Source organism: Eumetopias jubatus, unplaced genomic scaffold (assembly GCF_037043125.1).
Source record: "Eumetopias jubatus isolate StellerSeaLion01/CBP00866 unplaced genomic scaffold, mEumJub1_p1.0 scaffold_11, whole genome shotgun sequence".
Lineage (NCBI taxonomy): Eukaryota > Metazoa > Chordata > Mammalia > Carnivora > Otariidae > Eumetopias > Eumetopias jubatus.
Window position 1 is genome coordinate 80,380,714 of NW_028274817.1, and position 72,089 is coordinate 80,452,802.

General features: G+C 39.4%; 1 pseudogene; it reads left to right on the top strand.

Moving 5' to 3' along the window:
- The first annotated feature begins 53,239 nt into the window (after positions 1–53,239).
- LOC114226489 (microtubule-associated protein RP/EB family member 1 pseudogene) lies at positions 53,240–54,046 on the top strand (annotated as a pseudogene).
- The last annotated feature ends 18,043 nt before the right edge of the window (positions 54,047–72,089 follow it).

Below are 72,089 nucleotides of genomic sequence, written 5' to 3' on the forward strand. Positions count from 1 at the left end.
ATATCCCTTCTAGTTCTCTCTCTTCCTCCACCCCCTCAGGGATCCCAATAATTCTGACATTGGAAGGTTTCATGGTGTTATTAATCTCTCTAAGTCTGTTCTCATGGGCTTCAAGTTGTTTATCACAGGCCTCCTTGGCTTCCTTCCTTTCTATCATCTTATCTTCTAGTTCACTAAATAGTTTTTCCGCCTCATTTTCCTACCTGTTACAGTATTCAGTTTAGACTGCATCTCATTCATAGCATTTTTAAGGTCGGCCTGATTAGCTCTCATTTCTGCCCTTAGAGACTCTATATTGCCACTAATTGTTTTCTCAAGCCTAGCTATTGACTTCATAATTGCTACACTGAAGTCTATCTCTGACATCTTGCTTATATCCATATCCATTAGGTCTGAGGTTAAGACAATTGTCTTTTGTTCTTTTCTTTGTTAGGAGTTCCTCCTCTTATTCATTCTGTTGAGAGGTGTTTGAGGGAATGTACAGAGTCCAAAATATCAACCACATTCCAGGCAAGATGCACCCATTTTATGGGGACCTTAGGGTTGTCGTCCTCTTGTTCTTCCAGCCTGTCTTCTGGGGGAGGGGACTGTTGCACTGTTTTCCAGGCATCCTTTTTGGGCAGAGTTGCCCTGCCCCCTGTCAGGGGGCTGGGCTCCATGGAAACCGGTTTTTGAGCTTTTGTTCTTTGGTGGCTTCCTGCACTTTTTCTGAGGGTCAGAGCTAGAAATGGGCACACCCAAACCTCTGTCCCAGAGCAGTTAAATCATAGTCTGCTCTTCTCTGAACCTTCCAGAACACACAGTCTCCTTGTCTGTAAGCACTGCTAGAAACTGCAGCCTCCCTTGAGTGGCGCATGCCCAAAGCAAACTTCTCAGTCGTCGACCCAGGGGCCCAGGCTTGTCTCTGTCCTTTGTGCTTCTGAAACTGTGATCAGTCCTGGGTTCACACACGTGTCCCCCCAACGCCCGTAGCTCCTGGATCCTGTTTGAGTGCTGCTCTAAAGCCTTTTCCCAGCTGCTAATGTTCTGCGACTTTTCCCCGGGTCCCCCAGTGCAGGATGCTTTTATGCTCCCATGTTATATCACTTTCCAGGGCCCAGCTTATGGTGGCTCCCTCCACGTTCTGCTTATTCTCCAATTTTTGCCTGCAGATTCACGACTTCACCCTTCATACCTCATGAAAGGTGGCATTTTTCTGCTTGTAGAGATCCAGATATATATTCTTATATCTCAGGCTGATTTCGTGGGTGTTCAGAATGGTTTGGTAGATATCCAGCTAAATTAAGGGGACCAGTTGAAATAGAGTCCCCTACTCCTCTGCCAACTTGCCCCCACTAATGGATCTTGTTTTTTAATCCATTATGACACCCTGTCTTTTTGTTTTGTTTTGTTTTGATTTAAATTCAATTAGCAAACATACAGTCATTAGTTTTTGGTATAATGTTCAGTGATTCATTAGTTGCAAATAACACCCTGTCTTTTGATTGGAGTGTTTGGTCCATTTACACTCAGAGTAATTGTTAATAGATATGTACTTAGTGGCACTCTATTACCTGTTTTGTCATTGTTTTGGAAGATTTTCTCCATTCCATTTTAGTCTTTGTCATTTTTGGTCCTTCCTTCCCACTCAAAGAGTCTCTAATATTTCTTACAGGGCTGGTTTAGTGGTCACAAACTCCTTTCCATTTTGTTTTTCTGGGAAACTCTTTATCTCTCCTTCTGTTCTGAATGATAGCCCTGCTAGATAGAATACTCTTGGCTGCAGATTTTTCTCATTCTGCAAGTTGAAAATACTATGTCACTGTCTTCTGGCTTATGAAGTTTCTGTGGAGAGAACTGCTGCTAACCTTATTTGTCTTCCCTTGTAAGTTAGGTACTTCTGTTTCCTTCCTGCTTTTGGGATTTTTTCTATAGCTCTGTATTTTGTAAATTTAACTACAATATGTCTTGGTGTTGGCCTGTTTTTTTGTTTTTGTTGTTGTTGTTCGTTTTTGATGGGAGTTCTCTGTACCTCCTGAATTTGGATGTCTGTTCCCTTCCCCAGATTAAGGAAGATTTCAACTATAATTTCCTCAAATAAACTTTCTGCTCCTTTTTCCCTCTCTACTTCTGGGACTCTTTTTTTTTTTTTTAAGATTTTATTTATTTATTTGAGAGAGAGAATGAGAGATAGAAAGCACGAGAAGGAAGAGGGTCAGAGGGAGAAGCAGACTCCCTGCTGAGCAGGGAGCCCGATGCGGGACTCGATCCCGGGACTCCAGGATCATGACCTGAGCCGAAGGCAGTCGCTCAACCAACTGAGCCACCCAGGCGCCCTACTTCTGGGATTCTTATGATAGGAATATTATTACAGTTTTTGGAGTCACTGGATTCCCTAAGTCCACGTTCATTATGCAATATTTTCTTTCTCTTTTCTTTTCAGCTTCATTATTTTCCATAATTTTATCTTCTATATCACTTATTTGTTCCTCTGCTTCTTCCATCCTTGTTGTCATTACATCCAGTTGGTTTCACATCTCAGTTATAGCATTTTTTTATATCAGCCAGAGTAGTTTTTAGGTCTTTTATCTCTGCTGTAAGGGACTCCCTGGTGTCTTCTATGCTTTTCTCAGTCCCAGCTAATATCCCTATGATTGCTGCTTTAAATTCTTGCTCAGGAATATTACTTATATCTGTTTTGATTAGATTCCTGGCATGACCTTTCCTTATTCTTTCTTTTGGAGTGAATTCCTGTGTTGGCATTTTTTTCTGTCTCTGACTTCTTCTTTGTGTTAGGGTAAACCTGTTATGTTTCCTCCTCCTGAGAGTAATGGCTATATTAAAAAGAGATCATATACTGTTGAGGGCCTGATACTTCAGAAAGTGTTTCTGGTGAATGCTGTGTGGACCCTGCGGTTATATTTTGGCTGCTCCTGCCCTCAAGTCAGTCCTCTGAAGAGTTTCTCCTTGTTTGCATTTTGGAGTGTTTGCACTTTGTCAAGTATGTGGCTAATTTTAAATAGGTGTGCTCTGCTCTGCTTGTTAAAATAGACCTGATTTTATTTCCACTAGAGATGAAGCTTTGCAGCACTCTATGGTCAGTAGACTTGCTGTGTGCGGGGCACGGGGGGGCAGCTACCCTGGATGCCAGCTTTTTGCTGCACTTTAAACTCCAAGCTTCTGCACGTTTGTGAGACTACCCTTGTGGGACAAACCTGCATTGGTTTTCTCGGGGAGGGGTCACTTCTCCAGCTCTCAGGCACAATTGCCCTAGTATAGAAGCACCTGCAGAGTGCAGCAGGGCAGGGCTTGTTGTAAGCGGCTCAAGCTTCCACTGTGGGTGCTGTGCTACTCACTGAAGTCCCTCATACTGATGGACTGGTGAGAAAATCGGTGTGCCAGCCCACTTCTTCATCCCAGAGAGGGGAATTCGTGCTGTCACTGTCCAGGAAGCCCTCACTGAAGAGCAAAGAGTCTCCCCTCATGTGTCCCAGTCATTCCTCAGATCCCTGCCTTCACCCTGTGTGTCCAGGCTGTCTGCCTGCCTGGCAGAGCTGTGCAACTGTGTTTTCTCTCAGGCATGCTGGTTGAGTTTTAAAACTCCAAATTTTAGGAACCTGGAATGGCACAGAATTGCACTGATCCTCTGGGGAGGGTATTGACACACTGGAGCTGGAGCAGGTTTGTCCCACAAGGGTAGTCTCACGAACGTGCAGGAGCTTGGGGTTTAAAGTGCAGCAAAAAGCTGGCATCCAGGTTAGCTGCCTTCAGCAGGTGTCTCTGCCCCTATGCTAATGAATGGGCCAGTGAAATGGTCCCCAGTGGCTCTTTTGTCCCTAGAGAGGCACTGCCACCTCTCCCAAATGCACTCCAAGAAGGGGAACTCTCTCACCCAGTGCAACCCAAGGGATCCTCAGACCATGTTCCCAGGCCTCTGCACTCTTTCTCCACAGGAGCAGCGCTAGGCCCACCAGGCTCCACACCAGCCATGGTGCATACTTCCAAAACTTTGTTCTTTGAGCTCAGCTGGTTATAAAATCTCTTGATAATCAGGCCCTCTCATTTTCTCAGTCAATGGCCTTGGGAAAGTTTTTTTTCATGTGCTATCCCCTGTGTACTTTTCTCTCTCTCTCCTCTGCCAATGACCAGGGCTCCCTCCCCTCCATAGCACCTATGATTCTTTTCCTCCCCCAAATCACATCTCCATACTTCCTATCTTCCACAATGTGGTATATTTTGTTCCTCTGGTTGTGCACTTTGTTGCCCCAGTCTTCAGATTGATTTCATGGATATTCGGAATGATTTGATACTTATCTAGCTGTGTTCAAATGATGAGTCAAATATAGGGTTCCCCTACTACTCCACTATCTTAACTCCCTGTCGATTCATAATATAAATTGAAATCAGGAAGTGTGGGGCTATTTTACATTCTCAGAATCAATTTGGCTATTTATGGTCTTTTGGGGTTCCCCATGAATTACAGATTTTTTTCTGTTTCTGTAAAAAAAATGTTCTTTTGGGATTTTGATAAAGATCATAGTGAATCTGAAGATTTCTTTGAATTGTGGGGACATTTTAACATTATTAATACTATCAATTCATGAGCATAGGATATCTTCCTATTTTTTGTGTCCTGTTTGATTTCTTTCATCATTATTTTAAAGTTTTCAGTATATAAAGCTCTCTCCTTTTTAGGTAAGCTCATTCCCAAGTGGTTTATTCTTTTTAATCCTATTGTAAATGGGATTGTTTCTCTAATTTCTTTTGCAGATACTTTGTTTTTAGTGTGTAAAAACACAACTGATTTTTGTGGGCTTATTTTGTATTCTGCAACTTTACTTAATTTATTAGTTCTTTTTTAATTTAATTTTATTTTATTATGTTATGTCACCATACAGTACATCATTAGTTTTTGATGTAGTGTTCCATGATTCGTTGTTTTTGTATAACACCCAATGCTCCATGCAATATGTGCCCTCTTTAATTCTAACAGTTTTTTTTTAATGACTTCCATAGGGTTTTCTATATATGTTTTTATAGTCTGCAGACAGGGAGAACTGTACTTCTTCGTTTCCAATTTGAATGGTTTTATTTTTTTTTTTCTTGTCTAATTGTTCTGACTAGTACTTCCAGTACCAAGTTAAATAGAAGCGATGGAGAAAAAAATGTTCATCATTAGTCTTCTGGGAAATGCAATTTAAAACAACAATGAGATATCACTACACACCTAATAAAATGGCTAATACAAAAAAAGTCTAAATATGAAATGTTTGTAAGGATATAAAGAACCTGGATCACTTCTACAGTGCTGGTGGGAATGTTAAGTAGTACAACCACCCTGGAAAACCATCTGATAATTTCTTATAAAACTAAACATGTGGGCACCTAGGTGGCTCAGTCATTAAGCATCTGCCTTCGGCTCAGGTCATGATCCCAGGGTCCTGGGATCGAGTCCCACATCAGGCTCCCTGTGTGGCGGGAAAACTGCTTCTCCCTCTCCCACTCCCCCTGCTTGTGTTCCTGCTCTCGCTATCTCTCTCTCTCTGTCAAATAAATAAATAAAATCTTAAAAAAAAACTAAACATGCAATTATCATATGACTCAGCAATTGTACTTTTGGACATTTAGCACAGAGAAATAAACACATTCACCCAGAAACCTTAAATGAATATTCATAGAATTCTTACTTGTAATAGATAAGACTGTAATCAGTCGAGATGTCCTTCAACAGGTGAATGGTCAAACTGTGAAACATTCGTACATTATGGAGGACTACTCAGAAGTACAAAGGAATAAGCTACTTATATGCATGAAAATTGGATTAATTACCAGGGAATTATACTGACTGGAAAAAGTGAATCCCCAAAAGATGTATATTATACAATATGATTCCATTTACGTAACAGTTTTAAAATGCCAAAATTTTAGAAGTGGAACACAGATGAATGCCAGGCTAAGGGACTTTGGACCAGGGGCAAAGCAAAAGGGAAGTGGGAATGTGGTTATAAAAAGACAACCTGATGGAGGTGCTTGTGGTGTTGACACTATTCCAAATATTGACTCTGTTAGAAGATACACACACCCACACAGATGATAATAGTGTAAAGATCTGAAAATACACACACGCACACACACGCATTTACACAAATGAGTATTGGTACATTGGAGAAATCTGAATAAGATCAGTGGATTGTAGCAATATCAATAACCTGAATGTAATATTATACTATAGATATGGAAAATGCTACCATTAGGGGAAACTAGGAAAAGGATAAAGGATCTCTGTATTATTTCTTAAAACCCCATGTAAATTTATAATTATCTCAATAAAACTCAACTTAAACAAATAGAAGGGGTTAGTTGACCATAGAGCTGAGGGTCCATATCTGGGCTCTCTATTCTGTTCCCTTGGTTTATGTGTTTGTTTTTGTGCCAATACCACGCTATCTTGGTGATCACAGCTTTGTAATATAGCTTGAAGTCAGGCAACATGATACCCCCAGTTTTGTTTTTCTTTATCATCATTCTCTTGGTGATTCAGGGTCTTTTCTGATTCCATACAAATCTTAGGGTTGTTTGTTCCAGCTCTTTGAAAAATGTCAATGCTATTTTAAAGGGATAGCATTGAAAGTGTAAATTGCTCTGTGGAGGATAGACATTTTAACAATGTTTTTTTCTTCCAATCCATGAGCGTGGAATGTTTTTCCATCTTTTTGTGTCTTCCTCAATTTCTTTCATAAGTGTTGTATAGTTTCTGTAGTATAGTCCCTTTACCTCTTTAGTTAGGTTTATTCTGAGGTGTCTTACAGATTTCGTTGCTATTGTTGAATGGAATCAATTCCTTAATTTATCTTTCTACAGTCACATTGTTAGCATATAGAAAAGCAACTGATTTCTGTGCATTGATTTTGTATCCTGCCACATTACTGAATTGCTGTATGTGTTCTAGTAACTTGGGGGTGGAGTCTTTTGGGTTTTCCACATAAAGTATCCTGAAATCTACAAAGATGGAGAGTTTGACTTATTCTTTGTCAGTTTGGATGTCTTTTATTTATTTTTGTTGTCTGATTGCTGAGGCTAAGACTTCTAGCATTATGTTAAACAATAGTGGCAAGAGTGGGCATCCCTATCACGTTCTTGATCTTAAGGGAAAAGTTCTCAGTTTTTCCCCATTGAGAGTGATATTCTCTGTGGGTTTTTCATAGATTTTTTTTTTATTATATTGAGGAACGTTCCCTCTATCCCTATACTCTGAAGAGTTTTAATCATGAAAGAATGCTGCATTTTGTCAAATGCTTTTCCTGCATCAGTTGAGAGAACCATGTGGTTCTTTTATCATTTATGTGTTCTATCACAGTGATTGATTTGTGAATGTTGAACCACCCTTGCATCCCAGGCATAAAATCCACTTGGTCGTGCTGAATAATCCTTTTAATGTACTGTTGGATCCTATTGCCTAGGATCTTGTTGAGCACTTTGGCATTCATGTTCATCAGAGATATTGGTCTGTAATTCTCCTTTTGATAGTTTTTTTGCCTGGTTTTGGGATCAGGGTAATACTGGCCTCATAGAAGGAGATTGGAAGTTTTCCTTCTCTTTCTATTTTTTGGAACAGCATGAGGAGAATAGGTATTATTTCTTCTTTAAATGTTTGGTAGAATTTCCCTGAGAAGACATCTGCCCCTTGACTTTGGTTTTTTGGGAGGTTTTTGATTACTGCTTCAGTTTCGTTACAGGCTATTGGTGTATTCAGACTATTTCTTCCTGTTTCAGTCTTGGTAGCTTGTTAAGTTTCCAGGAGGGCATCCATTTCTTCCAGGTTGCTTAGTTTGTTGGCATATAGTTGCTGGTAATAATTTCTAATAATTGTTTATTTCCTTGGGGTTAGTCATGATCTCTCCCCTTTCATTCATAATTTTATTAATTTTGGTCCTTTCTCTTTTCTTTTGCATACGTTTGCCCAGTGGTTTTTTGATCTTTTCAATTCTTTCAAAGAACCAGCTTTTAGTTTTGTTGATCTGTTCTACTGTTTTTCTGCTTTCTATTTCATTTATCTCTGCTCTAATCTTAATTATTTCTCTTTTCATGCTTGGTTTAGGTTTTACTTACAGTCCTTTCTCCAGCTCCTTTGGGTGTACGGTTAGGTTGTGCATTTGGCACTTTTCTAACTTTTTGAGAGAGGCTTGGATGGCTATGTATTTCCCCTTGAAGGCCGCCTTTGCAATATCCAATAGGTGTTGGACCAATGTGTTTTCATTTTCATTGGCTTCCATAAACTGTTTAAGTTCTTCTTTAATTTCCTGGTTGACCCATTCATTCTTTAGCAAGATGCTCTTTAACTTCCAGGTGTTTGAATTCCTTCCATTTTTTTTCTTGAGATTGAGTTCCAGTTTTAAGGCATTGTGGTCTGATAACATGCAAGGAATAATCTCAATCTTTTGGTGTCATTTGAGACCTGATTTGTGACCCAGTGTGTGCTCTATTCTGGAGAAAGTTCTGTATGCACTCGAGAAGAATGATTATACTGTTGTTTTAGGATGAAGTCTTCTGTCTGTATCTACAAAATCCATCTGGTCCAATGTGTCATTCAAAGCTCTTGTTTCTTTGTTGATCTGTGTAGATTGTCTGAGGCTGATAGTGGAGTGTTGAAATCTCCTACTATTAATGTATTATTGTCACTCTGATTCTTTATTTTGGTTAACAGCTGGCTTATGTAGTTGGCTGCTCCCTTGTTGGAGGCATAGATATTTACAATTTCCAATTTTCTTGTTGGAGACACCCTTTAAGAATTATATAGTGTCCCTCTGGATCTCTCATTACAGTCTTTAGCTTAAATTCTAATTATCTGATATCAGAATTGCTACCCCAGCTTTCTTTTGAGGTCCATTGGCATGATAAATGTTTCTCTGTCCCCTCACTTTCATTCTGGTGGTGTCTTTAGGTTCAAAATGAGTCTCTTGTATTCAACATATGGATGGGTCCTGTCTTTGTATCCAATCTGCAACCCTGTGCCGTTTTGTGAGAGCATTTAGGCCATTCACGTTAAAAGTAACTACTGAAAGATATGCATTTATTGCCATCCTACTGTCTGTACAGTCCCTGTTTCTATGGATTGTCTCTGTAAATTTCTGGTATCTCTTACTCTCGGGGTCTTTTATCTTTTATAGAATCCCCCTTAGTATTTCTTGCAGAGCTGTCTTTGTGGTCACATATTCTTTAAGTTTCTGCCAGTCCTGGAAGCTCTTTATCTCTCCATTTGTTCTTATCTCTTTAAATACAAGATAAAGTATTCTTGGCTGCATATTCTTCTCATTAATCCCCTGAATATGTCTTGCCAGCCCTTTCTGGCTTGCCAGGTCTCTGTGGACTGGCCTGACAGTTTTGTGATGTTCCTTCCTCTGTACATAATGAATCTCTTCCCCCTAGCTACTCTCAAGATGGCTTCCTTGGTTCTAAGATTTGCAAATTTTACTATTACATGCCAGGGCATTGGTCTGTTCTCCTTGATCTTGGTAGGGGTCCTCTCTGCCTCTAGGACAGGAATGCTTGTTTCATTCCCCAGATTAGGGAAGTTCTCAGGTATGATTTGCTCAAATATATGTTCTAGTCTTCTCTCTCTCTCTCTCTACGCCCTCAGGGATCCCAATAATTCTGATATTGGAACTTTTCATGGCATCACTGATTTCTCTAAGTCTGTTCTCATGGATTTTATGTTGTTTGTCCCATTCCTCCTACTGTTCTTTCCTTTCTATCAGTTTATCTTGTAGCTCACTAATTTGTTCTTTTGCCTCATTTACCCTGGGTGTCAGCATATCCAGTTTAGATTGCATCTCATTCATAACGTTTTTAAGTTCACCTGATTAGCTCTCATTTCTGTCCTTAGAGATTCTATATTACCACTAATGGTTTTCTCAAGCCTAGCTATTGTCTTCATAATTGCTACCCTGAAGTCTTATTCCTGACATCTTACTTATATCCATATCCATTAGATCTGCAGGAAAGGCCATTGTCTCTGATTCCTTTCTTTGTTGGAAATTCCTCCTTCTAGTCATTCTGTTGAGGGAGGTTGAGTGGATGTACCAAGTCCAAAATATCAACCACAATCCAGGCAAGATGCTCCCTGGAATACTCAGAGTGGTCGGAAGCCATCACCAAAAAAACACAGCTAAAATGAAACCCAAGAATAAGATTTATAAAGTTAAAAAAAGGGGGGTGGTGAGTGAGGGAAGGGGCTGCACTATAATCTCTCAATGTAGGCAAGGTAGGGTGCTTCATTTCTTCTTGGGTGTAATTTTTCTCTTTGTTGGAGAACACTACTTCCCAGAGTTACAGGGTAATTAAAACTGGTGTATATATATATATATATATATATATATATATATATATATATACAAAGGTAGTTTTGAATAGGGAAAAAAGAACTACTTTGAAGCTTATATCTATATCCATATATAATATACAATATATAAGATATAAGATATATGAAAAAGTACAAGTTAAAAGCTACTATGGAATATGTTGTATTAAACATCTAGTTGAAATGAGAAATAGGTAAAAAGAAAACAGGGTAATTAAAACTGGTGTATATATATATGTATATACATATATATATATACACAAAGGTAGTTTTGAATAGGGAAAAAAGAACTACTTTGAAGCTTATATCTATATCCATATATAATATACAATATATAAGATATAAGATATATGAAAAAGTACAAGTTAAAAGCTACTATGGAATATGTTGTATTAAACATCTAGTTGAAATGAGAAATAGGTAAAAAGAAAGAATAGAGAAGAAACATGAGATAGAATTTAAAAAATAGTTGTATCTGAGAAATATACAGGCCATGAGGCAACACCTGGAGCTCAATATACTATTTTCCCCTGGTGTTGGGGTTTTACAGTTTTATCAGTACCCTAGTGTTGTCGTTCTCTTGTTCTTCCAGCTTGTCTTCTGGAGGAGGGCCCTGCCATGTTGTTTTTCAGGCAACCCTGCTTGGTCGGAATTGGCCTACCCCCATCAGAGGGCTGGGCTCCGTGGAAAGTGTTTTTTGGGCTTTTGTTCTCTGGCGGCTTTTTGCACCTTTTTGGAGGGTTAGACCAAAGGAAAATGTCCGCACCCAGACCTCTGCTCCAAGGGCAGAGAATTCAGTCTCCGTCTCTTCAGAGAATGAAACCTCCAGAACACACAGTGTCCCTTTCTGTAAGGCCACTGAAAACCGCAGCCTCCCATAGGCGGTGGACGCCCCTAGCAACCCTCTCGGCAGTTGACTCAGGCCCCCGCTTGTCTCTGCCCTTTGTGCTTCTAAAACCTTGAGCAGTCCTGAGTCCATGTAGGCAGTGGTGGTGGCCAGCCCTGGGTCGTTGTGGGTGGAGACTGCTGGCCCTGGGTCTTCTGTCACAGTTCCACTCCAGCAGCCACCTCGGTCCTGGCTCTTGCCCTTCAGCTCCTGGATCCTGTCTGAGTAGTCTTATCAGGCCCTTCTGATACTGCTGTCACTGCTCTGCAAGCTATCCCTGGTCCCCCAGCATATGATGCTTTTCCGCTCAGGTATTATATTACTTTCCAGTGGCCACCCTCTGGTGGCTCCTTCCCCCTTCTATTTATCCTCTGATATCTGTCCACAGAATCTCAACTCGTCCTTCATACCTCATGACCACTGATCCTCTGCACCCATAGAGATCCAGACATATATTCTTATACCTCAGGCTGATTTCATGGGTATTCAGAATGGCTTGGTAGATATCCAGCTAAATTCAGGGGATTGGTTGAAACGGAGTCCCCCACTCTTCTGCCATCTTGCCCCTCCCTCTGGTAAGATTTTAATTATTGATTTAATCTTATTATTAATCTGTCCAAATTTTCTATAACTTCATGATTCAATCTTGACATATTGTATGTTTCTAGGAATATAATATTTTCTTTTGGTTACCTAAATTGGTGCTGTGTAATTTTTCATAGTAGTCCCTCATGACACGTTTTATTTATATGTCATCAGTTGTAATGTCTACTCATTTATTTCTCTTTTTATTTGAATATTTTCACTTTTTTTCTTACTCTATCTAAAGTATGGTGAGTTTTGTATATCTTTTTAAAAAAAATGAACTCTTGGGAGGGAGCAGGAAGATGGCGGCAGAGTAGGAAAACCCTAGGCTTGTGTTGTCCCACAAACATAACTAGATAATCATCAAATCATCCTAGATACCCCAGAAATTGACCTGAAGACTGACAGAACAAAGTCCATAACTAAAGGGAGAGGAGATGTCACATCAAAGAAGGTAGGAAGAGTGGAGATGTAGTCTAGGAGGGAAATGGATCACAGCTTCTGTGGAAGGGAGGGAGATGTGGTCATGGAGGAGGCTGGGGGAGAGAGGAACACACAGGGGAACACACAAGAAGAATGGTTACCCAAAGCCACTGCCTTGGAAAATGAAAGCTGCTGAATTTTGTGACTTCTTGAAACAGGCAGAGCTTAGCCTACAGTTTTAAAGATCAGTGGGCTTGGTGATATAGAGCATGGAGGGCAGTATGCTGCTCCTGGAGAGAAGCCAGGCAAACAATCCAGGGTCATACGGTGTGGAAATCTGGAGAACACTTGGGGCACACAGTAGAGAGATTGTTCACTCTTCTCAGAGGGCATCCCTGAGAAGCAGTGTTCACGGAGACACCTCTCCAGGTACAAAGGAGCTGGCTGCTGCTATTCTCTCCTTGGCCCCTCAGCACAAACACAAAGTCACCTGTGGGAAACAATGCAATATAGACAGACACTGCTTGCTTAACTTGCTTAAACCAAGCATTGCTCTGCTGTGTTTTGGTGGAACTGCCCATCTCAGTCACATTTGCCTCAGTCCAAGCACAGTGGGCCTCTAACCGAGATGAGCAGCACAAATCCCTGCCCAAACCACGTCTTCCAGTAAAAGAGTTTTGCAGGGCCACCATTTCAGTGGAAGTGGTGACTGATAGATATATTTTCACAAGCAGACAAGACCACACCTAGTTTAAACTTGCCACATTCAGGCCAGGCAGCAAACACTGTACATAACAGGCAAGGAGAGCTTCTGAAGATGACTGATGTGAAGGATAGAGCACACACAACAGAACAGCAGAGCACACGCAGCACACACACACCAGACACTCCCTGAAGCACTAGGTCCTAGGCACTGCTTCATAAGGCCATTACTTTCAGGAGCAGGAGACATAACTGGCTTTTCTAATGCACAGAAGGCAGAGACTTAGACAAAATGCAAAGACAAAGGATGTTATCTCAAATAAAAGAACAAGATAAGGTCACAGCCAGAAATCTAGGTGAAATAGATATAATTAACCTGCTGATGGAGAATTTTTATTGTTATGTTAATCACCATACAGTACATCATTAGTTTTTGATGTAGTGTTCCATGATTCATTGTTTGTGCATAACACCCAGTGCTCCATGCAGAACGTGCCCTCTTTAATACCCATCACCAGGCTAACCCATCCTCCCAACCCCCTCCACTCTAGAAGCCTCAGTTTGTTTCTCAGAGTCCATCATCTCTCATGGTTTATCTCTCCCTCCGATTTACCCCCCTTCATTCTTCCCCTCCTGCTCTCTTCTTCTCCATTTTTTTTCTTAACATCTATTGCATCATTTGTTTCAGAGGTACAGATCTGTGATTCAACAGTCTTGCACAATTCACAGCGCTCACCAAGGCACATACCCTCCCCAGTGTCTATCACCCAGCTATCCCATCCCTCCCCCCCACACCCCCACTCCAGCAAACCTCAATTTGTTTCCTGAGATTAAGAATTCCTCATATCAGTGAGGTCATATGATACATGTCTTTCTCTGATTGACATATTTCACTCAGCATAACACCCTCCAGTTCCATCAACGTTGTTTCAAATGGCAAGATCTCATTCCTTTTGATGGCTGCAAAATATTCCTATATATATATATACCTCACATATTCTTTATCCATTCATCTGTCAATGGACATCTTGGCTCCTTCCACAGTTTGGCTATTGTGGACATTGCTGCTATAAACATCGGGATGCACATACCCCTTCGGATCCCTACACTTGTACCTTTGGGGTAAATACACAGCAGTGAAATTGCTGGATCGTATGGTAGATCTATTTTCAACTTTTTGAGGAACATCCATACTGTTTTCTAGAGTAGTTGCACCAGCTCGTCTTCCCACCAAAAGTGTAGGAGGGTTCCCCTTTCTCTGCATCCCCGCCAACATCTGTCGTTTCCTGACTTGTTAATTTTAGCCATTCTGACTGGTGTGAGGTGGTATCTCATTGGGGTTTTGATTTGGATTTCCCTGATGCCAAGTGATGTTGAGCACTTTTTCATGTGTCTTTTGGCCATTTGGATGTCTTCTTTGGAAAAATGTCTGTTCATGTCTTCTGCCCATTTCTTGATTGGATTATTTGTTCTTTGGGTGTTGAGTTTGGTAAGTTCTTTATAGATTTTGGATACTAGCCCTTTCTCTGATATGTCATTTGCAAATATCTTTGCCCATTCTGTCAGTTGTCTTTTGGTTTTGTTGACTGTTTCTTTGGCTGTACAAAAACTTTTTATCTTGATGAAGTCCCAATAGTTCATTTTTGCCCCTGCTTCCCTTGCCTTTGGCGATGTTTCTAGGAAGAAGTGGCTGCGGCTGAGGTCGAAGAGGTTGCTGCCTATGTTCTCCTTTAGGATTTTGATGGACTCCTGTCTCAAATTTAGGTCTTTCAACCACTCTGAGTCTATTTTTGTGTGTGGTGTAAGGAAATGGTCCAGTTTCATTCTTCTGCATGTGGCTGTCAAATTTTCCCCACACCATTTGTTGAAGAGAATGTCTTTTTTCCATTAGACATTCTTTCCTGCTTTGTCAAAGATTAGTTGACCATAGAGTTGAGGGTCCATTTCTGGACTCTCTATTCTGTTCCACTGATCTATGTGTCTGTTTTTGTGCCATTATCATATTGTCTTGATGATGACAGCTTTGTAATAGAGCTTGAAGTCCAGAATTGTGATGCCGCCAGCTTTGATTTTCTTTTTCATCATTCCTCTGGCTATTTGGGGTCTTTTCTCGTTCCATACAAATTTTAAGATTATTTGTTCCATTTCTTTGAAAAAAGTGGATGGTATTTTGATGGGGATTGTACTGAATGTGTAGATTGCTCTAGGTAGCTTTGACATCTTCACAATATTTGTTCTTCCAATCCATGAGCATGGAACATTTTTCCATTTTTTGTGTCTTCCTCAATTTCTTTCATGGTATTTTAGAGTTTTCTGAGTACAGATCCTTTGCCTCTTTGGTTAGATTTATTCCTAGCTATCTTATGGTTTGGGGTGCAATTGTAAATGGGATCGACTCCTTAATTTCTCTTTCTTCTGTCTTGTTGGTGTATAGGAATGCCACTGATTTCTGTGCATTGATTTTATATCCTGCTACTTTACTGAATTCCTGTATGAGTTCTAGCAGTTTTGGGGTGGAGTCTTTTGGGTTTTCCACATATAGTATCATATAATCTGCAAAGAGTGAGAGTTTGACTTCTTCTTTGCTGATTTGGATGCCTTTTATTTCTTTTTGTTGTTTGACTGCTGTAGCTAGGACTTCTAATACTATGTTGACTAGCAGTGGTGATAGTAGACATCCTTGCTGCATTCCTGAACTTAGGGGGAAAGCTCTCAGTTTTTCCCCGTTGAGAATGATATTTGCTGTGGGTTTTTCATAGATGGCTTTTATGATATTGTGGTGTGTACCCTCTATCCCTATACTCTGCAGACTTTTGATCAAGAAAGGATGCTGTACTTTGTCAAATGCTTTTTCTGCATCTATTGAGAGGATCATTGATTCTTGTTCTTTTTTGTTAATGTATTGTATCACGTTGATTGATCTGTGGATGTTGAACCAAACTTGCAGCCCAGGGATAAATCCCACCTGGTCGTGATGAATAATCATTTTAATGTACTGTTGGATCCTATTGGCTAGTATTGTGATGAGAATTTTTGCATCCATGTTCATCAAAGATATTCGTCTGTAGTTATCCTTTTTGATGGGATCTTTGTCTGGTTTTGGGATCAAGGTAATGGTGGCCTCATAAAACGAGTTTGGAAGTTTTCCTTCGATTTCTATTCTTTGGAAGAGTTTCAGAAGAATAAGTATTAATTCTTCTTTAAATATATGGTAGAATTCCCTTGGGAAGCCATCTGGCCCTGGGATTTGTTTGTTGGGAGATTTTTGATGACTGCTTCAACTTCCTTATTGGTAATAGGTCTGTTCAGCTTTTCTATTTCTTCCTGGTTCAGTTTCGGTAGTTGATGCATCTCTAGGAATGCATCCATTTCTTCCAGATTATCTAATTTGCTGGCATTTAGTTGCTCATAATATTTTCTTATAATTGTATTTCTTTGGTGTTGGTTGTGATCTCTCCTCTTTCATTCATGATTTTATTTATTTGGGTCATTTCTCTTTTATTTTTGATAAGTCTGGCCAAGGGTTTATCAATCTTGTTAATTCTTTCAAAGAACTAGCTCCTCGTTTCATTGATCCATTCTACTGTTCTTTTGGTTTCTATTTCATTGATTTCTGCTCTGATCTTTATTATTTCTCTTCTCCTGCTGGGTTTAGGCTTTATTTGCTGTTCTTTCTCCAGCTCCTTTAGGTGTAGGGTTAAATTTTGTATTTGAGACCTTTCTTGTTTCTTGAGAAAGGCTTGTATTGCTATATACTTTCCTCTTAGGACTGCCTTTGCTGCATCCCAAAGATTTTGAACAGTTGTGTTTTCATTTTCATTGGTTTCCATGAATTTTCTAAATTCTTCTTTAATTTCCTGGTTGACCCATTCATTCTTTAGTAGGATACTCTTTAGCCTCCATGTATTTGAGTTCTTTCCAACTTTCCTCTTGTGACTGAGTTCTAGTTTCAAAGCATTGTGTTTTGAAAATATGCAGGGAATGATCCCAATCTTTTGGCAGTGGTTGAGACCTGATTTGTGACCTAGGATGTGATCAATTCTGGAGAATGTTCCATGGGCACTAGAGAAGAATGTGTATTCCGTTGCTTTGGGATGGAATGTTCTGAATATATCTGTGAAGTCCATTTGGTCCAGTGTGTCATTGAAAGTCTTTATTTCCTTGTTGATCTTTTGCTTAGATGATGTGTTTATTTCAGTGGGGGGGGTGTTAAAGTCCCCCACTATTATTGTATTGTTGTCAATGTGTTTCTTCGCTTTTGTTATTAATTGCCTTATATAATTGGCTGCTCCCATGTTAAGGGCATAGATATTTACAATTGTTAGATCGTCTTGTTGGATAGACCCTTTAAGTAGGATATAGTGTCCTTCCTCATCTCTTATTACAGTCTTTGGTTTAAAATCTAATTTGTCTGATATAAGGATTGCCACCCCAGCTTTCCTTTGGTGTCCATTAGCATGGTAAATGATTTTCCACCCCCTCACTTTCAATGTGGGGCTGTCTTTGGTTCTAAAATGAGTCTCTTGCAGACAGCAAATCAATGGGTTTTGTTTTTTAATCCAATCTGATAGCCTGTGTATTTGATTGGGGCATTTAGCCCATTCACATTCAGGGTAACTATTGAAAGATATGAATTTAGTGCCATTATATTGCCTGTAAGGTGACTGTTACTATATGTTGTCTGTGTTCCTTTCTGGTCTATGTTGCTTTTAGGCTCTCTCTTTGCTTACAGGACCCCTTTCAATATTTCTTGGATGGCTGGTTTTGTGTTTGCAAATTCCTTTAGTTTTTGTTTGTCCTGGAAGCTTTTTATCTCTCCTTCTATTTCCAATGACAGCCTACCTGGATATAGTATTCTTGGCTGCCTATTTTCCTCATTTTGTGTTCTGAAGATATCACGCCAGTCCTTTCTGGCTTGCCAGGTCTCTGTGGATAGGTCTGTTGCCAATCTAATGTTTCTACCATTGTAGGTTACATATCTCTTCTCCTGAGCTGCTTTCAGGATTTTCTCTTTGTCTCTGAGACTCATAAGTTTTACTATTAGATGTCGGGGTGTTGACCTATTTTTATTGATTTTGAGAGGGGTTTTCTGTGCCTCCTGGATTTTGATGCCTGTTTCCTTCCCCAAAGTAGGGAAGTTCTCTGCTATAATTTGCTCCAGTATACCTGCTGGCCCTCTCTCTCTTCCTTCTTCTTCTGGGATCCCAATTATTCTAATGTTGTTTCATTTTATGGTATCACTTATCTCTCGAATTCTGCCCTCGTGATCCAGTAGTTGTTTATCTCTCTTTTTCTCAGCTTCATTATTTTCCATTATTTGGTCTTCTGTATCACTGTTTCTCTCTTCTACCTCATTTATTCTAGCAGTTAGTGCTCCCATTTTTTATTGCACCTCATTAATAGCCTTTTTGATTTCAACTTGGTTAAATTTTTGTTCTTTTATTTCTCCAGAAAGTGTTTCTCTACTAACTTCCATCCTTTTTTCACACCCAGCTAGTATCTTTAAATTCATGATTCTGAACTCTAGGTTCAACCTCATACTAATGTCCATATTGATTAAGTCCCTGGCAATCAGTACTACTTCTTGTTCTTTTTGTTGAGGTGATTTTTTCCGACTTGTCATTTTGTGCAGAGGAGAATAGATGAATGAGAGAACAAAATGCTAACAGGGTAAAAATGTCCCCAGAAAATATACTCTAAACAAATCAGAAAATACCTGAATCCAAGGGAAAAGAAAGGGAAATAAAGAAAAAAGAAAAAGAAAAATATAAAAACAAACAAAAACAGAACAAAACTAAAAAAACAGAATATGATCAAATATGACCAGGTTGTGGCATAGATCAGTGCCTCACACTAGATTTGGGGTGTATTTTGGTCTGTTAGAAGAAAGTGCCTCCTAGAATTTTAAAGAAAGAAAAACTTATATATGTACAAAAATAAGGGTTGATATGATGAAGGGATGGAATATGTTTGTAAAGATGAAAATTATAAAGTTTTATAAAAGGAATTGATAAGACAAGAAGTTGTTTGAAAAAAGAAAGAAGAGCATTTTTTAAAAAAGAAAAGAAAAGAAAAGAAGAGAGGGGCACCTGGGTGGCTCAGTTGGTTAAGTGACTGCCTTCGGCTCAGGTCATGATCCCCGAGTCCTGGGATCGAGTCCCACATCAGGCTCCCGGCTCCGCGGGGAGCCTGCTTCTCCCTCTGACCCTTTCCCCTCTCATGCTGTTTCTCTCTCTCTCAAATAAATAAATAAAATCTTAAAAAAAAATAAAAGAAAAAGGGAGAGAATGTGATCACTCAGGAGACTAGAACAAATGCATACCTTAGAGATTTAGGGTATATTTTGATCTGTTAGAAGAAACTGTATCTCAAAATTTTAAAGAGAGAACAACTTATATATAATATATATATATAATGCCAAAAATAAGGGTAACTACTATGAAGGGATAGAATATGACTCTAAAAATGAAAAATAAAAATGTTTTTTAAAAAGGGATTGATAAGATGTTGGTTGAAAAGGGGGGGGAAAGACAGTTAAAAAATTAACCTTGAAAGACTAAAGAATCATGGTAAAAAAAGCCATGGTTTCTATGTGCGGTATTCCCCTAGCGCTGGAGTTCTGCCATTCTCTCATTGATTGGTAAACTTGGTGTTGGCTGGCTGTTCTTGCTGATCTTCTGGGGGAGGGGCCTGTTGCTGTGGTTCCCAAATTTCTTTGCTGGAGGCAGAATTGCCCCGCCCTTGCCGGTCCGGGCTAAGTAATTTGCTTGGGTTTGCTCTCAGGAGATTTTGTTCCCTGCAAGCTTTCCGTTGGGCTTTGGAGGATGAGAGTGAAAATGGCGGCCTTCTAATCTCCACCCCGGAGGAGCTGAGAACTCAGGGCCCCGCTCCTCAGTGAGCCCCCAAAGGAAAGCAGTCAATCCCTCCCATCTCCCTGGTCTCTGGCCGCACTCCGTGCTCACCGGCCTGTGACCAAACATTTCTATCTCTGGCACCCAACTTCATGTGGCGTCTCCAAACCCAGCAAATCCCTGTGGTGCTCTCCTGCCCACTTCTCCCAGGGGAGGAAGGGGAGTCTCCCTGGATCTGCTGCTTGTTGGGTCCCTGCTGGAGGAGCAGTGGCCCAACTGTGCCGTGGATCACAGTTTATGGCAACCCCGAGGTGAGAGCCCACTCCTCAGCTCCGTCTCTGCAGCCAGCTTCCCCGCTCTGATACCTGGGAGCTAAGCTGCACTCAGGCACCTCCAGTCTTTCTGTGACCCTGAGGTTCCTGAGACCACACTGTCCCACGAGGGTTCCACCCCCCGCTTAGCCACTGGAGCGACATCCCTCAGTGGAGCCGACCTCTAAAAATTCCGATTTTGTGCTCCACTGCTCTATCACTTGCCAGTAGCGGCCAACGTAGGCCCCCTCTTCCACTGTCTGTCCTCCCGAATATCACCTCGGATTCACTTCTCTGCACGTCCTACCTTCCAGAAAGTGGTCGCTTCACTTTCCTGTTCAGAGAGTTGTTGCTATTCTTTTCTTTGATCTCCTGTTGAGTTTGTAGGTGTTCAGAATGGTTTGATCCCTATCCAGCTGAATTCCGGAGACTGGATGAAATCCAGGTCTCCTACTCCTCCGCCATCTTGCTCTGTCACCCCATCATTAGTTTGTGAGGTACTGTTCCATGATTCATTGTTTGTGTGCACCCAGTGCTCCATGCAATACATGCCCTCCTTAATACACATCACTGGGCTAACCCATCCCCCACTCCTCTCCGTCTAAAACCCTCAGTTTGTTTCTCGAAGTCCATAGTCTCTCATGGTTCATCTCTCCCTCTGATTTCCCCCCTTCATTTTTCCCTTTCTTCTCTTTTTCTCATTTTCCCTTTCTTCTCCATGCTATTCCTTATGTTCCACAAATAAGTGAAACCGTATGATAATTGACTTTCTCTGCTTAACTTATTTCACTTAGCATAATCTCTTACAGTCCCATCCATGTTGATGTAAAATTTGGGTATTCATCCTGTCTGATGGCTGAGGAATATTCCATTGTATATATGGACCACATCTTCTTTATCCATTCATCTGTTGAAGGGCATCTCGGCTCTTTCCACAGTTTGGCTATTGTGGACATTGCTTCTATGCACATTGGGGTGCATATGGCCCTTATTTCACTACATCTATGTCTTTGGGGTAAATACCCAAGAGTGCAATTGCTGGGTCATAGGGTAGCTCTATTTTTAGTTTTTTAAGGCACCTCCACAAGGTTCTCCAAAGTGGCTGTACCAACTTGCATTCCTACCAACAGCGTAAGAGGGTTCCCCTTTCTCCACAACCTCTCCACCATTTGTTGTTTCTTGCCCTGTCCATTTTTGCCATTCTAACTGGTGTAAGGTGGTATCTCAATGGGGTTTTGATTTGAATTTCCCTGATGGCTAATGATGATGAACAATTTTTCATGTGTCTGCTAGCCATTTGTATGTCTTTGGAGAAGTGTCTACTCATATCTTCTGCCCATTTTTTGACTGGGATATTTGTTTTTTTAAGTGTTGAGCTTGAGAAATTCTTCATAGGTCTTGGAAATCAGTGCTTTGTCTGTAATGTCATTTGCAAATATCTTCTTCCATTCCGTGGGCTGCCGCCTTCACCCTGTCTGTGTCCCAGCTGTCTGCCTGCCTGGTGGCACCAGTGCTCCTGTGTTTTATCTCAGTTACATGGCTTTGTTTGAAAACTCCAAACTTTAGGGAGCTGGTGTGGCACAGAACTGTGCTGATCCTCTGGGGGTGGGTCTTACCAAGCTTTGGCTGGTGTCAGTTTGTTTCCAACATTTTATTTATTTATTTGAGAAAAAAAGAGAGCATAAGTTGGGGGGTGAAGGGTAGAGGGAGAGAGAGAAGCAGACTCTCCACTGAGCATGGAGTCCAACGTTGGGCTGGATCCCAGGACCCTGAGATCATGATGCTTAAGTGACTGAATCATCCAGGTGCCCCAAGCTGGTGCCAGTTTGTCCCAGAAAAGCAGTTGCACGCCCACACAGGGGCTCAGATTTTATGGTAAAGAAGAAGCAAAAGTGGCTTCCAGGTTAGCTGCCTTAAGGAGGTACTTCTGCTGCTATGCTACTTAAAAGGGCCACTCAATGGCACCTGCCATCTCTTTCGTCCCCTTAAAGGCAGTGTCCCATCACCTAAATGCACTCCAAATAGTGAAACTGTCTGTCCCAGTCGACCTAGGGGATTCTCAGACCACACTAGCTGCTCCCTGTTCTCTGCCCTACTTCCCCACGGAAGCACTGCTAAGCCCCCTGGGCATGACCCTGGCAATGGCTTGGACTTCTAAAACTTCAGACTTTGAGCTCTGCTGCTTGTAAAAATGTATAATCAGCACCTCTCCTTTTCCCAGTCAATGGTTTGGGGGAACAGTTTTTCTTGTGCAATCCCCTGCACACTGCTCTCTCTCTCTCTCTCTCTCTCGCTCACACACACACATACACACACACACACACATACACACAAATACACACACAGTTCTTTCTCTCCTCTCTCCATGATCAGGGCTTCCTCTCATCCACAGCACCTGCAATTCTTTTCTCCCACAAATCAACTCTCCACAGCTCCTACCCTCCACATTTTTCTTCCTCTCAATGTGCAGTTTGTTCTCTCAGTACTCGGATCAATTTCTTAGGGGTTCGTGATGATTTGATATTTATCTAGCTGTTTTCAAGGGATGGGGCCAGCATAGGGTCCACTACTACTCTACTATCTTAACTCCTATCTCCATACCAGCTTTTCTTTATCCATTCATCAGTTGATGGTCATTAAGGCTGTTTCCATAATTTGGTTATTGTACATAATGCCACTGTCAACATTGGGGGGCATGTATTCCTTCGAATTAGTATTTTTGCATTCATTGGGTAAATATCTAGTAGTGTAATTACTTTTATACTTTTAAATTTTGGGGAACCTCCATACTGTTTTCCAGAGTGGCTGTGCCAGTTTGCATTCCCACCAACATTGCAAGTGGGTTCCCCCTTCTCCACATCCTTACCAACACCTGTTGTTTCTTGTATTGTTGATTTTAGCCATTCTGACAGGTGTGAGGTGATATTTCATTTCAGTTTTTATTTACATTTCCCTGATAATGAGTGATGTTGAGTGTCTTTTCATATGTCTGATGACCATCTGTATGTCCGCTTTGGAAAAATATCTACTCAAGTCTCCTACCCCATTTCTTAATGGTATTATATGTTTTTTGGGTGTTGAGTTTTAGAAGTTCTTCATATATTTTGGAAACTAACCCTTTATTGGATATGTCATTTGTGAATATCTTCTCCCATTCCATAGGTTGCCTTCTAGTTGTGTTGATTGTTTCATTTGCTGTGCAAAAGATTTTATTTTAATGACATTCTAATAGTAAATTTTTGCTTTTGTTTTCCTTGCTTCAGAAGACATATCTAGTAAGAAGTTGCAATGACTGATGTCAAAGAAGTAACTGCCTATATTCTCTTCTAGGATTTTTGTGGTTTGGGGTCTCACATTTAGGTCTTTAATCCATTTTGAATTTATTTTGTTTATATGCTGTAAAAGAATGGTGTAGTTTCATTTTTCTGCATGTTGCTGTCCAGTTTTCCCAAAACCATATGTTGAAGAGACTGTCTTTTTTCCATTCAATAGTCTTTCCTTCTTGTTTGAAGATTAATTGGCCATATAGTTGTGGGTCCATTTCTGGGTTTTCCATTGCTCCATGTGTTTGTTTTTGTGCCAGAATCATACTATTTTGAATACTACAGCTTTATAGTACAGCTTGATGACTGGAATTATGATTCCTCCAGTAATTTTTTTTTATTTTCTACATTGTTTTGGCTATTTGTGGTCTTTTGTGATTCCATACAAATTTTAGGATTGTTTGTTCCAATTCTGTGAAAAAGGTTTTTGGCATTTTGATGGGGATTGCCTTAAATATTTAGATTGCTTTAGGTAGTATGTACATTTTTTGTTTTGTTTTTAATATTTTATTTATTTATTTGTCAGATAGAGAGAGAGAAGGAGGAGGAGGTAGAGGAGGAGGAGAGAGCCAAGCAGGGGGAGCGGCAGGCAGAAGGAGAAGCAGGCTCCTCGCTGATCAAGGAGCCCAATGTGGGACTCAATCCCAGGGTTCTGGGATCATGACCTGAGCTGACAGCAGACTCCTAACTGAATGAGCCACCCAGGAGTCCCTGGGTAGTATGGATGTTTTAACAATATTTGTTATTTCAATCGATGATCATGGAATGTCTTTCCAATATTGTGTTGTCTTCAATTTTTCATCAATGTTTTATAGTTTTTAGAGTACATGTCTTTCACCTCTTCAGTTTTGTTTATTCCTAAGCACTATATTATTTTTGGTACAATTTAAGTGGGATTGTTTTAATTTTTCATTATCTTCCTTCATAATTAGTATATATAAATAAAACAGATTTCTTTATGTTGATTTTGTATCCTGAGACTTTACTGAATTCCTTTATCAGTTCTAGTAGTTTTTTGGTGAAGTCTTTAGGGTTTTATACATATAGTATCTTGATATCTGGAAATAGGTAAAGCTTTACTTCTTCCTCACCAACTTAGATGCATCTTACTTTTTGTTGCTCACTGCTGTGTCTAGGACTACCAGTAGTATACTGAATAAAATTGATGAGAGTGGACATCCTTGTTTAGTTCCTGATCATAGGGGGAAAGCTGAGAGGTTTTCTATGAAGCAAACTATGAACTGTGCTTAATATAAGGCCTTTATTATGTTGAGGTATGTCCCCTCAAACCTAGTTCATTAATGCTTATTGTCATGAATGTATATTATACTTTGTGAAATGCCTTTCTGCACCTATCAAAATGATCATATGGTTTTAAGCATTCCTCTTTTTGATGTGGTGTATCACGTTGATTGATTTGTGAAATATGAACAACCCTTGCATCCTGGGAGTAAATCCCACTTGATTTTGATAAATAATTTTTTTAAATAAATTATTGATTGCAGTTTGTCACTAATTTGTTGAGGATTTTTGCATTTATTTTCTTTTTTTTTCCAACAAGTATTTATTAAGTGCATTTTATGTGTGGTGCACTTCCCCATTCTTTTTTTTTAATTTTATTATGTTATGTTAGTCACCATACAATACATCATTAGTTTTTGATGTTGTGATCCACGATCCATTGTTTTCGTATAACACCCAGTGCTCCATGCAGTACATGCCCTCCTTAATACCCATCACCGGGCTAAACAATCACCTCTCCCACTCCACTCTAAAACCCTCTTTGTTTCTCAGAGTCCATAGTCTCTCATGGTTCATCTCTCCCTCCGATTTCCCCCACCTTCATTTTTCCTTTCCTTCTCCTAATGTCCTCCATGCTATTCCTTATGTTCCACAAATAAGTGAAACCATATGATAATTGACTTTCTCTGCTTATTTCACTTGGCATAATCTCTTCCAGGCCCATCCATGTTTATGTAAAAAGTGGGTATTCATCCTGTTTGATGGCTGAGTAATATTCCATTGTATATATAAACCACATCTTCTTTATCCATTCATCTGTTGAAGGGCATCTTGGCTCTTTCCACAGTTTGGCTAATGCAGGTATTGCTGCTATGAACACGGGGTGCACATGGCCCTTCTTTTCACTACATCTGTGTCTTTGGGGTAAATACTGAGGAGTGCAATTCCTGGGTCATAGCGTAGCTCTATTATTAATTTTTTGAGGAACCTCCACACAGTTTTCCAAAGTGGCTGTAACAATACATTACCACCAACAGTGTAAGAGGGTTCCCCTTTCTCCACAACCTATCCAACATTCATTGTTTATTGCCCTGTCCATTTTAGCCATTCTAACTGATGTAAGGTGGTATCTCAACATGGTTTTGACTTGAATTTCCCTGATGGCTAATGATGATGAACATTTTTTCATGTGTCTATTAGCAATTTGTATGTCTTCTTCAGAGAAGTGTCTTTTCATGTCTTCTGCCCACTTTTTGACTTGATCATTTGTTTTTGGGGTGTTGTTTGAGAAGTTCTTTATAGATCTTGGATACCAGCAATTTATCTGTAGTATCATTTGCAAATATCTTTTCCCATTCTGTGGGCTGCCTCTTTGTTTTGTTGACTGTTTGCTGTGCAGAAGCTTTTTATCTGGATGAAGTCCCAAAATTCATTTTCGCTTTTGTATCACAGACTTTGGAGATGTACTTGAAAGAAGTTGCTGTGGTTGTCAGAGAGGTTACTGCCTATGTTGTCCTCTAAGATTTTGATGGATTCCTGACTCACATTGAGGTCTTTCATCCATTTTGAGTTTATCTTTGTGTATGGTGTTAGAGAATGGTCCAGTTTCATTCTTTTGCATGTGGCTGTCCAATTTTCCCAGCACCATTTATTGAAGAGACTGCCTTTTTTCCATTGTATGTTTTTTCCTGCTTTGTCAAAGTTTATTTGACCATAGAGTTGAGGGTCCATATCTGGGTTCTCTATTCTGTTCCATTGGTCTATATGTCTGTTTTTGTGCCAGGACCATGCTGTCTTGGTGATCACAGCTTTGTAACATAGCTGGAAATTGGGCAACGTGATGCCCCCAGCTTTGATTTTCTTTTTCAACATTTCCTTGGCGATTCAGGGTATTTTCTGATTCCATACACATTTTAGGATTGTTCTAGCACTTCGAAAAAAGTCATTGGAATATTGCTCAGGATGGTATTGAAGGTATAGATTGCTCTGGGTAGTGTAGACATTTTAACAATGTTTATTCTTCTGATCCATGAGCATGGAATATTTTTCCATCTTTTTGTGTCTTCAATTTCTTTCAGGAGTGTTCTGCAGTTCCTAGAGTATAGATCCTTTACCTCTTTGGTTAGGTTTAATCCAAGGTATCTGATGGTTTTTGGTGCTATTGTAAATGGAATTGTTTTTCTAATTTCTCTTTCTACAGTTGCATTGTTAGTGTATAAGAAAGCAACTGATTTCTGTGCATTGATTCTGTATCCTGCCACATTACTGAATTGCTGTATGAGTTCTAGTAATTTGGGAGTGGCGTCTTTTGGGTTTTCCACATAAGGTATCATGTCAGAGAATTTGATTTCTTCTTTGCCAATTTGAATACCTTTTATTTATTTTTGTTTTCTGATTGCTGTTGCTAGGACTTCTAGGACTATGTTGAACAATAGTGGCAAGAGTGGGGTCCTTGTCGTGTTCCTGATCTTAAGGGAAAGGCTCTCAGCTTTTCCCCATTGAGGATGATATTTGCTGTGGTTTTTTTTAGATGGATTTTATGAACTTGAGGAATGTTCCCTCTATCCCTATATTCTGAAGAGTTTTAATCAGGAAAGGATGCTGTATTTTGTCAAATGCTTTTCGTGCATCAATTGAGAGGACCATAGGGTTCTTCTCCCTCCTCTAATTAATGTGTTCTAGCACATTGATTGCTTTGCGAATGTTGAACAACACTTGCATCCTGGGGATAAATCCCACTTGGTCGTGGTAGATGATCCTTTTAATGTATTGTTGGATCCTATTAGCTAGGATTTTGTTGAGGATTTTGGAATCCATATTCATTAGGGATATCAGTCTGAATTTCTCCTTTTTGTTGGGGTCTTTGCCTGGTTTGGGCATTAAGGTAATTCTGGACTCATAGAATGAGTTTGGAAGTTTTCCTTCTGTTTCTATTTTTAGAAACAGCTTCAGTAGAATAGGTATTATTTCTTCTTTGGAAGTTTGTGGAATTCCCCAGGGAATCTATCAGGCCCTGGACTCTTGTTTTTTGGGGGGGAGGTTTTTGATCGCTGCTTCAATCTCGTTACTGGTTATTGGCCTATTCAGGTTGTCAGTTTCTTCCTCTTTCAGTCTTGGCAGGTTATAGGTTTCCAAGAAGGCCTCCATTTCATCCAGATTACTCAGTTTATTGGCATATAGTTGTTGATAATAATTTCTAATGATTGTTTCTATTTCCTTGGTGTTAGTCGTGATCTCCCCCCTTTCATTCATAATGTTATTAATTTGGGTCCTTTCTCTTTTCTTTTGGATAAGTCTGGTGAGTGGTTAATTGATCATATTAATTCTTTCAAAGAACCAACTTCTAGTTTCGTTGATCTGATCTACTGTGTTTCTGGTTTCTAATTCATTGATCTCTGCTCTAATCTGAATTATTTCTCTTCTAATGTGTGGCTTAGGAATCGTTTGTTGCTTTTTCTCTAGTTCTTTAAGGTGTAGAGTTCGTTGGTGAATTCAGGATTTTTCTATTTTTTTTTGAGTGAGGCTTGGGTGGCTATGTATTTCCCCCTTAGGACCGCCTTTGCAGTACCCCATAGGTTTTGGACCGATGTGCTTTTGTTCTCATTGCTTTCCCTGAATTGTTTAAGTTCTTCTTTGATTTCCTGGTGGACCCAAACATTCTTGAGCAGAGTGGTTTTTAGCTTCCAAGTGTTTGAGTTTCTGCCATTTTTTTCTTGTGATTGAGTTCCTGTTTTAAAGCATTGTGGTCTGTGGTCTGAGAATATGCAGGGAATAATCTCAATCTTTTGGTATCTGTTGAGTCCTGCTTTGTGACCCAGTATGTGGTCTATTCTGGAGACCTTTCCATGTGCGCTCAAGAAGAATGAGTATTCTGTTGTTTTAGGGTGTAATATTGTGCATATATCTATGAAGTCCAACTGGTCCAGTGTATTCATCAACGCTCTTGTTTCTTTGTTGATTTTCTGCTTAGATGATCTGTCCATTGCTGAGAGTGGAGTATTGAGGTCTCCTACAATTAAAGTATTGTTATCAATATGACTCTTTATTTTGGTAAACAGTTGGCTTATATAGATGGCTGCTCCCATGTTGGGGGCATAGATATTTACAATTGTTAGGTCTTGATGGATAGACCCTTTAAGAATGATATAGGGTCCTTCTGTGTCTAACTACAGTCTTTACTTTAAAATCTAATTTGTCTGATATAAGAATTGCTACCCAGCTTTCTTTTGTGGTCCTCTGGCATGGAAGATGGATCTCTATCCCTTCACTTTCAGTCTGGATGTATCTTTAGGTTCAAAATGAATCTCTTATAGGCAGCATATGGATGGGTCTTGTCTTTTTATCCAATCTGCAGCCCTGTGCCTTTTTATGTGAGCAGGTAGGCTGTTCACTTTGAGTGTGATTTTTCAAAGATATGAACTTATTGCCATCATGTTGCCTGTGAAGACCTAGTTTTGATAGATTGTCCCTGTAAATTTCTGTTGTATATGACTCTTGGGATCTTTCTCCTTTTATAGAACCCCCCTTAATGTTTCTTGCAGGGCCAGCTTAGTGGTCACATACTCTTTCAATTTCTGCCAGTCTTGGAAGCTCTGCATCTCTCCCTCCATTCTAAATGACAGCCTTGCCAGATAAAGTATTCTTGGCTGCATGTTCTTCTCGTTTAGTATCCTGAATATGTCCTGCAAGGCCTTTCTGTCTTGTCAGTTCTCTGTGGATCAGTCTGAAGTTCTTCTGATGTTCCTCCCTCTGTATGTAAGGAATCTATTAAACCTAACTGCCCTTACAATGATATCCGTGATTCTAAGATTTGCGAGTTTTACTATTACATGCTGGGGCGTTGGCCTATTTTCCTTGATCTTGGAAGGGGGCGGTCCTCTCTTCCTCTAGGACACGAATGTTTGTTTCATTCCCCAGATTAGGGAAGTTCTCAGCTATGATTTGCTCAAATATATCTTCTAGGCCTCTATCTCACCTCCCTCAGGGATCCCAATAACTCTGACATTGGAACGATTCAGGGTGTCAGTTCTCTGATTCTATTTTCGTGGTTTGAGTTGTTTTTCCGTGCCCTCCTCTTTTCCCTTCTTTTCTATCATTTGGTCTTCTAGATCACTAATTCTTTCTTCTGCCTTGCCTACCCTAGGTGTTAGAGTATCTAATTAGATTGGTTCACATTGAAAACATTTTTAAGTTCTGCCAATTCAGCTTTCATTTCTGCCCTTAGAGAGTCTATGTTGCCATTAATCAATTTCTCCATTCTAACTATCATCTTCACAATTGCTAGCCTGAATTCCATCTCTGACATCTTGGTTATATCTGAATCCATTTGTAAATCAGTGGCATAAGTCATATTCTCTGAGTCTTTCCTATTTGGGGGGTTCCTTCTCCTATTCATTCTGTTGAGGGGTGGTTGAGGGAATATATAGTGTCCAAATGATTGACCGGAACCCAAGCAAGATGCACCTGTTTTCTAGGGACCTTAGTTCCCAGCCTCTTGTTTTCCCAGCCTGTCTTCTGGGGTAGGGACCTGCTGAGCTGTTACTCAGGCAACCCTGTTTGGGCAGAGATGTCCTTCCCCCATGGTGGGCGATCGGCTCAGTGGAAACTGTTTTTTGGGAGCTTTTGTTCTACGTTAGCTTTCCCTGGCAGCTTTCCATGTCTCTTAAGAGAGTCAGAGTAGAAGAGATCTTTTCCAACCCGCTGCCTCAGAGCAGAGAGATTGCAGTTTGTTCTTCAGTGAGCTCTCCTGACAACAGTAACTCCGTTTCTGTCTGTGCTGCTATAAACTGCAGCTTCCTGGGTTGTGTGCCCCTCAGCAGCTCTCCCAGTCTTCACCTCCAGGTCGGGGCACGTCTCTGCCTTTTGTGCTTCTAAAACCGCCAGCGCCCCCAGTTCACAATGTGGCCCTGTCACTCCAGGTTTCTATCTGGGGGAGCTGACTTAAAGTCCTTTCCCTGTCACTACTGGTGGGAGTCTGTGCCCTGTCCCCAGCGCGGGAGGCTATTGCTCACCAGGGGTATAAGATCCTGGTGGCTCGACTCCATCCCTCTTCTGTTTATCCTCTGATATCTGCCCATGGAATCACGTTTCCCAGCTTCATACCTTGAAACCAACTGCCTGTGATATTCTGTTTGTAGAGATCTAGATTGGTCTTCTTATATCTGAGGCTGTTTTCGTGGGTGTTCAGAGTGGTCTGGTAGATATCCAGCTCAATTCCGGGGACTGGTTAGAATAGGGTCCCCTTCTCCTCCACCATCTTTTCACATTGAGGCCTTTCATCCATTTTGAGTTTATCTTTGTGTACGGTGTTAGAGAATGGTCAAGTTTCATTCTTCTGTATATAGCCGTCCAATTTTCACAGCACCATTAATTGAAGACACTGTCTTTTGTCCATTGGATATTTTTTCCTGATTCATCAAAGATGAGTTGACCATGGACTTGAGGGTCCATTTCTGGAGTCTCTGTTCTGTTCCACTGATCTATGTGTCTGATTTTGTGACAATACCATGATTTTTGGTGATCTAAGTTTTGTAATATAGCATGAAATCAGGCAAAGTGATGCCCCCAGGTTTGTTTTTCTTTTTCAAATTTTCTATGGAGAATCGTGTTTTTTTTTTTTTTTCTGGTTCCATACAAATTTTAGGATTGGTTGTTCCAGCTTTTTGAAAAATGCCAATGGTATTTTAATAGGGATGGTGTTGAAAGTGTAGATTGCTCTGGGTAACATAAACATTTTAACAATGTTTATTCTTCCAACCTAGAGGATAGAATGTTTTTCCGTCTTTTTGTGTCTTCCTCAAATTCTTTCATAAGCGTTCTGTAGTTTCTAGAGTACAGATCCTTTACCTCTTTGGTTAGGTTTATTCCTAAGTATTTTAGTTTGTTTGTTTTTTTTGTTTTTGTTTTTGTTTTTTTGCTATTGTAAATGGAATCCATTCCCTAACTTCTCTTTCTACAGTTACATTGCTATTGTATAGAAAAGCAACTGATTTCTGTGCATTGATTTTGTATCCTGCCACATTACTGAATTGCTGTATGAATTCTAGTAATTTGGGGGTGAAGTATTTTGGGTTTTCCACATAAAGTATCATGTCATCTGCAAAGAGAGAGAGTTTGACTCCTTCTTTGCCAATTTGAATAACTTCTATTTCTTTTTGTTGTCTGATTGCTAATGCTAGGACTTCTTGTACTATATTAAACAATAGTGGCGAGATTGGGCATCATTGTCATGTTCCTGATCTTAAAGGAAACGTTCTCAGCTTTTCCCCATTGAGGTTGATATTCACTGTGGGTTTTTCATGGATGGATTTTATGAAATTGAGGAATGTTCCCTCTATTCCTATACTCTGAAGAGTTTTAATCAGGAAAGGATGCTGTATTTTGCCAAATGCTTTTTCTATATCAATTGAGACATTCGTATGGTTCTTGTCTTTTCTCTAATTAATGTGTTCTATCACACTGATTGATTTGGGAATGTTGAACCACGCTTGCATCCCAGGAATAAATCCCACCTAGTTGTGATGGGTAATCCTTTTAATATACTGTTGGATCCTATTGGCTACGATTTTGTTGAGTATTTTGGCATCCATGTTCATCAGGGATATTTGTCTGCAATTCTCCTTTTTGATGGGGTCTTTGTTGATAATAATTTCTAATAATTGTTTAAATTTCCTTGATGTGAGTAGTGATCTCTCCCCTCTCATTCATAATTTTATTAATTTGGGTCCTTTCTCTTTTCTTTGAGGTAAGTCTGGCCAGAGGTTTATCAATCTTAAGTCTTTCAATGAACCAGCTTCTGGTTTCATTGATCTCCTCTACTGTTTTTCTGGTTTCTATTTCATTCATCTCTGCTCTAGTCTGTAATATTCCTCATCTCTTGCTTGGTTTAGGTTTTATTTGCTGTTCTTTCTCCAGCTCCATTAGGTGTAAGTTTAACCTAATCCCCATTTGGGATTTTTCTACTTTTTTAAGTGAGGCTTGGATGACTGTGTATTTCCCACTTTGGACTGCCTTTGCAGTATCCCCAAAATTTTGGACCAATGTGTTTTCATTCTCATTGGTTTCCATGAATTGTTTAAGTTGTTCTTTAAATTCCTGGTAGACTCAAACTTTCTTTAGCAGGATAGTCTTTAACTTCCAAGTGTTTGAATTCCTTCCAAATTTTTTCTTGTGATTGAGTTCCAGTTAAAAGCATTATGGTCTGAAAATATGCAGGGAATAATCTCAATCTTTTGATAACAGTTGAGACCTGATTTGTGACCCAGTATGTGGTCTATTCTGCAGAAGGGTCCATGTGCATTGGAGAAGAATGTGTATTCTCTTGTTTTAGGGTGGAATGTTTTATATATATCTATAAAGTCCATCTGTTCTGATAATGTCATTCAAGGTCTTGTTTCTTTGTTGACCTTGCATAGATGATCTTTCCATTGCTGAGAGTGAAGTGTTGAAGTCTCCTACTATTAAAGTATTATTATCACTATGATTCTTTATTTTAGTTACAGTTTGCTTATGTAGTTGGTTGCTCCCATGTTCGGGGCATAGGTATTTACAATCGTTAGATCTTCTTGTTGGATAGACCCTTTAGTATGATATAGTGTCCCTCTGCATCTTTTATTGAAGTATGGGATTTAAATCTAATTTGTCTGATATGAGAATTGCTACCCCAGCTTTCTTTTGAGGTCCGTTCGAATGAAAAATGGCTCTCCTTCTCTTCACTTTCAGTCTGGAGATATCTTTAGGTTCAAAAGGAGTCTCGTGAAGACCGTATGTGGAAGGGTCATACGTTTTTATCCAATCTGCAACCCTGTGACTTGTCATGGAGCTTTAGGCTGCTCACGTTGAGAGTGACTATTGAAAGATATGATTTAAGTGCCATCACATTGCCTGTGAAGTCCCAGTTTCTATAGATTGTCTCTGTAAATTTCTGGTCTATAGTACTTGTTTTTTTTTTTTTTTTCTTTTATAGAATCCTGCTTATTATTTCTTGCAGGGCTGGCTTGGTGGTCACATCTTCTTTCAGTTTCTGTCAATCCTGGAAGCTCTTTGTTTTTCCATCCATTCTGAATGACAGCCTTGCTGGATGAAGTATTCTTGGCTGCATATTCTCATTAATCCCCCGAATATGTCTTGCCAGCCCTTTCTGGCTTGAGAGGTCTCTGTGCACAGGTTTGATGTTATTCTTTTTTTAAATATTTTATTTATTTATTTGACACACAGAGAGAGAGATAGCGAGAGCAGGAACACAAGCAGGGGGAGTGGGGGAGGGAGAAGCAGGTTTCCCGCCAAGCAGGGAGTTCGATGTGGTACTCGATCCCAGGACCCTGGGATCATGACCTGAGCCGAAGGCAAACGCTTAATGACTGAGCCACCCAGGCGCCCGGTTTGATGTTATTCTGATGTTCCTCTCTCCATACATAAGAAATCTCTTCCCCCTAGGTGCTCTGGGATTGCTTCCTGGGTTCTACGGTTTGCGTGTTTTGCTATTATATGCCAGGGCATTGGTCTGTTCTCATTGATCTTGGGAGGGTACCTCTCTGCCTCTTGGACATGGATGCTCGTTTGCTTCCCCAGATTAGGGAAGTTCTCAGCTACGATTTGCTCAAATATACCTTCTAGTCCTCACTCTCTCTCCACCCCCTCAGGGATCCCAGTCATTCTGATATTGGAAAGTTTCATGACATCATTAATCTCTCTCAGTCTGATCTCATGGGCTTTTAGTTGTTTATCCCAGGCCTTCTCAGCTTCCTTCCTTTCTATCATCTTATCTTCTAGCTCACTAATTCGTTCTTCTGCCTCATTTACCCTGAGTGTCAGAATATCCATTTAAGACTGTATCACATTTAAAGCATTTTAAATTTCGGCCTGATTAGATCTCATTTCTGCTCTTAGAGATTCTTTATTGTTATTAATATTTTTCTCAAGCCTAGATATCGAGTTCATAATTGTTACTCAGAAGTCTATTCTGACATCTTGCTTATATCCATATCCATTAGGTCTGTGGCAGAGGCCACAGTCTCCTGTTCTTTTCTTTGCTGAGGCTTCCTCTGCTCACTCATTCTGTTGAAGGGTGGTTGAGGGAATGTACAGCGTCCAAAGTATTAACTTCGACTGAAGCAAGATGCACCCATTTTATGGGTGCCCTAGGATTGCCGTCCTCTTGTTCTTCCAGCCTGTTTTCTGGGGGAGGGCCCGGCCGCACTGTTACTCATGCAACCCTGCTTGGGCAGAGTTGTCCTGCCCCCTTTCTGGGGGGTGGGCGGTTCTTTGAATCTTTTGTTCTCTCCGGCTTTCCTCATCTCTTCCGTCTCTTCCGAGAGTCAGAGCAGAAATGATCGCACCCAAACCTCTGACTCAGAGCAGAGAAATCGTAGTCTGCTCTTCACTGAGCCCTCCAGGACACACAGGCTCCATTTCTCTCTGCACTGCCAGGGCATGTCTCTGCCCTTTTTGTTTCTAAAACCGTGAACCTCCCTGGGTTCACACACAGTTCCTGGATCCTATCTGGGGGCTGTTCTAAAGCCCTTTCACCTCTGCTACCACTCTACGAGTGTGTGCCCAGTCCCCTAGCGAGGTATGCTTTTGCACTCCAGTATTATATCACCTTCTTAGTGTCAGCTTATGGTGGTTCCCTCCCCCTTCTCTTTATCTTCCGATATCTGCCTGCTGAATCACAGCTCCGCCCTTTATACTTTGAGACCACTGGAGATTTTCTACTTGTAGAAATCCAGATATATATTCTTACATCTCAGGCTGATTTTGTGCATATTTAGAATGGTTTGGTAGATATCCATCTAAATTCAGGGGACTGGTTGAAATAGGGTCCCTTACTCCTCCGCCATCGTGCCCAGATTGGTCTCCTTTCCCTTTTCTTTTGGATAAGTTTGGCCAGAGTTTTATCAACCTTATTAATTCTTTCAAGGAACCAATTTCTTGTTTCATTGATATGTTCCAGTGTTCCTTTGCTTTCTATTTCATTTATTTCTCCTCTAATCTGTATTATTTCTCCTCTCCTACTTGGTTTAGGCTTTATTTGCTCTTCTTTAGCCAGGTGCTTTAGGTATAAGGTTAGCTTGTGTATTTGAGACTTTTCTAAATTTTTGAGACAGTCTTTTACTTGTATGTACTTCCCTCCTAGGACTGCCTTTGCTGTATCCCAAAGGTTTTGAACAGTTGTATTTTCATTTTCATTTTCATTTGTTTCCATGAATTTTTAAAAAATTCTCCCTTAATATCCTGGTTGACCCATTCATTCTTTAGCAAGATCCTCTTTAACCTCCAAGTGTTTGAGTTCCTTCCAAATGTCCTCTTGTGATTGACTTCAGGTTTCAAATCATTCTGGTCTGAAAATATGCAGGGAATAAGCCCAATCTTTTGGTACCAGTTGTGACCCGACTTTGACCCAGTATGTGATTTATTCAGGATAATGTTCCATGTGTACTCAAGAAGAATGTGTATTCTGCTGCTTTAGGACGGAATGCTCTGAATATATCTGTGAAGTCCAATTGGTCCTGTGTGTTATTCAATGCCCTTGTTTCCGTTTTGATCTTCTGCTTAAAGGATCTGTTCATTGTCGTGAGTGGGGTGTTAAAGTTCCTTACAATAATTGTATCTTTATCAATGTGTTTCTTTAATTTTGTTATTAATTGGTTAATATAATTTGCTGCTCTTAAGTTAGGAGCATAAATATTTACAATTGTTAGATTTTCTTATTGGATAGACCCTTTAAGTATGATACAGTGTCCCTCTTCATCCCTTACCACAGTCTTTGGTTTAAAATCTATTTTTTCTCATATAAGGATTGCTATCTCAGCTTTTTTTTTGATGTCCTTTAGCATGACAAACGTTTCCCCACCCCCTCACTTTCAATCTGGAGGTGTCTCTGGGTCTTAAAAGAATCTCGTGTAGACAGCATATGGATGGGTCTTGCATTTTATCCAATCTGATTCCCTTTGTCTTTTGATTGGAGCATTTAACCCATTTACATTCTGAGTAACCATTGAAAATATGAATTTAGTGCCATTGCATTACCTGTGAAGTCACTGTTTCTGTAGATTATTTTTGTTTCTTTCTGGTCTATGTTACTTTTGGGCTCTCTCTTCATTCACAGGATGCCCTTTAATATTTCTTGTAGGGCCCGCTTAGTGATCAGAAATTCTGTTAGGTTCTGTTTGGCCTGGAAGCCCTTTATCTCTCCTTCCATTCTGAATGACAGCCTTGCTGGATAAAGTATTCTTGGCTGTGTGTTCTTCTCATTTAGTGCCCTTTATATATCATACCATTCCTTTCTGGCCTGCCAGGTCACTGTGGATAGGTCTGCTACCAGCCTAATTTTGCTACCCTTGTATGTTAAGGACTTCTTGTCTTGAGCTGCCTTCAGCATTTCCTCTTTATTTCTGAAATTTGCAAGTTTCACTACTATATGTTGTGGTGTTGATCTCTTCTTATTCATTTGAGGAGGGTTCTCTGTACCCCCTGGACATGAATGTCTGTTTTCTTTCCCAGATTAAAGGGAAGTTATCAGCTATGATTTGCTCAAATATACCTTCTGTCCCCCTCTTTCCTTCTTCTTCCTCTGGGATCCCAACAATTCTAATACTGCTTTTGATTTGTGGTAACAGTGATCTCTCAAAGTCTCCCCTCGTGGTCCATTAGTTGTTTTTCTCACTTTTCCTCAGCTTCCTTCCTTTCCATCACCTTGTCTTCTATGTCACTGACTCTTTCTTCTGCCTCCTATACCCTAGCACTTAGAGCATCCATTATAGAGTGCATCTCAGTTATCACATTTTTAATTTCAGCCTAATTAGATTTTAATTCTGTACTAAGAGGTTCTCTAGTCATAGGCTTTTTTTCAATCCCAGCTAATAATTTTATAATCGTTATTCTGAATTCTAGCTCTAAGATTTTACTTGTATCCATATTGATTAGATCTATGGCACAGAGTATTACCTCTGATTATTTCTTTTGCTGTGAATTTTTCCTTCTGGTCATTTTCTCCAGAGATGAATAGATGAATGAGAAAACAAAAATCAAAAGTATCAAACACGAACCCAGCAGAAGACACACTAGACAAATCTAAAGAGGTCAGAAACCAAAAAGTAAAATAAAAAGGGGGAATAAAGAGAGAATATCATCTCACTGGTGGACAATGCAGGGTGATCCACTAGGTCCAGGGTGTATTTTGGTTTATTTGTTACGAGACACTAAATCCCAAAATTGAAAAGAAATAAAAAAAAATACATATGAAAAAATTGAATACAGTTAAAGGAAGCCAGAAATGAAGGATAGATCTATAAAATGTAAATGTAAAAATGAAAATTGAAAAAAGACTTAAAAACAAAGAGTTGATAAAACGAGAAACTTTTTGAAAAGAAGAAAAATGAGAAAGAAAAAGAAATTTTAAACTGAAAGACTATAGTCTCATGAGGACAAAACCTCAAATTCTATATACTATTTCCCCGCTGCACTGAAGTTTTTCAGTTTTAAGTGATCCATAAACTTGGTATTCAACTGATGCTCCTGTTGGTCTTCTGGGGCAGGAGCCTGTTGCACTGATTCTCTGCTGTCTTTGCCTGGGAGGAGTTGCACCACCCCTTGCCAGAAGATCAGGCTCAGTGTAAGTTGTTTCAGGTTGCTCTATGCGGCTTTTGTTCCCTTAAGGCTTTTTGTGCCACTTTAGAGGATGAAAAAAAAGGGGTGGGGGAATAGTGATGACCCTCTATTCATCCTGGAGCCAAATGAGCTGATCGCTGTCCCCACTCTTCAGTGCACCCTCCGGGAAAAGCAGCCAATCCCTTTTGTGTGGGCCAAACTCTGCAGACTCTTGTGGTGCACACCCACACAAATCCTCCTGGGGTTAAGGGGGTTCTCACCACAGCCCTGTGGCTTGCTGTGCCCCTTCTTGGGGAGCGGTTGCCTGATTGTTTGCACACACGTGCCCTTTCTCCCAGGGGAAGAAGCAGGGTCTCACAGCAGTTGTCGCTTGCTGGTTCCCTGTTTGGAGAGTGGTCACCCAGTCCTGCTGTGGCTCAACCTTTATGGCAACACCTAGCTGAGAGGCCACTCCGGGGCTCACTTATTGTAGCCGGCTTCCCCCACTCCAATGCTTGGGGACTCTGCCACACTCAGGCACCCGCATTCTTTCTGTGACCCTGGGGATCCTGAGACCACACTGTCCCACCTGGGTTTCTGCCCCACTATGCCACCTGACCATGTCTCAGGCAGGGATGCCCGTCACAGGAGCAGATTTATAAAATTTCGATTTTGCACTCCACTGCTATATCACTTTCCGGTAGCTGGCTTACAGAGGCTCCCTCCCCCTGTGGTTATCTTCCAATATATCCCCTCAGATTCACGTTTCCACACCTCCTACCTGGCAAAAAGTGGTTGCTTCTCTATTTGTAGAAACACAGCAGTTCTTTCTTTATATCTCAGGTTGAATTCAAAGGTGTTCAGAATGACTTGATATATAACTAGTTGAGTTCAAGGGACCAGATGAAATGTTGGTTCCCTATTCTTCTGCCATCTTCTGTCCCTCTCTTCATTGATCTGTCCTACTTGTGCGTCTGTGTGTGTGTTTTCTATGTCATTTAATTCTGGTCTAATCTTTATTATTTCCCTTCTGCTGGAATTAGGTTTCATTGTTCTTTTTCTAGCTCCTTTAGGTGTCAGGTTAGGTTGTTTATTTGAGATTTTTCTTGCTTCTTGAGGTAGGCCTTTATTGGTATATAACTGCCTCTTAGGGCTGCCTTTCCTGCTTCCCAAACGTTTCAGACCATCGTGTTTTCATTTTCATCTGTTTCCATGTATTTTTTAAAATTTCTTCTTTAATTTCTTATTGACCAATTCATGATTTAGGAGGATACTCTTTAGCCTCCATATATTTGTGGTCTTTCCTTTTTTTTTTTTTTTTTTTTTTTTTGGTGATTGAATTCAAGTTCATAGCGTTGTGATGAGAAAATATGCATGGTATAATATCAATCTTTTTGTGCTTGTTGAGGGCTGATTTGTGACCTGGTATGTGATCTATTCTGGAAAATTTCCCATGCGCACTTGAAAAGAATGTGTACTCTGCTGCTATATGATGGAATGTTCTGAATATATCTGTTAAGTCCATCTGGCTCAGGGTGTCATTCAAAGCCATTATTTCCTTATTGATTTTCTGCTTAAATGATCTGCCAATTGCTGTGAGTGAGATATTAAAGTTCCCTACTATTATTGTATTATTATCGATGACTTTATGTTTGTTATTAATTGTTTTATACATTTGGGTGCTCCCAAGTTGGCTGCATAAATATTTACAACCGTTAGATCTTCTTGTTGAATAGACCCCTTTATTATGATGTAGTGTCCTTCTTCATCTCTTCCTATGTCTTTGGCTTAAAATCTAGTTTGTCTGATATTCAGCATTGCTACTTGAGCTTTCTTTTGACATTCACTTGAATGGTAAAAATTTCTCCATTCCTAATTTTCAGTGTACATGTGATTTTAGGTCTAAAATAATTCTCTTGTAGGCAGCATGTAGATGGGTCTTTTTTTTTTTTAATCCATTCTGACACCCTATGTCTTTTGATTGGAGTATTTAGTCCATTTACATTTAGTGTAATTATTGATAGCTATGAATTTTGTGCCATTTTATTACTTTTTTGGTCATTGTTTACGGAGATATTCTATGTTCCTTTCTAGCCTGTCGGTTTTGGTCTTTCCTTCCCATTCAAAGAGTCCCCTTTCATATATCTTGCAAGCCTGGTTTAGTGGTCACAAACTCCTTTAGTTTTTGTCTGGGGAACTCTTTATCTCTCCTATTCTGAATGGTAGCCTTGCTGGATAAAGTATTCTTGGCTGCATATTTTTCCTATTCAGCACCTTAAATATTTCATGTCACTTCTTTCTGGCCTGCCATGTTTCTGTGGAAAGATCTGTTGTTAAGTTTATTTGTCTTCCCTTGTAAGTTAGGAACTTCTTTTGTCTTGTGGTTTTTAAGATTTTTCCTTTATTTTTTACAAATTTAGCTATGATATGCCTTGCTGTTGGTCTGCTTTTGTTGCTTTTGATGGGAGTTTTCTGTGCCTCCTGTATTTGGAAGTCTGTTTCTTTCCCCAGATTAGGGAAGTTTTCAGGTATAATTTCCTCAAATAAACCTTCTGCCCACTTTTCCCTCCTATTCTGCGACTCTTATGACATGAATGTAATTATGCTCTATGGAGTCATTGAGTTCCCTGTGTCTACATTTGTGATCCAATATTTTTTTTTCTTTCTGTTTCTTTTCAGCTTCATTATTATTTTCCATTATTATATCTTCTATATCACTTACTTGTTCCTCTGCTACTTCCATCCTTGTGGTCATTACATCCAGTCGTTTTGAATCTTGGTTATTGCATTTTCATTTCAGCCTGAGTAGTTTTTGGTCTTTTAGCTCTGCAGTAAGGGACTCCCTGTAGTCTTCTATGCTTTGCTCAGACCAAGCTAGTATCCTTATGATTGTTGCTTTAAATTCTAGAAGAGGCATATTACTTATAACTGTTTCTATTAGATCCCTGCTGCGACCTTTTCTTATTCTTTCTTTTGGGATGAATTCCTTTGTCTTGGGATTTTTGTCTAGGTCTTCACCTTCTTCTTTGTGTTAGACAAGCCCAGTAGATCTTCTGCCCTTGAAAGTAATGTTCTTATGAAGAAGAGGTCATGTAGTGACCAGGGTCTGGAGCTTTAGGGATTATCTCTGGGTGTGCTGCATGTGCTCGGCTGTTGTTTTGTTTTATTTTTTGTTTGTTATTGTTTTGTTTTGTTTTGTTTTTCTGCTCTAGCCTTTGGGTCAGTTGTCTGCAGAGACTCTCCTTTCCTGCTCTGGGCATTGTTTGGTCCCTGGCCTGAACGTGGTGAGCTTTAAGTGTGTGCTGGTATGCTTGTGAAATGAGACCTGACAGCACCTCCAGCAGAACTGAGGCCCTGCATGTCTCTGTTTGAGCAATGTGTATTGGGCGGGTGTTTATACTGGTTTTCTGGGGGACGGGCCTGCTGCACTGGGACTGAGGCAAGCTTGACTGAGAAGGGCAGTCCCACCAGAGTGGGGGGGGGGGGTGCCTGGTGCATGCACACTTGGCAACCAGTGTCAGTGCTTCGCTGTTTCCCACAGGTGTCTCTGTGTTTGTGCTGATTGGCGGGTAACAGAAATGACCCCAGTCATCTCCTTTGTTCCCATAGATGTGTCTCTGTGAACGCTGCCTCTCAGGCATACTCTCTGAATAGTGTGAATTATCTCCTCTTGTGTGACCCAAGTGTTCTTCAGATCACTGTTCCCATGCTCTCTGCCCTCAGTTTGTTAGCCTGCCTTCTCTCCAGGGGCAGTGCTGTGCCCTCTGGGCTGTATCCCAGCCAAGCGCACTGACCTTTAAATCTTCAGACCTAAAGCCCTGCTGGTTGCATGAACTTATAAAATTCAGCCCCTCTCATTTTCCAAGCCAGTGGCTTTGGAGAAACCTTCTCCTTGTGCCTTCCCCTGTGTGTTCCTCATTCTCTCTTGCCCTTCTTTATGTCCATGGCTCCCTCCCCTCCACAGTACCTGAAATCTATTTCTCTCCTAAACCATGTCTCTACATTTCCTACCTTAGTCAGTGTGGCTTCTAGTCTCCCTTTACTGTGGAGTGTGTTCTGTCAATCTTCACGTTGATTTCTGGGTTATTTAAGATTTGATAGTTATCTGTTTGTGTTCATGGGTCCAGGAGAGCCTACGGCCCTCCTACACCAACATCTGCCTCTCCTTTACTTTTGCTGTATATTTTTGAATTGTTTTGTTGTCGTTCTCTTTGGAAATAAAACTTATATCTTAGTTTATAACACTGTAAATTAATACCAACCTAATTTCTATAGATATGGAAGCTTTGCTCCTATATTGCTTCATCACCCTGTTTATGTTGTTATGGTCACAAATTACATCTTTATACAATCTGTACCCACTAATGTAGATTTTAAATTATTGTTTCATTCATTTGTGTTTTTAATCTGATTGGAATAAAGTAGAGTTACGAATGATAATTTTATTAATACCAATCTTCATATACCAACTTTTATATTTACCTATGTAAATATATGTCTTCTCTTGTGTTCTTTATTTCTTTGTGTAGATTTGAGTCACTCTTTAGTGACCTTTCAATTTATCCTGAAGGATTGCTTTTCGCACATCTTATAAGGAAGTTTTACTAGTGACAAACATATTTTGCTTAGTTTAGACTTTCTTAATTCTTCATTTATCTTTATAAAAAAAGTAATTATACTTAGTGGGAAGAATAGAAAAAAAGTTAATACTCATTCTTCCCGGACGTCAAAGTACAACTGTTCTTTTGTATATACATGATCTGCCTAGGTTTACACCATTACAAGTCTAAATAAAGAATTTGTGAGCCTCATGATGTCACTAAAATAGTGAGAAGGGAACAAGTTTTGATGGACAAGACACCACTGAGAAAAATCCCAGAACATAGGGGTGAGGCTGAAGTAAAACCCTGTACCACAAAGATGGAGATGGATCACATTAGAAGGGTCATAGGAGCAGCTACACAATGACCACTTGGGCCCCTCCTCCAGGCCAGTATAGCATCACACTGAAAGGTTGCTCTGAGTCTAAAATTCCTCTAGTGAGAAAAGAGAGCCCAGGACAGATTTCTGTCTCTCCCAGCATCGTGAGTTACTTCCTGGGAGTCCTACTCTGGTTTTGCCTAATGGGGATTATGGGGGAATCTGCAGAGCTTGATCACTGGGAATTAGATTATGATGGAGAAGTGGGGAAGGGCCTGAAACATCATCAGTTGAATCTTGGCAGACCAAGGTCATAGCTGCAGCATCCAAGCAGTAGTCTCAACCAATGGCTCTTCTTATCTACAGAGCCAAGACAGCAGTGCAGTCTGATTAGGGAATTTGTCAGAACACAGGTCTGCATCATATGGAACCTCAAACAAAGACCCTTGCAGGCCCTAGACTCTGATCACCCCCCCTCCGCAGGCAGGGGTGATAATTCATAGCCCTATCCATGACTGAGTGTTGTTCCTATTCCCATATGACCAGAAAGCCTGAATGTTAACACCTGGAAGCCTGCTTGGCTCTGGGCCTCCTGCTCTGCCTGGGCAGAGGAGATACTATAACTCTATCCACTCCTGAGTGTAGTTCCTGGCTCCCCACAACAAGAAAGCCTTTCCAGAACATGTAGAAAGCTGTGTAGTCCAGTAATGCTTGAGTAAAGAATCCAGCAGACAGAGCTGATTGTTTGCATAACAAATCCAGTGCGCCTATTTGGCCAGAGAATTTAGGAAGCAGGTTATCATGGGTCAAGACCGGAAACAAAGAGCTTTGTCATCTTTAGAGCCGGCTCTCTTGCTCCACCTGGGCAGGAGAGCTAATTCATAGCCCCACACTCTGCTAAGTGTGGCTCCTAAAAAAAAAAAAAAAGAAAAAAAAAAAAAGGAGCCTGATCTGAGCACCTGGAAAGCTACATAGCTTTCAATAATCCAAAATGTCCCAACAAAGAAAAACCCAGGACCAGATGGCTTTACTGTTGACTTTAGGGTTGAAAGATATTATTCTTTCTATATGACCTCATATATATGGTATACATTTTAAATTTTGTTTTTATTAATTTCCCTTTGATCATAATAAAGAGCTGCAGTGCAAATCTGGAAAGTAAATTATTCCTGAGATACAAAAATACCTTGTTTAACTACACTTCACTTTAGTATGTTTTGCAGATATTTTACTTTTTACAAATTGAAGGTTTGTGCCAACCCTGTATTAAGCAAGTATATTGGCACCATTTTTCCAACGAGATTTACTCACTTTGTGTCATTCTGTCACATTTTGGTAATGTTCACAATATTTCAAACTTTGTCATTATTATTACATAATAATTACCTATAAATATTACTATATTTGTTATGGCGATCAGTGTTCCTTGATGTTTATATTATAATTGTTTTGAGGCATGATGGACCACACCCATATAAGATGGTAAATTTATTTATTTTTTTTAAAGATTTTATTTATTTATTTGACAGAGAGAGACTCAGAGAGGGAGGGAACACAAGCACGGGGAGTGGGAGAGGGAGAAGCAGGCTTCCCGCCGAGCAGAGAGCCTGATGTGGGGCTCGATCCCAGGTTCCTGGGACCATGACCTGAGCTGAAGGTAGACGCTTAATGACTGAGCCACCCAGGTGCCCCAAGATGGTAAATTTAATACAAAATGTGTGTGTTCTAACTGCTCCACTGAGCACCGTTCCCAATTTTTTCTTCCTATCATTGGGGTTCCATATTCCATAAGACACAATATGGAAATTAGGCCAGATAATAACCCTACAATGGTCTCTACATTTTCTTAAGTGGATGAAAGAGTTATACATCTCTTACTTTATATATATATATATATATATGTATGTATATTTATTTATTTATTTTAAAGTTTTTTTTTAATTTATTTAATTGACAGAGAGAGAGAAAGACAGCGAGAGAGGGAACACAAGCAGGGGGAGGGTCAGAGGGAGAAGCAGGCTTCCCGCAGAGCAGGTTACCCGATGCGGGGTTCGATCCCAGGACCCTGAGATCATGACCTGAGCTGAAGGCAGTCGCTTAACCAACTGAGCCACCCAGGCGCCCCACATCTCTTACTTTAAATTAAAACCTAGAAATGATTAAACTTAGTAAGGAAGACATGTTAAAAGTGAAGATATACCAAAAGCAAGGCCTCTTGTGCCAAATAGCAATCCAAGTTATGAATGCAAAGTAAATGTTTTGGAAGGAAATTAAAAGTGTTACTCAAGTGAACACATGAATGATAAGAAAACAAAACAGACTTTGCTGATATGGAAGAACATTTTAGTGATCAGGTTAGGAAATCAAACCACCTAGAACAGTCCGTTAAGCCAAAGCCTAATCCAGAAAAATGCCTGAAGTCTCCTCAATTCTGTGAAGACTGAGAAAAGTGAGGAAGCTGCAGAAGAAAAGTTTGATGCTAGCAGAGGTTGGTTCTTAAGATTTAAGGAAAGAATGCATCTCCAGAACAAAAAAAATACAAGTTGAAGTATCCAGTGGTGATACAGAAGCTGCAACAAGTTATCCAGAAGATCTAGCTAAGATAATTAATCAAATTGGCTACACTAAACAACAGATATTCAGTGTAGATGAAACAGCCTTATATTGGAAGAAGACACCATCTAGGACTTTCATAACTAGAGAGGAAAAGCCAATGCCTAGCTTCAAAACCTCAAAGGACAAGCTAACTCTCTTGTTAGGGGCTAAGAAATTTGGTAACTTTCAGTTGAAGCCAATGCTTATTTACCATTCTGAAAATCCTTAAGAATTATGCTAAAGGAAACGGTCGACAGAACTAAAAAGCAACCTACAGAATGAGAGAAGATATTTGCAAATATCTTATCAGATAAAGTGCTAGTACCCAAAATCTATAAAGAACTTATCCAGGGGCAAGATGGCGGCAGAGAAGGGGACCTCGTTTCTTCTGGCCCCTCAAATTTAGCTGGATATCTACCAAATGATTCTGAACACACACAAATTCAACCTGAGATGTAAGAAGATTTATCTGGATCTTTACAAGCAGAAAAATGACTACTTTGTGCAAGGTGGGAGGTGCAGAATCTTGAATCTGTGGGGGAAATATCAGAAGATAAATGGAGAGGGGTGGGAGCCTCCATAAACCAGCCACTGGAAAGTGATAAGACACTGGAGCAAAAAAATCGGGACCCTTAGAAATCTCCTCCAGTGAGAGACATTCCTTTCTGAAAAGGGAACAGGGTATGAATAGGGCAGAATTCTGGGTGAATCATTGTGGTCTCAAGAATCCAGGAGACTCAGAATGTATGGGGGTGGGGGCTGAACTGATAGAGTGCCCAAGCAGTGGAGCGAGGAGACTGGTTATGGTCAGTGAGTCCAGAAGGGACTCCCAGTTCCAGTCACCATAAACCACAAGCTGGGTGGGTAGGGAGACTGATCTCTGCCTGACCACCCTGAAAAGACTAGAAAGTTTGGGCTATTTAACATCGCAGGGGAGATATAAAATGGCTTGTGCCCATAGCAGGGCAATAGCTCTCAGGGCATTGTGGCCCATGAAAGGACACTGGGGTGGCACCCAGCCGTGAAGTGGGAGCCATGGAAGAGGGTGTACATGTGAGCCCACAGCAGATTGCAATTTCAATTGCAAAGTGACAAAGCACGGAGAAGCTCGAGAGTCCCTGGAACTCCCCAGGGAGTGTTGAAGCGGGTGTGAATAGCACGAGTCTGTGGAGTTTGGTACACACAGAAGTGGGGATGGTTTGACCCGGAGGATTTATTGAAGAAAAGGGACTTCGAACTTGCGACTCTGAGCCAGAGATTCCCGCAGGGCCAGGTTTGCTCTGACCCACTAAAGAGAAGGGGAAACCCGCCAGGGAACAATACAGGGGTGGGGCACCTCCACCAGGTCAAAGACACCTGGAAAGCTGAGCAGCAGGCCCCTCTCCCAGAAGACAGACTGCAAGAACAGGTGAATGATATGTTTATTTCCCACAGGACTCTAAAACTTCAGCACCAGGGGAAAATAATTTAGGGAGCTCGAGGTGTTCTCTCATGACTCATTTATAATTCAGGCTAAAATTTTACATTTCTTCTTTGTTCCTTTTCTTTCTCTCTCTCTTTTTTTAATTTTTATTTGTTATCCTGTTCCCATTTCAAATAGATTCTTATTTCCCAACTTATGTTATTAAGTTGCTTTTTCACTTTTATTTTATCTTTATTTCTTTTAAGATTTTATTTATTTGACAGAGAAAGAGGGAGAGCACAAGCTGGGAGAGAGGGAGAGCACAAGTTGGGAGACAGAAGGAGAGGGAGAAGCAGGTTTCCCACTGAGAAGGGAACCCAATGCAGGGCTCAATCCCAGGACCCCAGGATCATGACCTGAACCAAAGGCAGCCACTTAACCGACTGAGCCACCCAGGCGCCCCTCACTTTTATTTTTTTTCACATCTGGCTTTTATAGATTTAGGCCGAATACTAGTCCATTTTTTCACTCTATTCCATTTTATCTTGAGATATATATATATATATATATATATATATATATATATATATATTTCTGATTTCTTTCAATTTTGAGATATAGTGTTTTCTAACACAAAGACCAAAAATCAAGCAGGAACAGGAAGATCACCCTACTTTGTCCACCATGAGAGATTATAATCTCCCTTCCACCCACTATTTTTTTATTGTTTTGGATCATCTTGACTTAGTGTATCTGTGGGAGTTTCCAACTACTTCGGATTTTTTCTAGCGTGTATTTAGCTTGGGTCATGGTTGATATTTTGGACTCTGTACACTCGCTCAAACATCCCTCGACAGAATGACTAGGAGGAGGAACTTGCAACATAGAAAAGAACCTGAGACAATGTCTTCTGCCAGAGAACTAATAGATATGGATATAAGCAAACGTAGACTTCGGGATAGCCATCATGAAGTCAATAGCTAGGTTTGAAAAAAGCATTAGTGACGATATAGTATCTCTGAGGGCAGAAAAGAGATCTAATCAGGGCAAAATTAAAACTGCTATGAATGAGATGCAGTCTAAACTGAATAGTCTAAAAGCCAGGGTAAATGAGACAGAAGAGCAAATCAGTGATCTAGAAGATAAGCTGATAGAAAGGAAGGAAGTTGAGGAAAACAGAGAGAGGCAGCTAGTAGCCCACAAAAAGAGACTTAGAGAGATTAATGATGCCATGATTTGTTCCAATGTTAGAATTATTGGGATCCCTGAGGGGCTGGAGAGACAGAGGACTAGAAGGTATATGTGAGCAAATCATAGCTGAGAACGTCCCTAATCTGGGAAGGAAACAAGCATTCATGTCCAAGAGGCAGAGGATACCTTCCAAAATCAGTAAACATAGATCAACACCCTGACATATAATAGTGAAGCTTGCACATCCATATGTTGTCTACAAGAGACTCATTTTGAACGTAAAGACACCTCCAGACTGAAGTGAGGGGATGGAGAGCCATTTACCCCACCAACAGACCTCAAAAGAAAGCTGGGGTAGCAATTCTCATATCAGACAATTTAGATCTTAAAGCAAAGACTGTAGTACAAGATGTAGAGGGCCATAATATCGTACTTAAAGAGTTTATCCAACAAGAAAACCTAACAACTGTATATATCTATGCCCCCAACATGGGAGGAGCCAATTACATAAACCAACTAATAACCAAAATAAAAAAACCTACTGATCATAATACATTAGCAGTAGGAGACTTCAACACTCAACTCACAGCAATGGAAAGATAATCTAAGCAGAAGATCAACAAAGAAACAAGAGCTTTGAAGGACACATTGAACCAGATGGACTTCATAGATATATACAGAACAATCCATCCTAAAACAAAAGAATACTCTTTCTTCTCCAGTGCACACAGAACTTTCCCTGGAATACATCACATACTGGGTCACAAATCAGGTCTCAACCAATACCAAAAAACAGAGATTATTCCCTGCATATTTTCAGATCACAATGCTTTGAAACTGGACCTCAACCACAAGGGGAAAAAATGGAAGGAATTCAAACACTTGGAAGCTAAAGAGCATCCTGCTAAAGAATGAATGGGTCAACCAGGAAACTAAAGATGAACGTAAACAATTCATGCAAACCAATGAAAATGAAAACACATCGGTTGAAAACCTATGGAATGCTGCAAAGGCGGTCCTTAAATGGAAGTACATAGCCGTCCAAGCCTATCTCAAAAAATTGGAAAAATCCCAAAAGCACAAACCTAAACTTTCACCTAAAGGATCTGGAAAAAGAACATCAAATAAAGCCGAAACCAAGCAGGAGAATAGAAATGATAAAGATTAGAATCAAAATCAATGAAATAGAAACTAGAAGAACAATAGAAGAGATCAATGAAACTAGAAGCTGTTTCTTTTAAAGAATTAATAAGGCAAAAGATTTATACGATCTCACCAGAATTATTCAAAAAAAAAAAAAACAAAAAAAAGAGAGGGAGAGAGAGAGAAAGGACGCAAATTAATAAAATCATGAGTGAAAGAGGGAGAAATCATGACTAATACCAAGGAAATAGAGACAATTATTAGAGCTTGCTACCAGCAGTTACAAGCCAACAAAGTAGGCAAACTGGAAGAAATGGACGCATTCTTGGAAACTTATAAACTACCAAGACTGAAAGAGGAAGAAATAGACAATCTGGAGGGACCGATAACCAGCAAGGAAATTGAAATAGTAATCAAAAACATCCCCAAAAAACTAGAGTCCAGAGCCAGATGGCTTCCCAGGGGAATTCTACCAAACATTTAAGGAAGAAATCATATCTATTCTACTGAAGCTGTTCCAAAACATAGAAATGGAAGGAAAACTTCCAAACGCCTTCTATGATGCCAGTGTTACCTTGATCCCAAAATCAAAGACCCCATCAATAAGGAGAATTACAGACCAATATCCCTGATGAACATGGCTGCCAAAATACTCAACAAGATCCTAGCTAGTAGGATCCAACAGTACATTCAAAGGATTATGCACCAGGACCAAGTACAGTTTATTCCTGGGATGCAAGGGTTATTCAACATTTACAAATCAATCAACGTGATAGATCACATTAACAAAAGAAGAGACAAGAACCATATGATCCTCTCAATTGCTCCAGAGAAAGCATTTGACAAAATACAACATCCTTTCCTGATTAAAACTCTTCAAAGTATAGGGATAGAGGGAACATATCTCAATAGCATAAAAGCCATCAATGAAAGGCCCACAGTGAATATCATTCTCACTGGGGAAAAACTGAGAGCTTTTCCCTTAAGGTCAGGAACATGACCACGGTTGTTCAACATAGTACTAGAAGACCTAGCCTCAGCAATCAGACAGCAACAAAAAAGGAAAGGCATTCAAATTGGCAACAAAGAAGTCAAACAACCTCGCTTCCCAGATGGCATGATACTTTATGTGGAAAACCCAAAATACTCCACCCTCAAATTGCTAGAACTCATACAGTAATTCATCAATGTGGAAGGACACAAAATCAGTGCACAGTAATCACGTGCACTTCTATACACTAGCCATATGACTGAAGAAAGAGAAATTAAGGAATGGATTCCATTTACAATAGCACCAAAAAGCAGAAGATACCTAGGCATAAACCTAACCAAAGAGGTATAGGATCTATACTCCAGAAACTATAGAAACCTAATGAAAGAAATTGAGGTGGACACAAAGAGATGGAAAAACATTCCATGCGAATGGATGGAAAAAATAAATATTGCTAAAATATCTAGGCTGCCCAGAGCAATCTACACTTTCAATGCAATCCTTATCAAAATAACATTGTCATTTTTCACAAAGCTGGAACAAACAATCCTAAAATTTGTATGGAACCAAAAAAGACCCTGAACAGCCAAGGGAATGTTGAAAAAGAAAACCAAACCTGGGGTGATCATGATGCCTGACTTAAAGGTATATTACAAAACTGTGATCATCAAGGCAGCCGTACTGGCACAGAAACAAACAGATAGATCAATGGAACAGAATCGAGAGCCAGAAATGTCCCTTCAACTCTTTGGTCCACTAATCTTTGACAAATCAGGAAAGAATATCCAATGGAAAAAAAGAGAGTCTCTTCAATAAATGGTCCGGGAAAAATAGGACAGCCACATGCAGAAGAATGAAGCTGGAACACTCTCTTACACTATACACAAAGATAAACTCCAAATGGATGAAAGACCTCAATGTGAGACAGGAATCCATCAAAATCCCAGAGAAGAACGTAGGCAGTAACCTCTTCGACATTGGCTACAGCCACTTCTTTCAAGACAGGTCTCTAAAGGCAAGGGAAACTAAAGCAACAGTGAACATTTGGGACTTCATTAAAATAGAAAGCTTCTGCACAGCAAAGGAAGCAGTCAACAAAAATAAAAGGCAACCCATGGAATAGGAGAAGATATTTGCAAATGATATTTCAGATAAAGGGCCTGTATCCAAGATCTATAAAGAACTTCCCAAATTCAACTCCCAGAAAACAATTAATCCAGTCAAGAAATGGGCAGAAGACATGAACAGACCCTTCTCCAAAGAAGACAGACAAATGGCTAACAGACACATGAAAAAATGTTCAACATCACTAGCTATCAGGAAAATTCAAATCAAAACAGCAAAACCTTACACCAGTTAATATGGCAAATATTAACAAGGCAGGAAACGACAAATGTTGGTGAGAATATAGAGAAAGGAGAAAGCTCTTACACTGTTGGTGGGAATGCAAGCTGGTACAGCCACTCTGGAAAACAGTATGGAGTTTCCTCAAGACGTTAAAAATAGAGCTACCCTATGACCCAGCAATTGCATGACTAGGTATTTACCCCAAAGATACAGATATAGGCAAAAGAAGGGGCACATGCACCCCAGTGTTCATAGCAGTAAAGTCCACAATAACCTAACTGTGGAGGGAGCCGAGGTTCCCTTCAACAGATGAATGGATAAAGATGTGGCTCACATATACAATGGAATATTACTCAGCCATCAGAAAGGATGAATACCCACCATTTGCATCAACATGGATGGAACTTGAGGGGATTATGCTAAGTGAAATAAGTCAATCAGAGAAACAAAATTATTATAAGTTTTCACTCACACGTGGACCATAAGCAACAGCGTGGAGGATCATAGGGCAAGGTAGGGAAAACTGAATGGAAAGAAATCAGAGAGGGAGACAAACCATGAGAGACTCTGGACCCTGGGAAACAAACTGAGGGTTACAGAAGGGAGGGGGTGGGGGGATGGGGTAACCGGGTGATGGGTATTAAGGAGGGCATGTGCTGTGATGAGCCCTGGGTGTTATATGCAACTAATGAATCATTGAAAACTCCATCAAAAATCAATGTTGTACTATACATTGGCTAACTGAACATAATAATAAAAAAGAGAGAGAACTTAACAAACACAATGCATATAAAACAAACAAACAAAACTCAGTTAAAAAATGGGCAGAACACATGAGTAGACATTTCTCCAAAGGTGTACAAATGGCCAACAGATACATGAAAAAAAATGCTCAAGATCACCAGCATCAGGAAAATCCAAATCAAAACCACAATGAGATATCACCTCACACCAGTCAGAATGGCTAGATTTAACAACTGAGGAAACAACAGATGTTGGCAAGGATGCAGAGAAAGGAGAACCCTCTTACACTGTTGGTGGGAATGCAAAATGGAGCAGCCACTCTGGAAAGCAGTATGGAGGTTCCTCAAAAAGTTTAAAATACAGCTACTGTATGACCTAGCAATTACACTACTAGGTATTTATCTAAAGGATACCAGGATAGTGATTCAAAGGGGCACATGCACCCCAATATTTATAGCAGTAATATTCACAATAACCAAAATATGAAAAGAGCCCAGATATCCATGGACAAATGAATGAATAAAGAAGAGGTGGTATGTATTTACAATGGAATATTACTCAGCCATCAAAAAGAATGAAATCTTGGCCGGGCGGTTTGAACAAGACAAAGACGGAACCGAAGCCGGGCACAGGCAGTGGATGCGGTCCCGCCAAGAACCGATGGCAGTGAACGTATATTCAACATCAGTCACCAGTGATAACCTAAGTCGACATGACACGCTGGCCTGGATCAATGAGTCTCTGCAGCTGAATCTGACGAAGATCGAACAGTTGTGCTCAGGGGCTGCCTATTGTCAGTTTATGGACATGTTGTTCCCTGGCTCCACTGCCTTGAAGAAAGTGAAATTCCAGGCTAAGCTAGAACATGAATACAGCCAGAACTTCAAAATACTACAAGCAGGTTTTAAGAGAATGGGTGTTGACAAAATAGTTCCTGTGGACAAATTAGTCAAAGGAAAGTTTCAGGACAATTTTGAATTTGTTCAGTGGTTCAGGAAGTTTTTTGATGCAAACTATGATGGAAAAGACTATGACCCCATAGCTGCCAGACAAGGTCAAGAAACTGCAGTGGCTCCCTCCCTTGTTGCTCCAGCTCTGAACAAACTGAAGAAACCTCTCAGCTCTAGCAGTGCAGCTCCACAGAGGCCCATTGCAACACACAGAACTACTCCAACCCCTTAGACTGGCCCGGGTGTGGTGCGAAAGAATCCTGGTGTGGGCAACGGGGATGACGAAGCAGCTGAATTGATGCAACAGGTCAACGTATTGAAACTTATCGTCGAAGACTTGGAGACAGAAAGAGATTTCTACTTTGGAAAGCTAAGGAACCTTGAATTGGTTTGCCAGGAGAACGAGAGGGAAAACAACCCGGTATTGCAGAGGATCGTGGACATTCTGTATGCCACAGATGAAGGCTTTGTGATACCTGATGAAGGGGGCCCACAGGAGGGGCAAGAAGAGTATTAACAACCTGGACCAGCAGAGCAACATCCGAATTCTTCACTCCAAATCATGTGCTTAACTGTAAAATACCCCCTTTTATTATTCTTGGAGGGCTCACTGGTTTCTTTTCATGAGCAAACAGTACCTCTTCTTAAAGTGCACTTTGCAGAAGTTTCACCCCTTTTCCAATGAGTTTGACTTAGGAGCTTTTACCCTGTAGCAGAGCAGTATTAACATCTAGTTGGATCACCTAGGGAACAAAGAGGCTGACCATGGGGCTCACCATGTGGCACTGGTAACACTGATTGCTGGAGAAGGTGTTTTTATGTGATACACTGAGGTGGAGACCTCAGTAGAGAAATGTAAAGACTGATTTGAATTTTAAGCTAATGTGAAATCTTGGCAGAGAACGTTTTAATAAATAAATGCCTTAAGAGTAAAAAAAAAAATGAAATCTTGTCATTTGCAATGATATGGGTGGGACTAGAGGCTATTTTGCTGGGCAGAATAAGTTAATCAGAGAAAGACAAATACGGAATGATTTCACTCATGTGGAATTTAAGAAACAAAACAGATGAACATAGGGGAAGGGAAGGAAAAATAAAATAAGATGCAAACAGAGAGGAAGACAAATCATAAGAGATTCTTAACTATCGGAGACAAACTGAGGGTTGCTGGAGGGCAGGTGGGTGGGTGGATGTGTTAACTGGGTGATGGGCATTAAGGAGGGCACTTGAAGTAGTGAGCCCTCAGTGTTGTGTGCAACTGATGAATCACTAAAGTCTACCTCTGAAACTAATAATGCAGTATATGTTAATTAAAAAAAGGAATTATGCTAAATCTACTCTGTCTGTGCTATATAATGGGACAAAAATGCCTGAATGACAGCAGATCTATTCAGATCTAAACTTGGTTTACTGAATATCTTAATCCACAGTTGAGATCCACTGCTCAGAAAAAGAAAAAAAAACATCCCTTCAAAATACTATCACTGCTCATTCACATGGCAACTGGTCACCCAAGAGCTCTGATGGAGAAGTACAAGATTAGTGTTTTCATGCTTGCTAACACAACATCCATTTTCTAGCCCATATATTGTTATTCTTGCCTTTTATTATTTAATAACTACATTGTGTAAGGCTATAGCTGTCATAGGTACTGATTCCTCTGGTGGATGTGGGCAAAGTAAATTGAAAACCTTCTGGAAAGGATTCGCCATTGTACCTGACATTAAAAACATTTGTAATTCATGGGAAGAGGTCAAAATATCAACATTAACAAGAGTTTGGAAGAAGTTGATTCCAACCCTCATGGGTGACTTTGAGGGGTTCAAGACTTCAGTGGAGGAAGTAACTGCAGATGTTTTGGAAATATCAAGAGAACAAAATTAAAAGTGGAGCCTGAAGATGTGGCTGAATTGCTGCAATCTCATGATAATACTTTAAGAGTTGAGGTATTTCTTCTTATGAATGAGCAAAGAAAGTGGTTTCCTGAGATAAAATATATACCTGGTGAAGATGTTGTGAAGATTGTTGAAATGACAACAAAAAGGATTTAGAATATTACATAAACTTAATTGATAAGCAGCAGCAAGGTTTGAGAGGACTGACTCCAAGTTTTACTGTGGGTATAATGCTGTCAAACAGCATCACAAGCTACAGAGGAATCATTCATGAAAGGAAGAGTCAATCAATGGGGCAAACCTCATTGCTGTCTTATTTTGAGAAATTTCCACAACCATCCAACCTTCAGCAACCACCCCACCATGACCAGTCAGCAATCATCAGCATCAAGACAAGACCCTCCTCTACCAGCAAAATAATATGGACTTTCTGAAAGCTCAGGTGATGAATGAAATTCTTTAGCCATAAAATATTTTTAATTAGGGTACATATGTTTTTTATACACATAATGTTATTGCAAACCTAATAGACCACAGTATGGTGTAAACATAACTTTTATATTCACTTGGAAATAAAACCAAAAAAATGCATTTGTCTTTATTGTGATATTGGCTTTAAATTGTGGTGGCTTGGAATGGACCCCACTTTATCTTTGAGGTAGGCCTGTACCAAAATATCCCAAGATAAATTCATATAAGATTAAGGATAAGAATATTTAGATGTGGGGGCACCTGGGTGGCTCAGTTGTTAAGCATCTGCCTTCGGCTCAGGTCATGATCCCAGGGTCCTGGGATCAAACCCCACATTGGGCTCCCTGCTCCGTGGGTAGCCTGCTTCTCCCTCTCCCACTCCCCCTGCTTATGTTCCCTCTCTCACTGTCTCTCTCTCTCTGTCAAAAAAATAAATAAAATCTTTTAAAAAAATATTTAGATGTGGTAAGATGTATAACAAAATGTTATTGACTGGAAAATTACATTTTTATAAATATATAAAATATATATAATTTTCATTTTTATTTTTTAATGCTTTTTCATTTTGTCTATTGTCTATGATGATATCAAATACATTTACACTGAGAAAAATTTAACAAAAAATAGTATGTAGTCTGCACCTAAAGAAGTGTGCATAGGCTGGTTTTTGTTTTTGTTTTTTGTTTCTTTTTTTTTTTTGGAAAATTAATTTTTTTGGCTGGTGCTACTAATCTGGCTTAGGTAGCCCTATGTAATTTGAAAAAATAATACAGAAATCTTAAAATCATTAACTTTGAAAGGGTGGCGTGTTCTTATCCTTCTGTACTTTTTACTGTACTGAGATAAGATACTTATTTTGTTTCCTGTCAGTTAAAATTGTACCTAGATATTTTGAATATTACAGTTGACCCTTAAACAATAGAAGTTTGAACTGTGCAGGCCCACTTATATGTGGATTTCTTTTGATAAATGCAGTGCAGTGTTGTAAATGTATTTTCTTTTATGTTTTTCTTAATAATATTTGCTTTTCTCTAGCTTTAGTGTAAGAATACTCTATATAATACATATAACATACAAAATATTTGTTAATCGATTATTTTTGTCATTGGTAAGGTTTCCCAGTCAACAGTAGACTATTAGTTGAGTTTTTGGGGAGTCAAAAGTTATACATAAACAGTTTTTGACTGTGTGGGGGCTCAGCACTGCTAACTCCCGTGTTGGTCAAGAATCAACTGTATGTTTGTGCCTAGAGTGCATTAATCGAAATATTATGTTTAACACTTCTGTGAAGTACTAAATGCTAACTTAACTAGGAGAAAAAAAAGCATAAGAGAGAACAAGCACATTCATAATATTAAGTCTCGGTTGCATCAGTTACCAAAGCTTGGTTTAAAGACTATTCTTACATCATTATAGCCATTAATTCCTAGGAATAACTGAAAATACTTTAAAAAATTTTACACTTTCAATTTCATAAAGGGATGCATGTTTTCTTTTACCAATAAATTCCGTCAAGGTATAACGTTGCCTTAGTATGAAATGAGTATCTTATGTGTTGGAAATACATGTGAATTAAACTATGATTCTTAACTTACTAATTTTTTTCTATTATGGCTATTAATTACTTGGTGTTTGGCCCTATCATATTTATCCACTTATCTCCATCAAGAGTTCTTCAAATTTTACCTATCTGATTTATTCTTGCTTGTTTTTCTAACCTCACTGCATTAATTGTTCTTCATTTTTTTTTTCTGATCACAGAAGCCTCCTAGACTCTTCTCCTTCAAACATATTGAAATTTCTTTAGTTTTCTTGGCCCGTGCTGTTTCCAAACCATTTTATGACTGGCGTTTTAATGAATGATTTGCAACCATCAAGTTCCTTTGATATTTTAATTTCAAAATATGTTTACATAAACATAGCAAAGGAATAATCTTATATTTTAGCTTTTCCTTTGTAATATGTTTATTTGCTTAAGAAAATAAAATGAATTTTAAAATACTGAATTATATACAAACAACCCCATTTTGTTCAACATTTATACTCAAAATTTCAATCTTATCCATTTTTTTCCTTTGCTTTCTGCTCTATGCCTTGTCTTTGGAACTAAATGATAATGCCAACTCTTCCACTCATTTAAACAATTTTACACTATCGGTTGGATTGCATAACATATATTTTTAAAATATTTATAACATAGTCTCTTTTTTGTCTAATTTGAACATATATATGCTTTCCCGATATATTTGTCTGTGTCCCTCTTCAGTATCAACGGGTATCATTTTTTTATTTTAGACTAGAGTCAGATATTTCAGCCTCTTTGTTACATCACATTCCTGTCACAAGGAAGCTGATTGCCTGATCCTAATGCTTTTTATTCTAATTTGTTCTTCAATTTACAGCAAGCAAGATGCCATGAAACATTTATTTTTTTATACATTTTGTATCATGTAATCTTTTTCTTTAATTGAGGAAAAACATACATAGCATAAAATTCACCATTTTAATTATTTTAAAGTGTACAATATAGTGGCACTTAGTACATTAAATTTGTTCTGCAACCATTTCAACTGTCTTGATCCAGAACATTTTGGTGACCATAAAAGAGAACATTTTACCCATTGAGCAGTCACTCTTTTTCTTCTCCCACAGCCCCTGGCAACCGCTAATCTACTTTCTCTCTCCGTGGGTTTTCCTATTTTGGACTTTTCATATACATGGAATCATACATTCTGTGGCCTCTGTATCTGATTTCTTTCACTTGTAGTATTTTCAGAGTTTACCTATATTGTAGCTTGCGTCACTATTCATTACTTTGCATATGTTAATAATTTTCCAATGTATTGATATGCCACATTTTGTTTATTAATTTATCAGGTGGTGGACATTTGGATTTTTTCCACCTTTGGTTGTTGGGTATTTGGGTGTTAACAGTGTTGCTCTGAATAGTCATGTACAAGTTTCTGATTGAACACCTCTTTTCAATTCTTTTCATTGGTGCAAATCTATAACAATTCCCCAGAGTTCTGACAACTTTGTTTCTCAGTTTCTGCTTGTTTTTCAATGTTTCTTTTTGGCGCAAGAGCTAAAGTTACCAACCTGCCATTTTGGGCTTATGTAACTCAACAATAACTATTGAATTAATAGTTATTAAAATAATTTTAACTATCCTTGCTTTCCTAGAATACATCTCACTTGTTCAGAGAGTAGTAATTTTGAAAGTCCACTGAATACTATTTGCTAATATTTTACTTTGAGAATAATCATTGATTCTCATGAATGAAATTGGTCTATAGCTTTCTGTTTTTGTCATTATATTTAGTTTCTGATATCAATATTATACTGAGTTTATAAAAATAATTTGGTAAATTATTTTTCAGTAACACTAAATGTTTAAATAGTATAAAAGTTATCAGTTTGGGGTGCCTGGGTGGCTCAGTCGGTTAAGTGTCTGCCTTTGGCTCAGGTCATGGTCCCAGGGTCCTGGGATCGAGCCCCACATCAGGCTCCCTGCTTGGCGGGAAGCCTGCTTCTCCCTTTCCCACTCCCCCTGCTTGTGTTCCATCTCTCGCTGTGTCTCTCTCTGTCAAATAAATAAATAAAATCTTCTAGAAAAAAGTTATTAGCTTATGGGGTGCCTGGGTGGCTTCGTCAATTAAGCCTCTGACTCTTGATTTCAGCTCAGGTCAGGATTTCAGGGTCATGGGATCTAGCCTCACATCAGGCTCCACACTCAGTGGGAGTCTGCTTGAGGTACTCTCCCTCTTCCTCTGCCCCTCACCCTGCTTGTGCTCTCTCTCTAAAATAAATCTTTTTTTTTAAAAAAGTTATTAGTTTACTGAGGACTTCAAGTAATTCTCACACGAGAGCATTTGTACCTAGCACCCTTTCCCCCCTAATTTTGTATTTAAATTCTAGTTAGTTAAAATACAGTGCAGTGTTGGTTTCAGGAATAGAATTCAGTGATTCATCACTTACATACAACACCCAGTGCTCATCCCAACAAGTGTCCTCTTTGATAGCTATCACCCATCTAGCCCATCCCCCACTCACCTCCCTCCATCAACCCTCAGTTTGTTCTCTATCACTAAGAATCTCTTATGCTTTGTTTCCCTCTCTCCTTCCCCCTTCCCATATTTCATCTGCTTTGTTTCTTAAACTCCACATATGAGTGAGATCATATGGTATTTATCTTTCTCCGACTGACTTATTTCACTTAGCCTAATACACTCTAGTTCCATACAGCTCATTACAAATGGCAAGATTTCAGTGTTTGATGGCTGAGTAATATTATATATGTGTGTATATATATATATATATATATATATATTCACTACTTGATGGACATCTGGGCTCTCTCCATAGTTTAGCTATTATTGATAATACTGCTATAAACATCAGGGTGCATGTACCACTCTGAATCTATATTTTTGCATCCTTTGGGTAAATACCCAATAGTGCAATTAGTGGATAATATGGTAGTTCTATATTCAAATTTTTGAAGAACCTCCATACAAGTTTTCACAATGACTGCACCAGTTTACGTTCCCACCGATAGTACACAAGTATTCCTTTTTCTCCACATCCTTGACAAAACTTGTTTTTCATTTTAGCAATTCTGAGAGATGTGAGGTGACATCTTATTGTGATATTGATTTGCATTTCCCTGATGATGACTTATATTAAGCATCTTTTCATGGGTCCACTGGCCATCTTCTTTGGAGAAATGGCTATTCAGGTCACGTGCTCATTTTGTAATTGGATTATTTGTTTCTTAGCTGTTGAGTTTTACTGGTTCTTTATGTGTTTTAGATACTAAACATTTATCAGTTATGTCATTGCAAATAATTTCTCCCATTCGGTAGGTTTTAATTTTATTGACTATTTCTTTCACTATGTAGAAGCTTTTTATTTTATTTTATTTTTCAAATTTTTGCTTATATTCTAGTTAGTTAATGTATAGAGTAATATCGGTTTCAGGAGTAGAATTTGGTGATTCGTCATTACATATAACACTGAGCGCTCATCATAATAAGTGCCCTTCTTAATACTGATCACACATTTAGCCTATCCCCCAACCAACTCCCTCCATCAACCCTGTTTGTTCTCTATCTTTAAAAGTGTCTTGGGATGTCTGGGTGGCTCAGTCGGTTAAGCATCTGCCTTCGGCTCAGGTCATGATGCCAGGGTCCTGGATTTGAGTCCCTCATTGGGCTCCTGGCTCAGCGGGGAGCCTGCTTCTTCCTCTGCCTGCCACTCCCCCTGCTTGTGCTCTCTCACTCTCTCTCTCTCTCTCTCTCTCTCTCTCTGATAAATAAGTACATACATACATACATACACAAATAAATAAATAAATAAAATCTTTTAAAAATAAAAAAGTAAGCATCTTATACTTTGTTTCCGTCTCTCTTTTTTCATTGTTTTTTCTCCCTCCCATATGTTCATCTATTTAGTTTCTTAAATTCCACATATGAGTGAAATCATATGGTATTTGTCTTTGTTTGACTGACTTATTTCACTCAGCATAATAGACTCTAGTTCCATCCATATTGTTGCAAATGGCAAAATTTCATCCTTTTTGATGGCTGAGTAAAATTCCATTGTATATGTATACCACACCTTCTTTATCCACTCATCAGCCAATGGACATTTAGGCTCTTTCTATTGTTTGGTTATTGTTGATAATGCTGCTATAAACATCGGGGAGCATGTATCCGTTTGAAACCCTACTTTTGTATCCTTTGGATAAATACCTAGTAGTGCAATTACTGGGTTTTAGGGTAGTTCTATTGTGAACTTTTTGAGAAACCTCCATAGTGTTTTCTACAGTGGCTATCCAAGTTTTCATTCCCACCAACAGTGCAAGAGGGTTCCCATTTCTCCGCATTCACACAAACACCTGTTGTTCCTGGTGTTGTTAATATTAGTCATCGTGACAGGTGTGAGGTGGGATCTCACTGTGGTGTTGATTCATATTTCCCTGATGTGAGTGATTATTGAATATTTCTTCACATGTCTGTTAGCCATCTGGATGTCTTCTTTGGAAAAGTGTCTATTCATGTCTTCTACCCATTTCTTTCTTTTTTATTTGATTATTTCTGTTTTTATTTATTTTAGTTTTTATTTAAATTCAATTTAATTAACATATAGTTTATTATCAGTTTCAGGGGTAGAAATTACTGATTCATCAGTTGCATATAACACCCATGCTTATTACATCAAGTGCCCTCCTTAATGCCCATCACCCAGTTATCCCATCCCTCTACCCACCTCCCCTCCAACAACCTCGTTTTCTTTCCTAGAGTAGAGTCTCCTATGGTTTGCCTCCCTCTCCGTTTTCATCTTATTTTATTTTTACTTCCCTTCCCATGCGTTCATCTGTATTGTTTCATAAATTCCATATATGAGTGAAATCATAAGATATTTGTTGTTCTCTGATTGACTTATTTTGCTTATCATAATACCCTCTAGTGCCATCCCCATAGTTGCAAATGGCAGGACCTCATTCTTTTTGATGGCTGGGTAATATTCCATTGTATATATATTCCACATCTTCTCTATCCATTCATTCTGCCAAAGGACATCTGGGCTTATTCCATATTTTGGCTACTGTGGACATTGCTGCTATAAATATTGGGGTACATGTGCCTCTTTGAATCACTATGTTTGTATCCTATTAATAAATACCTAGTAATGCAATTGCTGGGTCATGGGGTAGTTCTATTTTTAACTTTTTGAGGAACCTCCATACTGCTTACCAAAGTGGCTGCACCTGTTTCCACTCCCACCAACAGTGTGACAGGGTTTCCCTTTATCTACATCCTTGCCAACGTCTGTTGTTTCCTCAGTTATTAGATTTAGCCATTCTGACTGGTGTGAAGTAGTATCTCATTATGGTTTTGATGTATACTTACCTGATGCTGAGTGAAATTGAACAGTTTTTCCTGTATCTGTTAGTCATATTCATCAGGCATATTGGGGTGTAATTCTCATTTTTGGTGGGGTATTCTGGTTTTGGGATCAAGGTAATGCTGGCCTCATAGAACGAGTTTGGTAGTTTGCCTTCCATTTCTATTTTTTTTGAAACAGCTTCAGAACAATAGGTATTAGTTCTTCTTTAAAAGTTTGTTAGAATTCCCCTGGGAAGCCATCTGGTCCTGGACTATTGTTTGTTGGGATATTTTTGATTATTGCTTCATTTTCCTTGCTAGTTATGGGTCTCTTCAGGTTTTCTATTTCTTCCTGTTTCACCTTTGGTAGTTTTTATGTTTTTAGGAATGCATCCATTTCTTCTATATTGCCTAATATTTTGGCATATAGGTGCTCATAATATGTTCTTAAAATTGTTTGTATTTCCTTGGTGTTCGTAAGGATATGTCCACTTTCATTCATGATTTTATCATTTTGGGTCCTTTCTCCTTTCTCTCTCTTTTAAAAAAATTGTATTATGTTATGTTAGTCACCATTCAGTATATCATTCATTTTTGATGTAGTGTTCAATGATTCATTATTTGCATATAACACCCAGTGCTCATTACAACACATGCCCTCCTTTTTTTTTTAAGATTTTATTTATGTATTTGAGAGAGAGAATGAGATAGACAGAGAGAGCATGAGAGGGAGGAGGGTCAGAGGGAGAAGCAGACTCCCTGTTGAGCAGGGAGCCCGATGCGGGACTTGATCCCGGGACTCCATGATCATGACCTGAGCCGAAGGCAGTCGCCTAACCAACTGAGACACCCAGGCACCCAACACGTGCCCTCCTTAATACCCACCACCTGGCTACCCCAATCTCCACCACACCCATTCCCAATGAAACCCTCAGATTGTTTCCAGGAGTCCATAGTCTCTCATTGTTGGTCTCCCCCTCTGATTTCCCACCCTTCAGCTTTCCCTTCCTTCTCCTAATGTCCTCCATGCTATTCCTTATATTCCACATATGAGTGAAACCATATGATAGTTGTCTTTCTCTGCTTGATTTATTTCACATAGCATAATACCCTCCATTTCCATTCATGTCAATGCAAATGGTGGGTATTCATCCTTTCTGATGGCTGAATAATATTCCAATGTATATATGGACAACATCTTCTTTATCCACTCATCCGTTGAAGGGAATCTCAGCTCCTTCCACAGTTTGGCTATTATGGACACAGCTGCTATGAACATTAGCGTGCATGTGACCCTTCTTTTCATTACATCTGTCTCTTTGGGGTAAATACCCAGTAGTGCCATTGCTGGGTCATAGGGTAGCTCTATTCTTAACTTTTTCGAGCAACCACCATACTGTTTTCTGAAGTGGCTGTACCAGATAGCATTCTCACTAAAAGTGTAAGGGGGTTCCCCTTTCTCCACACCCTTGCCAATATTTGTCTTTTCGTGTCCTGCTAAATTTTGCCATTCTGACTAGTGTAAGTTGGTATCTCAATGTGGTTTTGATTTGAATTTCCCTGATGGCTAATGATGTTGAACATTATTTCATTTGTCTGTTAGCCATTTGTATGTCTTCTTTGGAGAAGTGTCTGTTCATGTTTTCTGCCCGATTTTTGACTGGATTATTTGTATTTTGAGTGTTGAGTTTGAGAAGTTCTTTACAGATCTTGAATACCAGCCCTTTACCTGTAATGTCATTTGCAAATACTTCTCCCATTCTGAGGGTTGCCTCTTAGTTTTGTTGACTGTTTCCTTTGCTGTGCAGAAGCTTTTAATCTTGATGAAGTCCCAAAAGTTCATTTTTGTTTTTGTGTCCCTTGCCTTTGGAGACGTGTCTAGCAAGAACTTGCTGTGGCCAAGGTCAAAGAGGTTATTGCCTGCATCTTCCTCTAGGATTCTGATGGATTCCTGTCACATTTACGTCTTTCATCCATTTTGAGTCTTTTTCTGTGTGTGTGTGGTGTGAGAAAGTGATCCAGTTTCATTCTTGTGCATGTGGCTGTCCAATTTTCCCAACACCATTTCTTGAAGAGACTTTCTTTTTTCCATTGGATATTCATTCCTGCTTTGTCGAAGATTAGTGGACCATAGAGTTAAGGGTCCATTTCTGGGTTCTCTATTCTGTGCCATTGATCTATGTGTCTGTTTTTGTGCCAGTAGCGTACTCTCTTGACGATTACGGCTTTGTAATACAGCTTGAAGTCTGGAATCGTCATCCCTCTAGCTTTCCTTTTCTTTTTTGACATTCTTTTGGTTATTCGGTGTCTTTTCTGGTTCCACACAAATTTTATTTATTTTTATTTTTTAAAAAAGATTTTATGTACTTATTTGACAGAGAGAGACACAGCGAGAGAGGGAACACAAGCAGGGGGAGTGGGAGAGGGAGAAGCAGGCTTCCCCTGGAGCAGGGAGCCCAATGCCAGGCTCTATCCCAGGACCCTGAGATCATGACCTGAGCCGAAGGCAGACGCTTAATGACTGAGCCGCCCAGGTGCCCCTCCACACAAATTTTAGAATTGTTTGTTCCAGCTCTGTGAAAATTGCTGGTGGTATTTTAACAGGGTTTGCATTGAATGTGTAGATACTTTGTGTAGCACAGACATTTTAACAATATTTTTTTTCTTCCAAATATTGAAACATTCCAAATATAAGCATGGAATGTTTTTCCATTTTTTTTGTGTCTTTCTCAATCGCTTTCCTAAGTGTTCTATAGCATTCAGGTTACAGATTCTTTACCTCTTGGTTAGGTTTATTTCTAGGTATCTTATGGTTTTGGGGGCAATTGTAAATGGGATCGACTCCTTGATTTCTCTGTCTTCTGCTTTTGGGATCAAGGTAATGCTGGCCTCATGGAATGAGTTTGGACGTTTTCCTTCCATTTCTATTTCTTGAAACAGTTTCGGAATTATAGGTATTAATTCTACTATACACGTTTGGTAGAATTTCCCTGGGAACCCATCCGTCCCTAGACTCTAGTTTGCTGGGAGACTTGTGATTAATGATTCAGTTTCTTTGGTGGTTATGGGTCTGTTCAGGTTTTCTATTTCTTGTTTCAGTTTTGGTTGTTTATATGTTTCTAGGAATTTATCCATTTCTTCCAGATTGCCTAATTTGCTAGCATATAATTGCTCATAATATTTGCATGTCATTTTAATTCTTTGGTGTTGGTTGTGGTCTCTCCTTTCATTCATGATTTTATTTATTGGGATCCTTTCTCTTTTCTTTTTGATAAGTCTGGTTAGGGGTTTTTCAATCTCATTAATACTTTCAGAGAACCTGTTCCTAGTTTCATTGATCTGTTCTACTGTTTTGTAGTAGAAGTAGTAGTAGTAGTAGTATATCATTGATTTCTGCTCTAATCTTTTATTAGTTCTCTTCCCCTTCTGGATTTAGGCTTTATTTGTTGTTCTTTCTGCAGCTCCTTTAGGTGCAAAGTTAGGTTGTGTAGTTGAGAATTTTCTTGCTTCATGAGGAAGGCCTGTATTGCTATGTACTTCCCTCTTAGGACCACCTTTGCCGAATCCCTAAGGTTTTGAACTGCTTTAATTTTCACTTTCTTACATATATGTATTTTTTAAATTCTTTAATTTTCTGGTTGACTCATTCTTTCTTTAGTAGGATGCTCTTTAACCTCGATGTATTTGTGGTTCTTTCAAATTTCTTCTTGTGGTTGACTTCAAGGTTCATAGCATTGTGGTCTGAAAATATGCATGGTAATGATCTCAATATTTTTGTACCGGTTGAGACCTGATTTGTGACCCAGTATGTTATCTGTTCTGGAGAATGTTCCATGCCACTAAAAAGGAATGTGTACGCTACTGCTTTAGGATGAAATGCTCTGAATATATCTGTGAAGTCCATCTGTGTCATTCAAAGCTCCTGTTTCCTTGTTGATCTTCTGTTTAGATGCTCTGACCATTGCTGTGGGTGGGGTGTTAAATTCCCTTACTATTATTGTATTATTAACAATGTGTTTCATTAATTTTGTTATTAATTGTTTTATATATTTGGCTGCTCTGAATTTAGAGACATAAATATTTACAATTGTTAGATCTTCTTGTTGGATAGAACCCTTTATTATGATATAGCGTCTTTCATCTATTACACTCTTTGCTTTAAAATCTAGTTTGTCTGATGTAAGGATGGCTACCCCAGCTTTCTTTTGATGTCCATTAGCATGATAAATGGTTTTTCACCCCTTCACTTTCAATCTGGAGGTGACTTTGGGCCTAAAATGCATCTCATCTTTTTTTTTATTTAAGATTTTATGTATTTATTTGACAGAGAGAGAGAGACAGTGAGAGAGGGAACACAAGCAGGGGGAGTGGGAGAGGGAGAAGCAGGCTTCCCGCCAAGCAGGGAGCTCAATGCAGAGCTCAATCCCAGGACCCTGGTATCATGACCTGAGCTGAAGGCAGACACTTAACGACTGCGCCACCCAGGCGCCCCTAAAATGCGTCTCTTCTAAGCAGCATATTGATGGGGTCTTTTTTTTTCCCTTTTGATACCCAGTGTCTCTTGATTGGAGCATTTAGCCCATTTACCTTCAGAGTAATTATTAAACAATGAATTTAGTGCCATTGTATTACCTATAAAGTCGCTGTTCCTGTAGATTGTTTATTTCTGGTCTTATTAATTTTGGGCTCTCTCTCTGTTCAAAGGATCTCTTTAACATTTCTTACACAGCTGGGTTAGCGTTCATAAATTCCTTTAGTTTTTGTTCATTCTGGAAACTCTAACTCTCTTTCTATTCTGAATGACAGCCTTGTTGGTTAAAATATTCCTGACTGCATATTTTTCTCATTTAGCACATTGAATGTATCATGTCAGTCCTTTCTGGCCTGCCAGGTCTTTGTGGACAGGTCTGCTGCTCACCTTATGTTTCTACCCTTGTAGGTTAAGGACCTCTTCCCCCCCCCTCCCCACCCCGAGCAGCTTTCAGGAATTTCTCTTTATCTTTGTAATTTTCAAGCTTCACTGTAATAGGTCAAGGTGTTGACTTATTTTTGTTGATTTTGAGGGCTGTGTTCTCTGTGCCACCTGGACTTGAATGCCTGTTTCCTTCACCAGATTAGGGAAGTTCTGAGCTATAATTTATTCAAATTAAACTTCTGTTCTTTTCCACTCATATTCTGTGACTCCTATAATATGGAGTCATATAATATGGAGTCATTAGCATTTCCCTTTATAGAATCACTGAGTTTTTACGTTTACCTTCGTGATCTAATAGTTTTCCTTACCTCTTCTTTTCAGTTTCCTTATTTTCCATCATTTTATCTTCTCTATCACTCATTTGTTCTTCTGCTACCTTCATCCTCATTTTTATGGCCTCCACTTGGGATGCCATCTCAGTAATAGCATTTTTAACTTCAACCTAACTGAATTTTAGTTCTTCTATCTCTACAGTAAGGGATTCTCTTGCGTCTATTATGCTTTTCTCAAGCCCACCTAGTATCTTTATAATCGTTGTTTTAAATTCTATTTCAGATAGCTTACTTATATCTGTATTGATTACATCTGTAGTAGTGAGTACTACCTCCTGTGTTTTCTTTTGGGGTGGATTTCTCCACCCCGTCATTTTGTCTAGAAAGGAGAAGAAGAAAGGAAGAGAAAATAACCCACAAACACAAATTTAACGATAACAACAGAAAAAAAAATACAACTAGATTCTGGGTGTGTTTTGGTTTGCTGATTAAATGAAACTAGATCCCAAATTGAAAAAAGAAGAAAAGAAAGAAAGGAAAGTAAGAAAGAAGAAAGAAAGAAAGAAAGAAGAAAGAAAGAAAGAAAGAAAGAAAGAAAGAAAGAAAGAAAGAAAGAAAGAAAGAAATTACAGTGAAAGAAAACAAAAAGGTGTAAAAATGTATAACGAATATATAAAAATAAAAATTAAAGAATAATTGGACTAAAGAAAATAACTGAAAAATAATACTAAGAGACTAAAAAACAAAACTACAAGAAATGCTATACACTGTTTTCCCCCATAGCTGAAGTTTTGCAGCCCTCTATGGTCAATAACCTTGATGCCAGCGAGTTCTTTGTTCTGGTCTTCTGAGGAAGAGGCCTGTTGTGCTGATTTTCAGGTGGACTTGCCCTATTGGAAATGCTTCTCCAGCGCACAAAGAGGCAGGGGTCGGTGTATGCAGCTCCAGACTCCACTAAGTGGCACTGTTTTGCTCCCTGAATGCTATCAGCACTAATGGGTGGGATGAATACGGTGGCACCCCACTCTCTAGACCCCGGGCTGAAAATTCATGTCCCCAGTCTTCTGTGAGCCCTCACAGAAAAGAAGTCACTCTTGTCTCCCCGGTTTCCATCAGAACTTTGTGTTCACCCAGCCTGTGACCAAGCATTTTTATTTCCGGCATGTGACTAAGTTTCAAAACTCCAAATTTTCGGACTCCTGAGGCAGGGACCCACCCTGTTCCTCCTTGTGGAAGGGGGGTGGGTTTCTTGCCACACTTCTGCCTTTTGCTGAACCCTTCACAGGAATGCAGTTGCATGACCGTGCAGTGGTTCGCAGTTCATGGCAACAGAGAGCAGAAAGCCGGCATCTAGACTCCCTGTTCTCAGCCAGCTTCCCTACTCCTGTGCTGGGAACATGACTGCACTCATGCCCCACCCTTTCTTCTTGTGACCCCGGGGATCCTAAGGCCACGCTGTCACACCTGGGATTCTACCTCACTTCACCACCTGAGCACCTTTAAGCCAGGAACCTCCCCCACTGTAGCTGGCTTCTAAAAGTTTTGATTCTGTGCTTTGCTGCTTATAATACTTTGTGGTAGCCTCTTTAAGCAGGCTCCCTCCCTGCCGCCGTATCCTCAGCTATATCACACTGGATTCAAGTCTCGTCATTTCCTACCTTCCAAACGGTGGTTGCTTTTCTACTTGTAGATTTGCAGCATTTGTTTTCCAAGACGTCGGATTGATTTCTCAGGTTTTCAGAGTGATTTGATAACTATCTAGTTTTATTTGAGGGAGGAGACAAACCTAAGGTCCCCCTACTCCTCTGCCATCTTAAGTCCTCCTTCTCCCATTTTGTAACTGCATTACTTGTTTCTTTGGGTATTGAGTTTGATAAGTTCTTTACAGATTGTGGATACTAACCCTTTATTAGATATGTCACTTGTGAATATCTTCTCCCATTTTGTATGCTGCCTTTCAGTTTTCTTGATTGTTTCTTTCACTGTGTAGAAACTTCTTATCTTAATGAAGTCCCGTGTTCATTTTTGCTTTTGTTTCCCTTGCCTCCAGTGACATGTTTAGTAAGCAGTTGCTATGAACAAGGTCCAAGAGGTTTCCGACTGTGTTCTCTAGGATTTTGATGGTTTCCTGTCTCACACTTAGGTATTTCATCCGTTTCTAATTTATTTTTTGTGTGGTGAAGAAAGTGGTCCAGTTTCATTCTTCTGCAATTTGCTGTCCAGTTTTATGAACACCATTTGTTGAAGAGTGCCTTTTTTCATTGGATATTCTTTCCTGCTTTGTGGAAGATTAGTTGACCATATAGATGTGGTTCCATTTCTGGGATTTCTATTCTGTTCCCTTGACCTGTGTGTCTGTTTTTGTGCCAGGGCCATATTGTCTTGATGACTACAGCTTTTGTTGTAAAGCTTAATGTGGAATCTTGATGCCTCCAGCTTTGCTTTTTTTTTTTTTTTTTTCAGTATTGGTTTGGCTATTTGGGGTTTAGTGTTTCCATATATATTTGAGGACTGTTTGTTCTAGATCTGCAAAAACTGCTGGCGGTATTTTGATAGGGATTGCATTAAATGTGTGATAGATGCCTTTGGTACTATAGACATTTTAACAATAGTTGTTCTTCCAATCCATGAGCATGGAAAGTTTTCCATTAATTTGTATCCTCTTCAATATCCTTCATAAGTTTTCTGTAGTTTTCAGAGTACAGATATTTTTCCTCCTTGGTTAGGTTTATTCCTAGGTATCTTATGTTTTTTGATGCAATTGTAAACGGGACTGATTCCTTGTTTTCTTGTACTGCTGCTGCATTATTGTGGATAGAAATGCAACAGATTTCTGTACATTGATTTTATATCCTGCAACTTTAATGAATTCATGTACTAGTTCTAGCGATTTTTTTTTTTTGTACGAGTCTTTCAAGTTTTCTACCTAGAGAACCATGTCTTCTGCATATAGTGTAAGTTTGACTTCTTCCTTGCCATTTGGATGCCTTTTGTTTCTTGTTGTTGTCTGATTATTGAGGCTAAGACTTCCAGTAATATGTTCAATAGTAACGGTGACAGTGGATATCCTTGTCTTGTTCCTGAACATAGAGGATATGCTCTCAGTTTTTCCCCATTGAGGATGATATTACCCGTGTGTTTTTCATATATGTCCTTTATGATGTTAAGGTATATTCTATCTATCCATACTTTGTTGCAGGTTTTTATCCAGAATGGATGCTGTATTTTGTCAAATGCTTTTTTGGCATCTATTGAGAGAATCATAAGATTCTTACCCTTTCTTGTATTAAAGTGATGTATCACCTTGATTGATTTGTGACTGTTGAACCATCCTTGCAACCCAGGAATAAACCCCACTTGATTATAGTTTATGTATTTTTTTTTTTCATGTATTGCTTGATTCTGCTTCCCAGTACCTTGTGGAGAGTTTTTGTGTCTATGTTCAGCAGGAAATTTTGTCTGTAATTCTCCTTTTCAGTGGGATCTTTGTATGGTTTTGTGATCAATGCAATGCTAGCCCTGTAGAAGGAGTTTGGAAGTTTTTCTTCCTTTTCTATTTTTTTGAAATAGTTTGAGAAGAATAGGTATTAACTCTTCTTTAAATGTTTGCTAGAATTGCTCTGGGAAGCCATTTGGCCTTGCAATTTTGTTTGTTGGGAGATTTTTGATTAATGATTCGATTTCTATGCTGGTTACCGGTCGATTCAAATTTTCCACTTCCTCTTTCAGTTTGGTACTTTGTAAGCTTCTAGGCGTTTGTCCATTTCTTCCAAATTGCCCAGTTTGCTGGCATAATACTTTTCTTAACATTCCCTTATGGTTATTTGTATTTCTGTGGTGTTGTTTATGATCTCTCCTCTTTCATTCGTGATTTTGTTTATTTGTGTTCTTTTATTTTAGTTAAACCCTGCTAGGGATTTATCAATTTTATTAATTCTTTGGATAAACCAGCTCTTAGTTTCGTTGACCTTTTCTACTTTTTTTTCTTTTGTTTGTTTCTATATTGTTCATTTTTGCTCTAATCTTTGTTTTTACCCTTCTTGGTTTTAGGCTTTAA